At 42.1% G+C, this 72089-nt stretch overlaps 1 protein-coding gene across 1 annotated transcript; it reads left to right on the forward strand.

Annotated features, from left to right (window-relative positions):
- The first annotated feature begins 28969 nt into the window (after nt 1-28969).
- Nucleotides 28970-39096, forward strand: LOC103247495 (zinc finger protein 195-like). The gene is made up of 4 exons (XM_073005541.1): nt 28970-29057; nt 29555-29650; nt 38675-38810; nt 38947-39096. Exons 1-4 carry the CDS (start codon nt 28970-28972, stop codon nt 39008-39010), a joined length of 384 nt encoding a protein of 127 aa, XP_072861642.1. The 3' UTR covers nt 39011-39096.
- The last annotated feature ends 32993 nt before the right edge of the window (nt 39097-72089 follow it).

The raw sequence follows: 72089 nt of genomic DNA on the forward strand, positions 1-72089 counted from the left end.
TCTGGCCATCCTGAGTGCTGTGATCTGCCTCCCCTGCTTCCTACACCTCCCGCAACCCCGCCACACTGCTGCAGTCACTGCCAATCCACAGTGCCTTCTAAGGGCCCCAGTGTCTCTGGGACACCCCCTTTCTCCTGGCAGGGAAGCAAGGTGCTCATGAAGGTCCCAGGTAGAGGGCACTGAAAGGCTGTGGAGGGGTCCCCTTGAGTGTCAAAGTCTGGGATTCCAGCTTTCAGCCTCAGGCTCCAGGTGTGTGTGTGGAAATGGAAGTGTCTGCTCTCATTCTCTCTCCTGTCTGGTCAGAGGAACTCAGGGAGTTTCCACTCTCTGGGGGAGGGAAAGACACTAGAGACACGGCCTTGCCCTGAACTGGAAAGGGTGGGCATGGGAAAGCAGTGGCCTGGGCTCTGCCTACTGCTTCCTGAGAGCTTGGGCACAGCACTGTCCTCCCTGGTCTCCTGTCCCTTTCTCTGTATGATTAGGTGGAGGCAGATGGGATTCCACTTTACTCCCAACACTGCATCAGGCACTGACACACTTATGATCCTATCTGGTTCTCAAAACAGCCCTGGAGGATGGATCTGCTGATCCCACATTGCAAATGTTTGTTCTAAATCCCTCACTCTGAAGTCAGAAAGAGCTGGGTTTGGCCTCAGCCACTGATGGTTCTTGCTGTGTGACCTTGGACAAGTCACTGCCCTTCTCTGTGCCTCAACACCCACATTTACATAGGGGGAGAATAATACCTCCCTCTCAGGCTGCTGTGAAGCAAAGTTAATGGGTACATTGCCTCAGGCACATTGCAGGTGCGCAGTGTTGGTCATTCCTTCCCTTTCTAGGTCTCCATTTCCTCATCTACATAGCAGGGAGCAACTCAGTCCTGATTATTAATAAGACAATAGGTGAACGCACTCAGCAAGTGTGGTGGGGGATGCATGGAGAAGCTTTTTGCAAGGGTGAAGAATGTGTGCTCTGAGCCCCGTGCTGAGGGGCAGGTGAGAAGACAGCAAGCCCAGGGACGGAGGCCTACAAAATGCCTCCTGCAGAGCGGGAGGAGGAGCAGTGTTCTAAGGTGGTGGGGAGAGGCATCCCCAGTGCTCGCAGGAGGAGCAGGACTGCTTATGCTTGCTCAGGTGGGCAGAAGGCGGGGTTCTTAGGCATCTGCTGGGTGTCAGATGCTGCATCAGCATTGTCTCCCTGAATTTAATCTTTCCATCATCCCTGAGAGGTGGGTATTACAGTGGCAAAGTGGGATCGAAACACTGGTCCCCTGAGCCTGTGCCTTTTCTACAAGGTCATTTGGTTCACATGTAATAATAGAATCCAAAAATGCATCTGCTATGTTGTGCACACCTGATTTCATAACATCCTTACGACCTGTGAGGTTGGTATATTGTCCCCATTTTATGGATGAGGAAACTGAGGCTCAGCGAGGCTGAATAATTTGCTTATGTTTCCAGAGAACTAAAGGGAAGAGAGGTGCTGTAGCTGTGGCACCTCCTATTCTTGGCAGGAAGTGTCCAGTGCCCCAGGCCATTCTGACCCTAGTGCAGGCAGGAGAAAAAGCACATCAACAAATCCAGCAGCAAACTTCCACTGAGGGCTTCCCTGGCCTTTCCTTGTGCTAGTGGTGAGGGAGAACCAGCCTTGCTCCTGTACCTCCCATGGCTCCCTGCCGCCCCCAGGATAAAGGTGAGAGTCCTCAGGTCTGTGTTTGAGACCCTTCATGGTCTGGTCCCACTTGCATTTCCAGCCAAATCCTCCACCACAGTCCCCAGTGCAGCAGCCATGGCCACCTGACCCATCCCGCCATCCTGCCTTGGCTCAGGCTGTTCCCTCTGCCTGATGTCCTCTGTCTCTTCTCTGTCATGCCTCAAGTCCTGGCGCAAATGCTTCCTGTACCCTGGAGCCTGAACTGGTCCTGCTTCCACTGCCAGGGCAGAATCCATTCCGCTCTACCCTCTTCTCCGAGTCCCTCTCATGCTGATTGCCCAGGTGTGTCCCCAGCAGCTCTTGAGGGCCCAGCTATTTGAGAGCTGTCTCCACACCTGGCCTAAGAAGTTTTTCAAGGACAGTGGCATCTTCTTACCCATGTTTCCATCCCCAGGATTTAGCAAATGCAAACAGCAGTAGTGCTGCTGGAACAGAACAGAATAAAACTGAATTGAACTGAAGCAGATGCCCAGGCCGAAGGCTCGCTGGCCCAGGGGCACAGATGACTACCCCAGGGGTAAGGAGCACTGACTTTGGAATCAGTCCCAGGTTCAAGATTGGACTTCCCCACTGGCCAGCTCTGCAACTTTGGCCAAAAGACTTAGCCTCTCTGGTTCTCAATAAACCAGGTTGGTAATATCGACCTAGTAGGTGAGTGGTGAAGATTGGATGAGTTCGTACATATAGGGGGTGCAGTGCATGCCTGGCACCTGGTGAGCCCTCAGTAAATGGTAGGGATCACTATTACTTTATTTGCAGAGATGGCATGTACAGTGTATAGACATCAGGAGCAGGTGTAGACTTGGAGTGTACCATCTAATCACTTGGATAACCCAGGTGCAATATCATCAGTACTTTCCAATTGCACAGCAATGGACCTGGCTGGGTTAGTGGCATCAGAGCCTCCTGGAAGCTTTAGAAATCCAGCATCCTAGAATCCCTCTCACAGAGACTGGTCTGGATTTTGCATAAACCAGACTTACGACTCTAAAGTGCAGAAGTGCTTAGTTGTTTGTTTTTCCAAATGTGTTTTCAAGGTTTGGAGTTACTGGAAGTCAACACAGAGGAGATGGGCCTTGCAGACCAGGATTTAATATGGCAGAGAGCATGGTGCAGCCAAAGGCCTAGAGGAGGGAGGAGGAAGGGGTTGTCTTCAATCCCTGGAGGAGACTGCCCTGGCTGGAGAAGTGGAGCACAGGGTTAGAGAGGGACGCTGCAGCTTTAACATGGGGCTCCTTGAATTCCCATCATGGAGCTCAGATTTATTCTGATGGGCAAGTAGGATCTATTGATGGTTCTTGAGCAGAAGAGTGACATGAATAAAGAAATGCTCAGGGCATATACTGGTGAATTGATGCAAAAGGGAATGGGGAACATACTGAAGACAAGACGGCTGGAGGGCTGGCATGAGCCCTATGGCGGGAATTCATGTCCCCACCTTCCCTATAAAAGGTCTTTCTGCCCTGGCACTGGACGAATCAAGGTCAGGAGAGAAATCTGTGGAGCCTCACTACAGACCACAAACCCTGCAGAGCAGGGCAGGGAACCCTGTGGCAGAGGCTTCCCTCTGAGATTCCAGAGCCCTGGACAAGGCAGTGCTGAGTTTGCAGACAGCCCAGGGGAAGGGCAGGTTAGGGCCCAAGTGACCCAGGAAGTGCTCAGGTCAGATAATGAGCTCACTGGTGATTCTGCAGGTGGTTCAAGTTTTCAGTGCCCTGAGCATCCCAGAGAAGAGCAGACCTAGGGTGGTGGCAGGTGGGCAAGAACAGGCTTTGGAGGCCTGATTAGCAAGCCTGCGGGCAGGGAGGGGAAGATTTTATTCATTCATGTGTTTGCTAGTGTGTTCATTTATTGTAGCTACACACACTCTCCATGCGCCTGCTTCTACCTGCTGTGCTAGCCACTGGGTAATGAGGTACATTTGGCCCTTGCTTGTTGAGACTCCCAGTGCCAGGGGCAGAAAGACCTTTCATAGAGCAGGTGGGGACGTGAGTTCCTGCCACAGGGCTCAAGCCAGCCTTCCAGCCTTCTTGCCATCAATACGTTCCCCATTCCCTTTTGCATCAATTCACCAGTATATGCCCTGAGCATATCTTTTTTCAAGTCACTCTTCTGCTCAAGAACCATCAATAGATCCTACTTGCCCATCAGAACAACCTGGGCACCGTCATAGGAATTCAAGGAGCCACATGTTAAAGCTGCAGCAGCGTCCCTCTCTGACCCTGTCCTCCACTCCCCTGGGTAACTGCAGAATAAACACTAACGTGTCAGCATAGTCAGTGCTGCATTCAGGGAAGCACAACAGAGATCTGACCCTAGCTGGGGAGTAAGCGGGAGCTTCTCAAAGAAGTACCTAACACCACACTATGTCCTGAAGCATTCACTAGTGAAGAACAGCGAGAGGGAACAGCTTGGGGAAAGGCTATGAGCTTCAAGTCAAACCACCATGTCCCGGGATTGGTCCAGGGTAGATGTGAACAGGGCTTAGGACAGGTGAGGAAGGTGGCTGGGTAGGTGGAGTTTGGACTGCCTGGAGCTGAGGGGAAGGCCCAGTGGGTTGAATGGACAAGAACACAGTCCCAGTTTCCACAGAAGGATTTTATAACACTCAGAATTGCCCAAAGAATGGGCAGGTGCATAAGGTGCCTATCTGTCAGACAGAGGTTACAGTTCTTAATGTGGTGAGGAAAGAAAGCTAAAAATCTGACTGGAAAAGAAAAGGGTTTCACCCATCGGAAAGATCTATGACTGCATAAAAGAAACACACAAATACATGATCAGCCTCAGGAATAATCAGAGGAATGCGAATTGAAGCAACAAGAAACAGTGTTTCATCCATAACACTAGCCGCATTTTGTAAAGATGACATAATAAAGATAACCATAGGTGGTGTTGGCAGAATGTGGAAGAATAGGGCTGTTCCTTACACTGCTGGTGGGGATAGGAATGGCAGCAGCTTTTGAGAGGGCCACACGGCACTGTGTGTGAGTGCCTTCACAGGGAGACACCCCTTGATTTGGCAATTCCACATTTAAGAATTGTTCATTTATTCTAGGATTTTTTTTTTTTCAATCAAGACCTCCATATGTTGCCCAGGCTGACCATGAACTACTGGACACGAGTGATCCTCCCACCTTAGCCTCCTGAGTAGCTGTGATTACAGGCATGAACTATGGTGCCTGGTTTTACCCTAGGAATTTGTCCTGAGGAAAAATCGGACAAGTGGGCCAAGTTGTACTTAGAGAAGGTGTTTATTGTTGCATTGATGATGGTAGGTAAGACACAGGAAGAATCTAAATGTCCAGCAATAAGAGATTGGCTAAATCATTGTGCTGCAGCTAGGCAAGGGTTGGCTTATGGCCATTCAGAACACTGATCCTCCTGATTGAGTCAAATCTCGTGTCACTGCTCTCACACACCACACACCTCCCTCCTTTGCAGCACAAATTACCATCCTAATTTTACATTTCTTTGTGAACTTCTTTGATGAATTTTTGTATCCCTCATTAGACGCTAAGCTCCATGGAGGCCAGGAGTATACTATGTTCATTATTGTGTCCTCCATGCCAAGGTAAGTTCCTGGAACACATTACTCTCTCAATAATTTATTGTTAGATGAATGACCGAGTCTATATTTCTTAGTATGGAAAGATGTTTAAAATATGCAATTAAGAGAAAGAGCAGACTATAAAACAGCATGCATGCTGTACTACACACTGCTAATTCTCTCCTCTCTGGATCTTCTTTGGGGGAACCGCATGCCCACTCTTAGTCAGTAAATTATGATTGATCCAAAGTCAATCATGACAATGCTATTCTCTGCTGCTAGGGATGGTCATGAGATCAGGTTCTGGCCAATCTAAACACAGATTTCCAGACATAAGGAAAAATCCTCTGGGGGTCATCTCTGAAGTTCTTGCTTTCCTAATACAAATGCAGAAGTGACTGCTTTTGCTGGCTTTGAAAACACATGTAGTGGTTGGAGCTGCAGTAGCCGTCTTACAACCATGAGCAAAATTCCAGTAGACTCACAAAGATGCCGGGCCTAACATTGTTGAACCAGTGAACCACAGCCGGGAACCACAGATACTCTAACTATGGAAGAAAAATGAACCTGTATTTGTTTAGGTGACTGAACTTGCAGATTAATGCACTCCCAACACACACAAAGGATGATCCCAAATATACCTGTCTGTGCAATTATGATAAAAAAAATTAAAGTGATGATCTCTGGGTGGTAGGATGCTCCTTTTTTTTTATTTTATAAAGTTTTCCCAAAGGGCATGTAAATAATAATCAGACAAATATTTCTGTACATTCACAAAATAAACAATGGTACTAATTTTATTTTTAAAAAATAAACAAAATGTTGGGCCCCCAGAAGGTAATTCACTACCATATGATAAGTTAATTAGCCACAACTGAGACGAACACTTGTGGGTACCCTGGAGGATGGGTGCGGCAGCAGTGACAGGTCCCCTCCAGAACAGTATGTGGTTCCGAACTCCTGAGGGAGGTGGGGCAGACCCCAGGGAAGTAGATGAGAACCTGAGTGAGGCTCTGCGGGGAGAGAGGATGTTCCTCAGCCCTCACAAGGACATGTCAGTTTCACCGGAGATTAGGCCCCGGCCTTGGCTGGGCAGCCTGCCAGGCAGGTTCTCAGCAGCATGGGGTGATAACAGGAGGAGGGGAAGCCTGGCAAGTTGGGGCACCTCTGGGGTCTTCAGGTGGGGCTGTCTCAGTCAGCACCTGTGTTGACTGTAAACACAGATTTCCAGCAAGCAGTGTTTCAATCTCTCCCACCACAAACCTGGACCATCAGCGATGTTTTCATAACAGCACCCATGCCAGTGACGAATCTGGACGTGATCTGTGATCCCCTCTCCCACTTTTCCTTTTCTCTTAGAATGGGACAGACCAGCCTGGAGCAGCTAGTGTCCTATAGTGACTCCAGTTTGCTGCTCTCTTCCTTTCCTTCTTCCTCCTGCCCTCGGTCTCCTCTGCCTCCTTCACTTTCTACGTCTGGAAGCTCAAGTCACCTGCCTAAGCCTGGGCTTCTCATGTAAATCACAGAGTGCCAGTCAATGCCCCCCTTCCTCTTCCCAGGGAGCAACTTCAATCTTCCCTGTCAGCCGTGGGGAGCCAGACCCTACCCCTTACCACTTGTGGGACCATCCACAGCCCATTTCCTCACCCTTGCAATGGGACAGCAGTCCTGCCTGCCCACCTGGCAGTGCTAATTCCAGGCCTGTGGCCCTCCTGGGAAAATCATCAGTGTGGGTGATATGGTGGGTGTTTGTGTGTGTGGAGGGGTGGGGCTGCCATCTGGGCATTTACAGACACCGCCCTTCCTCTCTCTCCATGTTTGTCACGTGTCAGGAATCCCTCTCCTTTGTGCCACGAAACATAAGCCGTTTTCAGATCCATCATCTCATTGAGGCTTGCATCTCCTTGGTGAAGTTGGAATTATTGTCACCATTTCACTGATGAGGAAACTGAGGCTCAGAAAGGGGCAAGTCATTCCCCGGGGTTCCACTGCTGGTTTTTAGCCAACCTGGGATTAGGATGTGTGTTCTGGATTCCTGCTGGGGTTCTGGCCCATCTGCAGCCAAGGCCTATCTTTCTGCTCCCACAAGGCCCCCTTTCCATTCCTTTCCTCTCCATGACAGCCACTGTCACCACCACCCGGAGCCTGTGCTCACTGTCACACCACCCCTCACTGTCCCCTGTGGCTGGGCTGGAACCCACCATGTCCATCAGACAGATTTTCCTAAATGGAGGTTGGGCTCCAAATCCACTCCCCCAAGACTGACACAAATTGCACTGCAGGGGACCTCAACTGTGGGCATTTCTGGTCTAGAGAGAGAGATGGTCCCATAGAAATGTCAATATCACTTGGCAAAGAGGAGAGTGGGAACACAGGAGAAAGATCAGGGACTGACATCAGGAGGAGGTGGCCCTTGAGTTGGGTCTTGAGGGATGTGTCAGTGTTACCAGGCAAGGAAGGCTGGGAAGGGCATTCCAGGAGGAAAGGGCAGCACTCTCCAAGGCTCAGACTGGTCTGGTGGCTGCAGGGTAGAGCTGGGTGACCTGGACACCTTGAGACGGTGCTCCCTTTACAGGAGAAAATCTGCAGTTCCCATATTTGGGGCAGTCTCAGAATCCCCCGGAGATCTTGTGAAATTCCTGGGTCCAGTTAATCTGCACTTCTCACAGGCAGGGGCTGCGACCTCACCCCACAGTTCTCATACAGGTGGTCCCTGAATCGCTCTTGAAGAAATACAAATAGGACTGTATTTGGTCCAAGCACTGTCCAGGGTTGGGATAGGGATAGATGTGGAATGGGGCAGAGGAATAGTGGTCAGAGCTGTACCCTCCTGGACCACACTGTCTAAAATGTGGCCCTACAGTTTCCCTTCCCCACTGACACATTCTATCCTCCTTCACTTTTTCTTTTTCTCTGGTGCTCTTTTTTATTTTATTTTTTGTAAATACAGGGTCTCACTATGTTGCCCAGACTGGTCTCAAAGTCCTGACCTCAGCTATCCTCCCATCTCAGCCTCCCAAAACGCTAGAATTACAAGCATGAAGCACCATGCTCACATCAGCAACTCACATGGTGAACGTTTGATGAGTTCATTTATTACCTGTTTCACTCTACTAGCGTGAGGGCTACATGAGGAAAGGGACTTTGTCTATCTCATTCACTGCTGTAGCCAAGTGTCTACAATGTGTAAGATCGTGGAGGGAGCTTTTTCCGTTTTGGTTTGTAATTTAAATTTTGGGAAGCAGAAGATATCTGAGTAGATTCAGTGACTTACAGGAAAAGGGAGAGCAGCCTTGGTGTGCACAAGAGTGACAGGGAGACCAAGACAGAGAGATGCCAGAGGAGAGCTCCTGGAAGAGGCTGGGGTAAAGGTGGGGCAACTGGGGAGGGTCCCTCTGGATGTCAGTTCCTTTGAAGTTGGCAGGGAACGAGGAGGTGCACAGGTGGAGAGGACTGCCTGAAGAAGACCTGCTTGACTTCCATATTCTTCATGAAGTGACAGGTGAGGGGCTTCCTGGGAGAGAGGGCAGGGGAGGAGTGAGTGATGGTAGGCCTGGAGCAGTGCCCCAGGGAGAAGGGGTGAATGCATTACTGAGGCTGGACCCTGGTCATGATGCTTGCCTTGGCCTCGAGATTCGTTAAGAACCAGCCTCCTCCAGTGAGCCGAGATCACGCCACACTCCAGCCTGGAGACAGAGTGAGACTCCATCTAAAAAAAAAAAAAAAAAAAAAAAAAAAACCTAAAACAAATAACAACAACAACAAAACAGCCTCTAGGTCCCAATGTGCCCAGCTGGACCATATGCTGCTTCCTGGATGTGCCACCATTACAACTGGAACACAAATCCCGAGTCACCTCTTCCAGAAAGCCTGCCTGGATTCAGTGCCCATCTGACTGGGCTCCTGCAGCACCTGGTCTGCCCCTACTATGTGACTTGCCTCTGCCTGCCTCTTATCACAGGTGCCTGTGTTTTCACCTGCTTCAGTGTGGGCTGTCCAGGGCTGGGCCAGGCCGATCCATTCTAGGGGCTAGAGCAGGTGCCAACAATGACTGGGCTCTGTCAGGCCTGGGCAACAGGCCAGGTTCTCACGCTGGGCACTGGATGCCTTTTGTGGGCCCAACTGGGCATGATCACTGCTTCTGAGTGGCTGGAAACTTCCTGGGAGAGACCTGGTTCTCTTGGGCTGACCCTTGCTCCCCAGGTACTTCCTCCCTCCCTCCCTTGCTGAACCCTTTTGCATGTACTCAAAATCCTGCTCCAGCACCCGCAGCCCCCTGGTTTTCAGCAGCCTCAGAGAACTCTTCCTTTTCTTCCTTGCTGTGAGTAAGAGGCCTGATCCCCTGAGAACACTGCTGCCTTGCTGTCCTCTGCTGCAGCCTGTCCCTGGGTCTGAGCAGGGTAGGTCCTCCTTGCTTCTCATTGCCTCCCTCTTTCAGCTCATCATCCTTCTCTTCCACATAAGGACAGTCATGTGCCACAAAAAAATGTTTCGGTCAACCCGGACCACATGTGTAATGGTGGACCCATGAAACTATAATGGAGCTGAAAGACACCTACTGCCTAGCCTAGTGACATAACAATTATAACATGATGGCACAGTTAGTTAAAAAAATACATTTATTATAAAAGATTTATAATTCTGTAGAAAAAGAAGGCTAAGAAGAAATGCACTCAAGCCATGAGCTGTAGCCCCACCTCCCCGACTTCAGGACAGAAAGCTCTGGGCTCCAGTCCTTATATTCCTGGACCTCCAGGGCTCTCTGGACTTTAGGAAACAGCTAGTGAGGGAGTCCAAGTCCACTTTGACTCAGAGCTGTGTGATGTCAACAAGGTGCTTCCCCTCTGTGGTCCTCAGTGTCTTTGTCTATTCACAAGAGATGATGGTCCCAGCTCAGCAGTCTCCGTGGGGCTGGGGCAAATGGGACAGGGAGGGTGACAATGCTTTGTGGACAGAGAGGAGGAATTCTGAGTGACTACCGGAAGGTGCTATGTTTATTTCACAATTTCAAACATGACAGAGCTGCTGAAAACAGACATCAAGACTGCCTTGTAATTCCATTTGTGGTCTAGAGCTTGGATTTGTTTTGTCTAAGCAGAGGTAAACATTATATATAGATATGTAACCAGTTAATTGATGTGGGATTATAACATGTGTTTAAGAGTTACTGATGTGGGACATCTTTGCATATCAATAAATAAGCATTTATATTACTTGTTTTAATACCTGTGAAATATTCCACTGTATGAAGAAACTGATATCTCTCCTTCCATTGTGGATATTTGGACTGATGAACCATTGGAACAATACAGATAAGGCAAATCAAAGCATTTGTCAGCCTAGAAGATCAAAGTGAGAGGTTTATTACAGAAGACAGTAATGCTAAAAGGGAAGGAGAGCTAAGTGAGTCCACCTGCTGCAATCAGAACCCAGAATCTCACCACCCTAAGAGGCAGAAGGCAACGTGGCCAAAAGGGCAGAGGCCCCCAGGGCTCCCAGCAGTAAGGCCAGATGCAAACTTGTCATCCCACCCTGTGTGTGAGCTTCTTGTGCCCTGGACAGTCTTTCCTGAGGCAGAGGCTGTTTTAAGAGTTTAGAGCACCCATTCTACAGCAGAATTTCTTATGAATGATGTCCCTGTTCTGTGCTCCTTACCTATCCTGGGCCCTTGTCCCAGCAGGACTTTGGGTAGTGGGTGAACATCACTGGATGCCCTGCTAGGTTATATTAGGGCCTTGACACACTTCTGTTGATCTCAATTTTATGTATTTTTATAGCATTGGCACCTCTTTATCCTCTTGCCTAATTATTTCCTTGTGATAAATTCCTAAGAAATGCAATTGCTAGGCCAATATGTTTGCACATTTTCACAGTTTGGTACTGACTAGAGATATTAAAGGAACAAAACCAAGATCCAGAAATAGATGCAAAGCCTTAAGAGAATTTAGTGACTGAGATGTGGTTTCTAATTGGGGAGAAAAGGTGGGTTATTGAAGGAACGCTGTTGGAAACATAGGGCAGCCATCTGGAAAAAATAGCCTCACTCCTTGTATAAAAATACATTCCAAGTGAAGCCAAGCTGCCAAAAACAGTCAAAAAGGGAGAATGTTTGTATGATTTATTAGGGGGAGGACACGATTGTCCTCACCCCAGAGCCAGACTGATGAAGCAACCATCACTCGGAACATTGCTGGACGCCGCAGCTGAAGGAAATCCCAAGCAGGGCCTCATGTGCAGCTTTCAAAGCACAGCCCCAAACCCAGAAGTCATCAATGACTGATGAATTTGACTCCATGAAAATTAATACTTTCTATTAAAAAATCACAAAATCAAAGAACGGTCAACAAACTGAAAAAAATGTTCTGCAGCACACGTAAGAGATGACAGGCTAATGTTGGTACTTTATGTTAAAACCTACTACAAATCACCAAACAGAAAACCCACAGCCAGACTGGAAAAATGAAGAGACAGTTCAAAGACAAACAAATGCAGATAATTTCTTCACGTAAGAAAACATTAAAATGTTTGTCGACTTTGAATGTGGCCCTGGGTGTGGCCATGAATGGGTAGTCGCTAGTGGTATTCACAGATACGCCCTTTTTCCTCCTCTGCGCACTTGGTGCTACTGCAGGTTCCCACCTGTGAAATTAGGTGCAGTCTTGCATCTTGCTTTGGAGGAGAAAATGTGAATGGAAGTGATGGAAGCCGCCTGTGAGTTCTGGTTGCTTCATCAGTCTGGTTCTGGGGTGAGAACAATCATGTAATGAAGCAAAGCCCTCAAGGGACATGTCGTGTTTGAGAGAAATAAACCTCTGTCATGTTAAGTTTTGGGTTGTGTATGTGGTAGAAGCAGAGCCCAGCCTATTCTGACAGATTCCTCAGGCATTGCTAGTGGGTTGACAGAATTAACCTAAAGCATTTGTGTGCCTTTTATCTGAAAATTCCACTTTTAGGAATTTATGAAACAGACACACTCACATTTGCAAAGAAGCATGAATAAGGACAGTCATTGAAACTTTGACTGCAATAGCAAAAGACAGAGAACAGCCTACACACCAGTCAACAGGATATTGGTTAAGAACATTGTGGAACATCTATAGAATGAAATCATCTGAACCCAGAAAAATAATAGAGTGATGTTTGTGCACTGATGTAGTGTTTATCCCAAGATTAGGGCTGGGTTAGGATGTTAGACTCTCCAGGAGCTAAAAAGATTAAGGTACCCTGTCCCAGTCCATATATATAAATACACATATATTTATTTGTATATATTTTATATATATTTATATATAATAAATCATAAGTACTTCATGAATTTTTAAAATGGGGTGGAAAGTCCATTTAAAATATTTTTATTAAAGTAGGATATCTCTGAAAAGTTAACCAATAAATGGATATATTAGATTTCTAGGGCTGCTGTAACAAATTACTACTGCTGTAACAAATTACTTATTTGGTGTTTTCAAATAAGAATAATTTATTCTTTTGCCATTCTGGAAGCAGGACTTCTGAAATCAAGGGTCAGCAGGTTGCACTCTTGCCATGGTTCTAGAAGAGAAACCTTCCTGGCCTTTTCCAGCTTCTGGTGGCTCCTGGCAGTCCTGAGCTTGTGTCAGCACAACTGTAATCTGTGCTTCCATCTTTATATGACCTTCTTCCCTGGGTCTCTCTGTGTGTTAAATCTCTCTCTTTCTTAAACCTTTCTCTTAAAATACCAGTCACTGGATGCAGGGCCCACCCTAAACTCAGGATAATCTCATCATGAGATCCTTAGCTTAATTACAGCCTATAAAGACCTTATTTCCCAATAAGGAAACATTCACAGGTACCAGGGCTTAGGATTGAACACATCTTTTGGGGGGACACTCTTCAACTCACTGTAATGGATAACAGCAGTTTCCACTGGGAAGGCGGGGGTGCAGGAGTGGGAGGAAAATGAATTTTTCACTGTGTATTATTTTGAACTATTCATGTTTAAAAAACATTTTCCTTATTTGTAAACTATGCACCCAACAAAGGTCTAATATTCAGAATATATAAGAAACTTAAATAATTCTATAAGCAAAAAAAAAAAAAAAAAAAAAAAAAATCCCATTAAAAAGTGGGCAAAACACATGAACAGACCGTCCTCAAAAGCAAGAAATACAAGTGGCCAAGAAGCATATGAAAAAATACTCAACATCACTAATCAGAGAAATGCAAATAAAAAGCACAATGAGATACCATCTGAATACCAGACAGAAACGCTATTACTAAAATGTCCAAAAACAACAGATGCCGGCAGGACTGCGGAGAAAAGGAAACACTTATACACTGTTGATGGGAATGTAAATTAGTTCAGCCACTCTGCAAAGCAATTTAGAGATTTCCCAAAGGACTTAGAACAGATCTACCACTTCACCCAGCTATCCCATTACTGGGATTTGTTCATCAAAAAGACACCTGCACTCATATATTTATTGCAGCACTATTCACAACAGCAAAGATGTGGAATCAACCTAGGTGCCCATCATTGGTGGATTGGATAAAGAAAATGTGGTACATATACACCATGGAATACTATACAGCCATAAAAATGGAGACCACACCCTTTGCATAGATACAGCTGGAGGCCATTAACCTAAAGCCATTAAAGCAGGATCAGAAAATCAAATACCACACGTTTTCATTGATAAATGGGAGCTAAACCCTGGTTACACATGTATATAAAGAAGGGAACAATAGACACTGGGAACTACTTGCTGAGGGAGGAAGAAAAGGAGGCAAGGGTGGAAAAACTGCCTATTGGGTACTAGACTCACTAACTGGGTGACAGGACCAATCATACCCCAAACCTCAGCATCACACAGTACACCAAGGTAACAAACCAGCACATGTATCCCCTGATCTAAAATAAAAGTTCAATTTATTAAAGCAATTTAAATAATACATAAATTTTCCTGTAAACATGTTTTTAATAAAACATACACACAAGAAATGCCCCCTCCCCACAAAACAGAGTAGGCATAATCGAAATGTTGGTACTGCTAAATTGCTGGAATTTACACTCACACTGAGGGTGGCTGCAGGCTCCAAGTTTCTGAGGTTCTGAAGTCTGGCATCACTCTCTGGGCTCAGGGCGAGAGGAGGGGAGGAAGCGCCTGGATCCCAGGCCTGCATTCCAGCCCAGTTAGGATCTGTAGTCTTCTTTCCTGCCTCTGAGCATAATCTGACACTGTTTGGGGAGGGCGAGGTCAAACCCTGATTCTCCGGAACGAGGGTTCCCTTGATGCTTAACCAGAGAAGGTCTGATCGGGCTCAGGTGATCTCTGGGTCCCAGGTATCAAGTGCCCACTCTCTAGAAGGCTTCCTCCGCAGCGCTCAGGTGCGCAGGGCTGCAGATGGACACCGCGCCACAGAGCTCAGAGTCTGAGCCTGGAGGAGTGAACAAATAGTGAGACAGCCCAAGCAGGGACACGCTGCTGTAGTGCGCAACCTCCAGCTGGAATCCCGGGCCCCACTTTGTGCCCTTATCTTCCGTGTACATAGGTTCCTCCACACTTCAAGGCACCGACTCAGCAGACAGCACGGCCCTGGGTCTCTGGCCAAGACTGCAACCTGCCCTCTCGCCCTGATGCCAACACTGCTGTTCCTCCGTCCCAGGGTGGCCCACGCGCAGGAGGACCAGGGCGGCAACACCAGGGAGCTGTTGCTCGCTTTCACTTCCAAGGAGGATGGCCCGGCCAACATGGCCTAGGATGTGGCTACCGCCATCTGCCAGCGTTGCACCACTGTTCCGGGAGAACGGAGATGGCCTTCTTTTGGGGGTCGCCCTGGGGCTTGTGGTTGCACTGTGCAGTGGGAAGGTTAGCGGGGATGGGAGACTGGGAGGCACAGGCTGGGTGAGCAGAGCGCACTGGTATTGCCCAGTCCTATTTCAGACGCTTGGCACCACCTCAGCACAATAGATGAGAAAATCAATAGCTGGAGCGCACTCAGGCGCCAGGCAGAGAGGCTGGCTCTTACTGTGCCTTCTGACTTGTTGGGGAAATCTGGGCAGTGGATTGTGTGTGGTGGGGTCCTGGAGAAATGGCACCACCTGAGACGGGTGGGATGGGAGGGACGCAGAGGACAGGGACGGGAGGCCATTTCTTCACACCACAGAATTCACACTCTAGTGCTTCATCTTTCTGAGTAGAAGAAAATAATGAACTAATGGGGAAGGGGCCGAGTTATTCTCCAGGCCCAGTGGTGTCCTCTGGGGCTCCAGCAGGTTGGGGAGCTTGCTACTCCAGAACAGAGGATGGCCTGCCTGTTAGCGAGAACCCCAGAAGCTGTGCCGGGCTCCACAACCCACTTGGCGCTGCTGAGGGTGCCGGTTAGGGTTTTCTAAGTAACTCACAAGCTCCTGGCCCTGGGGTGGCAGGAGTTCCTGCCTGGGGTTGGGGATGGGGAGGTGGGCACTGGATTCCCCCAACTCTAACCTGCCCAAGGCTTGGCTGAGGTTTCCCTTGCCTGGGCTGAATCCTGGCTTTACCTCAATAAGCTGTGTGGTGCCTGGCAAGTCACTCAACCTCAGGTCTCCATTTCTTTAGTTTTAAAACAGAGGGAAGAATCTTCGTGAAATGTTGTTGTGAAGACTCCAAGGCAGTGCATGGGGGCACGAAGGGAAAAGGGTTTTGTTGACCACCTGAGTCATCTCACTATATAAGCCCAGGAAGAGATCGCTGGCAGGAGGGAGTTATGTCGCCGCCTACAGTGTGCCCTGCTGGTGGCACTCTCTTTGCTCCAAATTGCAGCTCCTGGGGCAGAGGGGAGAATCCTGCCACTCACAGTTGCCCACCTGCCCTACTGCTGCTGTGCACTGGGGCTGCAGGGTGTCAGGCCCTTACTCAGCTCAGAGCACCCCCGTTCCTTGTTTTCTGAGCCTTTCACCTTCTAGAGGGATGTTGTGGGGTTGTGGTCAGGATAAGACGGGGCATGTCAAATCACCACTGCCCTGAAACAACTGTCCTGGAAGTAGCATGTGAGCCATCCGGAGATGGGAGTAAGCAGAGACTGCACCGTCACCTGAACCAAGGGCTTGAGACTACTTCTTCCCTGGTTTAAGTTTGGAACAGAAACCTCCTTAGGGCATGTATTCATTAATTTAATGGATATATTGTGGGAATCAAACTTAGAATGAAATTACTTTTGGCAAGCAGAAAAGGATTTTAAACTAATCCTTCTATTTTAATTATGAGGAACTGGGGGCCAGAGAGAGGTTGCACCTCTGGGACATTAGAAATAGGCTCCCAAAACTCTCATTGCACAGCAGAGAGTACCCTCCCAATTCGCCAGGTTTTCTTTAAGTAGAGGTATCTTACATGGGTGTTTGAAGCGTAGGTGGGAGTTCAGCAAATGAAGGTGGCACAGGAATTTTACTGTAGGAGTAGAGGGTAGCACGAACAAAGGTACAGAGCTAGGGAAGCCAGAGGTGGAGAGAAAGGAATACATGTCTGCAATTCCTCATCTACCTTCTGAAATGCAAAATGCTCTGAAAACCCAGAGGGTTTTGCAGTTTTCATGATGGTTGCACCTGACCTGAACTGCCATGAGGTTATATCTGATCTTTGTTGATTCCATGCATGTGACTATGGATGTTCGTATGTTATGCTGCATGGATTACAGTGAGCATCCCCAAACTCCTCTGAGAAGACCCCCTGATTGCCTATTCCTAGCTTTCTAGTATCCAAACCAGTTTTCAATTTCAAAACTGATTTTGCCCTAAGGTTTTGCGTAAGGGTGTAGACCCTATTGTACTCTGGTGGGAGTCCAAGGCATGCACACACAGAGATGTGGGAGAGGAGGATGCAGAGGTGAGTGGAGGTAGGGCCACAGAGAAGCATGGAGTCTGGACTTGATCCGTTAGGATGTGGGGAGCCACTGAAGGTTTTGAGCAGGTGTGTCTGCTTGAAAACAGTTGAAACCGATAAGACCCGGGACTGAACCAGTCAGCTGTAGACAGTGGCTGCTGTAGTTAGGTTTGTTTACCCCTGCAAATCACATGTTGAAATGTGAGACCCATTGTTGGTGGTGTGGCCTAATGGGAGGTTTGGGGGCCATAGGGGTGGATCCCTCATGAATGACTTGGTGCCCTCCTAGCACTAAGGAATGAATTCTCACTCTGCTGCTTCCTGCGAGAACTGGAAACAAGAGTATGTCTTTGTTGTTAAAAAGAGCCCCGCACTTCCCTCCCCTCTCTCTTGCTTTCCCTCCTGCCCAGTGATCTCTGCACACACCACCTCTCCTTGGCCTTCTGCCAAGGTTGTTCAAGCTACTGAACAAGCTACTGCTTGTCAAGTCCTGTGAGACCATGACAGAGATTGACAGGATCCCCACCCTTGGGAGTCTTTGGTCTAGAAGGGGAGGCTGATTAGTCTATGCCTTCCATCAGTCTGCTCAACATCCACTGAACATGTGCCTACTGTGTGCTGTAGAGGTGAAGCTGTGGCAGCCCCAGACCTTTCCCCTGAGTCCACAGTGACCATCAGCATGGTTGAGTTAGTCGGGGGCAGCATGCTTAGCACACTGGGGGAGACACTGAGCAAGTGCCTGCATAGTGTCAGATACACACAGGAGCCCCACAGGCCAGGGCAGCTTCTCAGCAGAAGCAGCCTGTGGCCCTTGCTAGAAGCAGATATTGGCACCATGCTTCCTGTGTGGTCTGCAGAATCATGAGCTGAATAAACCTCTTTTCTTCATAAATTTCCCAGCCTCAGGTATTCTTTAATTGCAACACAAAAGGGCTAAGACATTTGTGTCACTTAGAAGGTCAAGTCAAAGTGGGCTTGACTCTTCTTCCTGTTTGAGAAGTGTTGCCATTGCTCACTCAATCATACCCTCTGCCTGCATTTCAGAGCATCCAGGTGGGAGTTTTACATAATCACTTCTCTCAGCCTTCCCAGCATACCTGTTCCATGGGTATTATGGTCCCTACAATACAGAGGAGATATTCAAGGTTCGGAGGAGTTCAGTAACTTACTCATGACTACACAGCCAGCAAATATTGAAGCTGGGATTCGGGTCCACGTTTTTTTGACTCCAAAGCCTATGAATTTTCTGCTCTGCACTGCCTTTGGAGGGGGACCATGGAGGGCCTAGAATGGGAAGGAAGTGACTCATTCTGATTAGGGGAGGTGGAGGGGTGTTTTTTGGGTAAGGCCTCCAAGGGCGACCAGGCCTGGGATGGGTCAATTGGGAGCAAGTTACAGGTGCAGAGGAGAGCCTGTTGTTTAGTAAATCCCACAGCTCAAGTTTTGCCTGACTGCCAAATTTGGAAGTGCTGGATAAACTATGTTGATGCTAATAGTTCACCTACATGTAGTTTTTTGTTTGTTTTGTTTTGGTCTGCATTTGGCAGCTTCTCTTCATAGTCTACTATATTGTGTTGTGTGTCTTTTGTTATAATTCTTATTTGTAAATAAAGGTGAGATAAAGTATGCGTAGAGTTTGTTGGGTTTTATTCATGTCATCATGTTCCTCCTTGCTTGGAGCCTGTGTGGCGGTGTTGAAGGAGTAGACCCGCCACCCAGGGATGGCGTGTATGCCCACCACCTGCAGGACCGAGCTGCATGCCGGGGCTGCTTCCCCAGTCCTGCATGTCTTTCGTGACTCCCTTCCAGGTTTCCTGGTGATGATGAGGAGTGACCTGCTGGGCCAGGTGAGCCACACTCTCTGGACATGGCACTTCCCGACAGGACTGGGCACACACATATATGCTGGGGACTGTCCTTAGTGTGCTCATTTCTAAAAATCAAGAGACACCACACATGCATTGAGCACTTTTCAGGTACTATGTATAGTGACTACTGGCTTTCTGTAGAGAATTCCCTTTATGCCTGGCTATGCCCCAAAGGTACATCCACCTTCATACGAAAAATGAGAAGATTGAGGTTCAGAAGAGAACACACAGACAGCTAAGGGTGGAGCTGAGGCTAGAACCAGGGTTCTGCCTGCCAGGCATTCTTGTGCCTAGGCATCTGCTGCCCATAGGAGCCTATAGGGACAAGGCCCTGGGTCATCCAGTGGAACCTGAGTCATTTTGCAAAAGCATGACTGAAGGTCTAAAATTCTTTTGAAGCTGTAGCTATCCAGAGTAAGATCTCTCCTGTAGGATGGTGTGGTGCTTCTCTCTCCTGGATGTCAGTCACATCTTTGGTGGAGGGGCAGAATGATGACTGCATAGTTGAGGACTTTTGGCCTCCCTTTTCCTCACCCTGGACCTAGTGCTTCAAATGCAAACATTAAAGGCCGTCTTTGTTTTTGCTTCTGCCCCCTCTCCCAGCCCAACCCCTTCCCTCTCCTCCAACGTGATGAGAACACAGAGTTATCATTTTCACACTGATTCTCTACATGACGGGGTGCTTTTCGGTCTCCTGCAGATAATGAGGCCCAGTATAGTACAGGTTCTTGCCCGAGGTCACATAGCATGTAACTGGCAGAGTCAGGGTTTCACCCAGGTCTCCTAGCCCCACTGTACTGCTGTCCCATAGATGAATCAGCTCAGCATCTAGGAGCTGAACAGCTATTGCTTGCCAAGTCCTGTGGGGCCATCAGAGGGATTGATAAGGGCCTTGCCCTTGGGACCCCTTGGTCTAGTAGGGGTGATTGACAAGTCAATGCCTTCCATCAGTGTGCTCAACACACACTGGACAAGTGCCTACTGTGTGCTGCAGAGGTGAAGATGCAGCAGCCTTAGACCCTTCCCCTGAGTTCACAGTGACTGCTGGCACAGTGGCCTGTGGGACAGCATGCTTGGAACAGTGCAGGAGACACTGAGAAGGTGCCAGCATTGTACCAGATACAGGCATGATTGGTGCATTTTTACAGAGTGCTGATTGGTGCACTGTCACGTTATAATTTGGGCAAGGAGTCAAGAGCCCAAGCTTCACTCCTTGTCCAACCTGCCCAGAGCCTTGGCACTGCTTGGCTCCCCAGATGAGATTGCCAAGTTCAGAATCCTTCCTAAAACAATCTTCTGTGAAGAGATCTGAAAGTTCTGGGCTCCCGTCCTAGTCAAGGTGTCAGGAAACCCTGGGTCCTAGTCTGTCATCCAGGGCACCAAGAGGGAATCTGCCAGGTCAAGGTGGGAGGAAGCTGGGCTGGCATGTCAGGACTGGTCTGATCAGGTTGGACTGAAGCTCTGGTGGTGTTTGCTGCTCTGCTGGAAAATGGCTTAATAAGAGTCTCCCAGGCTCTCTGGTTTCTGTAGGCCATGAGGTTGCCCCACGTCATGTACAGAAAGTAGATTTAGCTCAGATGCTGAGGGGCAGGGCATGGCTGGGGTTGTACTAGGGTTGTTATGCATCTGCCCGGTACCATGCAGGGACCATCTGCTGCAGGGATCATCCACTGCAGGTTCCATGGGATTCTCTGGGCAATGACTCCTCTGTGCTCTGCCCCTCGCCATCTGAGCTAAATTCACTTGCTCTGTCCTGGCCTCTCCTTTCTGTCTTGGTCCCTACCTCTCAGTTCTAAAGAACTCAGCATACTGTACTGATCACTTCTTTTCTTCCCCATCCCCACACGCTATAGACCTGTTCCCTGCCTTCCTGCGGCCTCATGAATGCAGGAGTCCTTCCTTAAATTACCTACTCTTCCCACTTTTTAAAAGTTCTTGTTTGTCTCTTCCTTCCATTTGGAAGGGTCCAGGGGCTGCACTTGCTCTTGGGAAAGTGGATACCTCTCTGGGGCAGAGGGACCCCAGGTATCCGTGATTACCAATGCTCTGCAGACGGGAATCGATTCCTTAATGGGCAGACACAGCCCTGCCTGGGCTCCCTCCCTACATGGACTCCATCTTTGTCACTCTTGCCTTATTCAGCCCAGTGTCTGGTCACATCTTCTGTCACTCAGGGGCCAAGGGGGCGTGGCCTAAGACCTTATCCAATCACTGTCGCCAGATTGGGAGCTGTCCAATCAGGCGCGCAGGTGGAGAGGACCTAGCGGCTTCAGGCACATGCTGGGGCCTTTGCCTCTCGCTGTGCCGGAATCTCCAGGTTCTGTTCTTTACTGCTGTGTCTCTGCTCCTTCAGGCCCAGCCTAGGTGGCCCTGAAGGTGTTGAGGGATCCATGCTTAAGACGCCAGGGCCTCCTGAAAGCCTAGAAATGGTGAGTGTGCGGGACCTGGTGTCCTGAGAAGCGGCGGGATGTCTGGAAGTGGCTGGAACCGCCTGTGGCGGGACCCGGGTTCCCTCAGGCCTCAAGATGGCGGCTGGGCCCACCCTGGGACCCGCATCCTGTCCCAACCTTGCACAGTGACCTCGTCCTGTCTGCAGCCCTCCGTCGCCTGGATGGTGAGGGTGGGCAAGAGGGTCCTAGGAAGAGCTCCGATTCGGGGTGTGGGGCTTGTGCGAGGGGAGCTATCGTCCGTGGTCTCCTGTCCCTTCTTTCTCCTGTTAAACCTTAAAGAGCATCACTGCAAAAATGTTAAAGAATTTATTGGAGCAAAGAGCAGTTCAAGAATTGTCCAGAACCGAGCCATGGTTTCTGGTCCACAGGAGGAGCTTGAAGGAGTAGCTTTTATAAGGTGCATGAGGATGGAAACCCAATTCAGTAAATGATTGGGGACACTTATGTAGTTGTCTTATCTATACAATCGAGGTGGAAATTTTCTAGTTATGTGATCAGAGGTTAATTGGTAGTTTGTGGTGGGTTAAGCCTGAATTTTGTTTCCCTCTGAGAAAGTAATTTACAAGAAGAGTTAGATTATTTTTTTAACGTAGGAACACAGGGCACTAGAGCTATCTCAGTCTAATTGCCTGCTGCTTAATTATTATAACACTCCCCAGGGGAATGGTTTTCCCTTGCATTTTCCAAATGTGTCTCAAGCAGGGTCTCAAGTCCAACCCCCTGTTCCCCCAGTCTAACTCTGGATTGCAGTAAAATACTAAATTTCCGGTCGGGTGCGGTGGCTCACACCTGTAATTCCAGCACTTTGGGAAGCTGAGGCGGGTGGATCACGAGGTCAGGCATCGGGTACCAGCGTGGCCAACATAGTGAAACCCCCGTCTCTACTACAAATACAAAAAAAAAAAAAAAAAAAAAAAATAGCCGGGTGTGGTGGCGGGTGCATGTAATCCCAGCTACTCGGGAGGCTGAGGCAGGAAAATCGCTTGAACCTGGAAGGTGGAGGTTGCAGTGAGCTGAGATCACGCCACTGCACTCCAGTCGGGGGGACAGTGTCAGTCTCTGTCCCCCCCCCCCAAAAAAAAAGAAAAGAAAAGAAAAAAAAAAAACACCTAAATTTCCAGTTCCTTCTGACATTCCCAAATGCTAATTTTCCCTTTGTAATTCACAAGATTATCAGCTATTTGTCCTTTATTGTACATTTCAGACACAGTATTGTAATTATTTTTTCACAAAGCATTGGATGGCACTTTATATTTGCTCTCTGTCTATAAACATTTCTTAGGAAACAGAGAACAATCCCCTGATACTGCTCTAAAAAATCTCTGTGCCTCTCTTCCTTTTATTTTCCATAGGCACAGACTTCTTATCAGAATGTCTTTGGGTTGAGGTTTCTCTTTAGAAACTTTACAAGTTGATGTGTCCTCGGCCCCCTCCTGTCTTTTCCTGGTTCTGGGCTTCAATACTATCTGGGGATGGCCCAAGATACTTATTATGGCTGTGTCTGCCGGAGTGTGTAGTGCATATCAGCCCCGGGGTTATTTCCTCACAGAGAACAACCTGAGAGTTATGGAGTGCAGTCTCTCCAGGGAGCAAGTGGAGGCCTGGGACTGAGAGGAGTCTCCTCGCATATATATGGTACCTCTAAAAAGCTAACCCCTTGGGACATTTAGTTTGTCTTCACTTTACCCAGCTTCCGTTTCGTGAGACATGTTTTGTTGGTCAGTCAATCGGATGTTGGTTTTGAGGAGAAACGAGAAAAATGATTCCTGCCCTCTGGATTCTCTCAGATTTCTGAAAGGAAAAAAAGGTATCTCAAAGGACAAGGAAAACCCATCTGAAACAGACGGTGCAAGAACCTGCAAAGTAAAATACACCTGGGTCGTTCAGTCACTGGTGCACAGTGCCGCGTGCCCTGGGAGGGTGGTCACTGAGCACTTCAGTGAGCAGGATGGGAGGATCGCTGTCACTGGATGGCCTGACCTCACATGAGTCACACGTCTGTGTTGCACTCAACACTGCCACTACCTGGTGTTGCCACCTTGAAAGAATTTGCTCACTTATTTAAACTTCAGTTTTTAAACTGTAAATTTGTTTTATTGGTAGAACTAGAAAGGTAAGACGACATTTACAAAGGGCACGAAAGAGGTGGATTTGAGAAAAAATTAGATATCTAGTCAGGAATTCCAATTGTTAAAAATATTGTATTTACCTTTTTTGTTTTCCAGAGGGAGTGTAGGAAGTTTCTCAGTCTGTTCTTGTTTAGGGGGTGATTTCAAATAGAATCCCAGGGCTTAACTGTGGGAACGATATCAAGGAAAAGAATAGTGAAAATGTCTTCCGCTAAGACTGTATGACTTGAATACCTTTCCATAAGAAAATGTGGTAGATTAATTGGTGAATTGCATAGATTCATTAAAACATCAGTTCCTCTTTTTGCAGGGTGAATTTGTGACAGTAGATAGCTCTGTCGTCTGTGTGTTATCTTGATTTCTGAGTTTAATGCTGAATTTTATGAGATGGACTTGACACCCCCTAAAGGTGTTCTTGTGTAACAAATTGTTTACTAAATGAGTTGCTGTGGAATAATTGTATGTTTATTGTCTGAAAGGGATAAGTGCTTCTGCTTTTCTTGTTGAGGTATGAAATGTAAGCACATAAAAATGTCCTTCCCTTACATATAAACACTGTGTTTGAGAAATATTACTGAATTTTTCAAAGACTGGTGTTTTCTCATTTAAAACTAAGTGAGTAACCCTAACTGGGAAGTTGAAGCCTGAGCCCAGTGATCCCAAGCTAAGGCCAATATTGAGTCTGCAAAAGGAGTTCACTGGAGGTCCAGTTAATTCATCCTGGGGAGTCGCCCTTGCAGGTGTCCCAGTCTGGTCACTCCAACCATGGAAGAAGATTTTAAACTGAGAGAAGCTACAGAGCTCTGGAAGACAGGCAGATGCAGTTGGGTTTAGAGTGGAAGGGAATTGAAAGGGTTGTTCTGAGGATGGAATTGTTATTTTCCTAGGGCTGTTTCTAGAGTTTGCCAAATAAAACAAAGTCGGATTTAGGTAAGAAGTTAGTTTCAAAGGAGTATTGCAACAGGGGGAAGTGCCAAGTATACGATCTTTGAAGATCCCAAAGTTTAGGCAGATAAGGGCTTTCTTTCATAGGGAGGAACAGACAAGATTAGAATGAAGATTGGAGGAGGTCAGGACGGAGGATGACAAAACAGATTCCAGATCAGAGAATGTTTCACCCTAAAGTCAGTGTGTTCTTAGGAGGTACATAGAGTGAGGTTGTATGTTGACTCAGACTAAGGACAGGACAAAGTTCAGGGACCTGGGAGAGGGAGAGGAACTTAAGCAATGTTTATATAAGAAGTATTTTGTTTTGAGCCAGTCACAATGGCTCACGCCTGTAATCCCAACACTTTGGGAGTCTGAGGGACGGATCACCTGAGGTCAGGAGTTTGAGACCAGCATGGCCAACATGGTGAAACCCCGTCTCTACTAAAAGTACAAAAATTAGCCAGGTGGGGTGGCACATGCCTCTAATCACAGCTATTCAGGAGGCTGAGGCAGGAGAATTGCTTTGACCACAACTACATCTACCTGTAAAATGTGATACTAGAGTACAGTATTCTTGTCCTTCCCCTTTCCTAAGAACTAGCTAATTAGGATGGTTGATACCACATCTGGATCCAAGTTCTGGAGCTCCACTGGGACAATTCGGTTTTCTATTTAGAGTCAGGTTAAGTCTCTCTTGCCTGGATCACCATGTGGCCGTAATCCCAGGGTCACTAGGAACCCTCTCACAATGACCTGTGTATCTGCGAGACATTTGAGGATGTCCTGTGCAGACTTGGACCAGGCTGACAAGAGTGTCTAATTCTGGTTCCATCTCAGAGTAAGATAAATGAGGCACCCAGTGTTTCTTCCTCTCTTCATGGAAGGAAGCTCCTTGGTTGGTATCCGGAGGAGAGTTTCTCCAGTTTCTTGGTATTTGGGTGAAAAACGAGGAGGTCTGGAGACTCAAACTGATAAACCAATTACCTCCACCTCATATGCCATGAGAAAAATAGGTGAAGCAGTCATGGTCCCTACCATCTAGGAACTTTCAGTCTGGAGCAACTGGATAAATGGTAGAATTCAGCACCATGTGGTCAGTACAATGAAGGGACGTGTGCAGGGGACTTGGGCTTCATTGGGACCACATCCCTTATGCTGTTGTGACTTCTGATGTCACCACCTGAAGGGCTATTCATACACAGAAGAGTTGTGATGGTTGTTGTTGCTATTTCTAGTGTTTTTACCTTGCTAAGAACACATATTTAGCCTCTAATAAAATTGTCCTAGAAAACCGTAAGGGTTTTGGTTAATTTTCTTGGTATTATATGTTATAAAATAGACAAGGAGGTAGCTAAAATAGATCAAAATTACACAAACTCTTAGGCTTAGGAAAGAGAACTGGAAATACCCCAGGAGCTTTGAGAACGTAATTCTACATAGGACCCTCTCCTTGCCTCAGCCCTGTCCAGATTCACCCTCTTCTGGGCCTCATCTAGTTCTGGAATCTCCTCACAGAACAGAGATCAGAGTTTTGGGTGGTGGCTCCTGTTGTCTCTCCAGAACTTGTGCTCAAAATTTCCTGAAACTCAAAAATAGATAAATGGAATCAATTTACTGTATATTTTGGAGCCTTAATTTCTTTCTTTTTCATTGAAGCCAGGGCTTGTAGAGACATCCCACCCAGCAACCTATGTTCTATTTCTGCAGATCCAGTAGTTGCTCCACAAGTCACAAGAAAGTAAACACAAACATAACAATGAGAAATCTCTCTGAACTATACTTTGCCCTTCCTTTCTATATTCCTATGGTCTATATTTATCTTTCATTCTATATATTTTCTTTTCAAAATCAATGATGAGGAAACAGAAGAAGAAGTAAAAATGCTGGGTCCTTCATCTAAATCCTGGGAATTATTGAACACTTAGTACCCAACTCCCAGGCTGTTATGAGGATTAAGTCACATAATATGAGATTCCCAGAACAGTGCTCCTTAACATACTTCTGAGCACATATCATCTGCTTAATAAGCATTGCATTAGTGAATCTGTACGTGTTATTTTCCAAATGCAGACTGGCTCAGACATTGCTGTTTTTGCCTCCGTCTGTGAACCTTAAAATGCCAGCAAAGAATGTGATCTTTCACGATGGAGATTTGTTGTCTTCATTTGGATCATATGTACTTGTGACAACAGTGCTGGGTGTAAAGGTCTCTGTGCTGTGCCTACTCTTTCTTCAGCTGAGTGTTGCTAATAGGTCCAGGGGGAACAACATCAGCATTGACAGGGGACCATTCATAGACCCTTTCAAAACCTGCAGAATCACATCACATATGGTGGGGCTAAGATTACCAAATGATTTATATGCACAGTGAAGCTGGAAAGACAATGCTTGGCAAAGTGGTTCTCAACCCAAGCTTCTAATTAGGATCACACGGCCAGTTTGAAGAAACCTCTTGCCTTGTGCCCTCCCTCAGAGGCTGTCTTTTGGTCTGAGTGGAAGCATCCATGTTGTTTTAATTAAATGCCTCATGTAACTGTGAGGTGAGGCCAGGGTCAAGCACAAGGGTTTCAAGGTACATCATGAGAGTTGATTTCAACCTTTGCTCCAGAAAGAGGTCACAGGGCCTGCTCTCCTTGGGTTTGGTAGGGTCAAGTCAGTGCAGCACATATTCCCATTGCTGCAGCAGAAATTTCTGGCATCTGTGCTAGGTGAAGGCACCTGAGGGCAAGAAAAGAGAAACTGACATTTTGATATTTGAGGAGGACCTAATTGTTCTCAAATCTCATGTGTTATAGAAGACAGAAGGGGTGGGCTTTTTCTGAACATCTAGGTCCTTCTGCCTGTTGTGGTGACAGCAGGTGAGTGGGTTGTGCTGACACTTTTAAAGTCATAGTCTCAAGATTCCGGTGTGAATTTTCCAGAGAAACCTGTGAGGGAATCCCAGAGGAAGAAGAAGAGGAAGAAAGGGCTTGTTCTCTGGTGAATGTGTCCTAGATTGAGCTGTGTCCACTCTGCTTCCTGGAATTCCATGTGTTTAGAACTAGCAAACCTTTACTCCTCTATTTGTGCTGTTCCTCCTTAATGAATTTGTTTCAACTATTTTTTTTTTCTCTTTTCTTCTAATAGTCAGGGGCTTCTGGAAATTTTCTTTGCTATATACCAGAGCCTTCCCCACATTCTCTTTATCTCGCCTTCTTACAAGCCATGCAGAATTCTCACCATGAATTTATGACCTGTAATATTTAAAATGTTCCCTTTATGGCTGTTGAACATGGGAAGGTGTGGATAATCAAGATTCCTGTTGGGGAAGTGCTAGAGTCCTTGTATATTAGTGAAAAGGAGAACATGTACTGTTTAGGTTCCATCTGTGTTTCTCATCAGCTCTGTGCAGAAGAGGATTAAGAAAATACACATTTGAACAGAATGACATTTATTGCCCAGATTAATTCAGAAAGTTCTCAGAAAAATAAGTTGGAGATACTTGCTTTCTAGGATGCTAAGTAAAGACTACTTAAATACACTATTAGAGATTACAGAACATGGGAGCTATCTGTAGCTTGGATTTTCATACAATTGATGTCTTTTGATGATTAGATTGAGATTATAGCTTACCTTTTTGAGGGGCCAGTATCACAGCAGTGGTGATGTGTCCTTTGCCTCAGCACACAATAAAAACTTGTCCTGTTTTAGTTGGTGTTAATTTCATTCACTTGGATGAAGAGCTCTCTGACAGATTTTTCTGCTATAGGATTAATTATCTTTCCCTTTATTATTTAGTACCTTGGGGGCACTTACCAGCTGATGTGCATAAACCATCACATTTAATTTGGAAGCTTCCGTGTCTTCTTTGATTCTCTTTACAAGTATCTTTCCTTGGAAAATGAAGGATCTCATTGTTTACCTGTCGGAAAAGCTGGGCTAAGCCCAGGCTCTGCCACTGACTGGGTGTTTCACACAACATTCTTCTTAGGCCAGAAACATTAGCATCACTGGTGAGCTTGTTAGAAATTCAGAAACTCAGGCTTGGTCCCAGATCTCCTGAAACAAAATCTGCATAATCAGATCTTCAGTTTATTGTTGTGCATATTAAAATTTGAGCAGTACCCTCTATTTCCCCATGACTTTTTCATCTGAAAAATACATGCAACTTATTCTGTATGATGTAAATATAGCCCTCAAAAATGTATGTCTGTGTTCATGCTCTTAATGTTCTATTTTATTATACAGAAAAGCATACGCTGATACACTGGTGTTAGAGACCTTATTCCATCCTCTTTCCTCCAGGAGAGAATATTTCTGTGTTGAAAAGTATTTTATTAGGTGACTCTAGGCAATCATACAAGTCACAATCAGTCCTCCTCACTCTTTTCATCTTGCATCAAATTAAGAATTATGCCTATGGCCACTTGATAAACATGTGTTTGTGTACATTTTTTTGTGTTTTTTTTTTTTTTTCCAGAGACTGTTGACATTCAGGGATGTGGTCATAGAATTCTCTATGGAGGAGTGGCAATGTCTGGACACTGCTCAGCAGAATTTGTATAGGAATGTGATGTTAGAGAACTACAGAAACCTGGTCTCCCTGGGTGAGGATAATTTCAATACATTTTTCCTAATAAACCACAAGGGTTTCATTTCTGTCCTTTGTAGAATGTTTTTTGTAGTTTCTGCTTTCCATGAATACATTTTAGATTTCTTCTTTCAAGACAATCTTGGAGATTTGTTGTTGTAGAAAAGAAATTCTTGAAGATGTTCCATCTTTACCTGAACTTTCCCCTTTCCTGAGCTGATCTGTGTTTTTAATTATAGGTAAGTGGTAATTCCAGAAGTTTGGTGGCTTAAAATATTGTTGCCCACACCTGAAAATCCTATTGCCCCCACTAATTTTTGATTCAGTAATTCTGGGTAGTGGAGGTAAAGACCCAGAAATTTAAAATATGTCCTAAATATTCTGGAGGTTCTGTCATGAAACAGTATTTGGGGATTTTCTAGACTTCTATTATGTCTTCTTTTCCCTACTAAAGATAGTACTAGGTTGATAATTGGAAAATCACAGCAACAATTACTTTTTAAAATAAAACAGGTATTGCTGTCTCTAAGCCAGAGCTGATCACCTGTCTGGAAGAAAGGAAAGAGCCTTGGAATGTGAAGAGACATGAGACAGTAGCAAAACACCCAGGTAGGTGAGAGTGAATGAGGCAGATGGCACAGCAGATGACAGATGAGAGGTCCAAGGTCAATGAGGAAGCCAGACCTTAAAATGCGATTTTCAATGGAAATAGTTTGTGAGAACCCTGGGTTTCTTTCTCTTTCTCTCATACAGGGGCATCTTCTGTCTCATGCCCTTAAATGCTCTATGGATTCTACTTTCCCTTTAGTGATCCTCCTTCACGTTTACATTGAGAGGCAAAGTCATTTTCACGGCATATGAGGGACTGCATGATCTGACTGCTTTTCTGTTGCCTTTAGGGACACACAAATATATATTTTTAGAAACCATGGTAAGTCATTTTTAAGTTCCCCTTTTGAATCATGGCTGAAATTTGTGAGAGTAGTGGTGATATTGGGATTTGTTTCAGAAATTCCAGGAACACCAGGGACAGGTGTTGTGAGTTTTCTGCTTTAAAATTTTCTTTACTTATGAGGTTTCAAATGTGTTTCTACAGAAATTCATACTCGGTAATTTCATCAGAATACTAAGCATATGCCCAAACTAAAAAAAAAAAAAATCTAATATGATTTTACTTCACTTTTTTTAGTATGAACTGAGTTGGTCATTTAAGGTCTACATGCCCTAATTCCTTAACTGTAAGATAGTTTAATTTATCTACTCTGTACATTGCTCAAATATACTATGCCATTAGGGAGCTTACAACGTTGCTGAGCACATATTAAAGTCCCATTTGTGACCTTATTTTTAATAACTATTATTTTATAATTTTATCTTGTTTAATATGAAGCTTACCTGGACGGTGTCATTCATGCGCCTGTGTATATATATATGTGCATATATATTGTGGATTTTTTACAAATTACTTTTGTATAACTACATTTTTTTTGTGTATAATGTAATGACCTGCTATGTGTATACACTGTGAAATAATTAGTACGATCACATTAACAGACATGTCTACTCTTAGTACCGTTTTTTGTGGTGAGAACACCTGTTTACTGCCTTAGCAAATTTTAAGCACACAAAACATTGTTAACAGTAGTCATGAAGCTATATATTAGATCCTTAAAACTTATTCATCTTATAACTGAAAGTTTGTATCCTTCTTTTTCCTCACCTCCAGTCCCTGGCAACTAACACTGGACTCTGAGTTTATAAGTTCAGCCTTTTCATATTTCTTGTATAAATGAAAACAAGCAGTATTTCTCTTAATGTGCATTTCTTATTTCATTTAGTACAATGTCCTTCAGGTTCATCCATGTTGTTGAAATGGCAAGATTCCATTATGTTTTATTGCTGAATAATATTCTATTGTCTATTTGGTCCATAATTACTTTATCCATTTGGTATTCACAAATATGTAGGGTTTTTTATATATTTGAAATTGTGAATAATGCAGTGAACTTGGGAGTGCAAATGTTTCTTGGAAATATTTGCTTTGTTTCCTTTGATTATATACTCAAAAGTGGGATTGCTAGATTGCCTGACAGTTCTGTTTTTCAGATAACATTCATATTGGTTTTTATATTGACTCTACCAATTTAAAACTCTCCAGGAGTGTACAGGAGTGTACAGAATTTTTTTTCACATTCTTATCAATAATTGTTATATTTATTTACATATATATGTAAAGATGTGTGTGTATGTGTGCATATGTATATAGCTCATATAGAGATGGATATATCTATACAACTCTATTCCATCCTAACAGATGTGAGGTCATAGCTCATCACGGTTTTGATTTGCAGTTGCCTGATGATTGGTGATGTTTTGTAACTTTTCTTATATTTGTTGGCCATTTGTGTCTTCATTTTAAAATATGAATTCAGTCTTTTGCCTATTTTTCAATTGGGTTATTTTTATTATTGTTTTGGCTTTGGATTTGCTTAGTTCCTTATTTTTCATATATTATTCTCTTACATGTATAGTTTGCAAGTATTTTCTCCCATTTCATAAATTTCTTATTTTATTCTATTTTCTGTGCAAAAGCTTTATAGTTTGATGCAGTTCAGCTTGTTTATATCTCCTTTTGCTGCTGTACTTTTGGTGTTGAGGCAAAAAGAATATATTGCTAGGACTATCAAGATTTCTTCCTATTTTTTAGGAGTTTTCAGGATTCATGTCTTATATTTAAGTCTTCAATTCAAGGTAATTTTTCATATGGTGTAAGAAAAAGAATCTAATTTTAATGTTTTGCTTGTGGGTATCCAGTTTTCCCAGATCTGAGTACTGAAGACACTATACATTTTTCACTGTGTGTTTTTGGTGCACTTGTTTAGGGTTGACCTTATATGCATGGGTTTCTTTCCGGGCTCTCTATTCTGTTCTGTTGGTTTTTGTGTCCATTTTTTTCCATGCTTATCATCCCATTTTTCTTAGTGTAGTCTTTAAATGTAGTTTGAAATCATAAAGTATGATGTCCCTTTGCTTTGTATTTTTTCCTCAAGATTACTCTGGCTATTCAAATCTATTGTACTTTCATATACATTTTAGGATTATATTTTGTATTACTGTGCAAAAAGCCACTGGAATTGTGATAAGGACTTCACTGAATCTATAGATGACTTTGGATAATATGGTACTTTAACAATATTTATTCTTCCAATCTATAAATGTGGGATAATTTTACGTTTCTTGTATCTTCTTCAGTTTCTTTCATCAATACCTATATCTTTCAGTATAAAGATCTTTTACCTCCTTGGTTAAATTTGTGCCTTAGAAATTTATTACTTTAATGTTATTTTAAATGAGATTGTTTTCTGCTTTTTTAAATCAGGTAGTTTGATGTTCGTGTATGAAACCATAACTGATATTTGTATGTTAATTTTATATTTTACTAATATATGGAGTGCATTTATTAGCTTAGACAGATTTTGGCTTACTGTTTATAGTTTTCTGTATATCGCATCATGTCATCTACAAACAGCAACATTTTTTCTTGTCTTCAACTTGAATAACTTTTAAAACAATTTTACTTGAGAAATTTTGTCACATACTTTCAGTGCTATGTTAAAATAAAAGCATTGACGGTGGGTACAATGTGGCCTTGCATTGGTGCCTGTGAATCTGAAGAAGTAAACACCTTTTCAAGTTTTTATAATCTGGTTCCAAGAGGTAAAGATCTTCTCTTGTTGGTTCCCCCAGGGGATGGGATGCCCTCAGGGTTTGTAGTGAATAGGAGTTGTAGCTGGGTCACAAGGCTGCTGGGTCTGCCTTCAGTTGTCTTGTTACCAGGGTCTTGGGTGATTGTGATCCCTGTCTTATTCCTGGGCAAACTGGATTTCCTTCAGAACTTGGGTCCATAGGGCAGAAACAAGGACAGATGTCTGTAGTTAAGTCTATATATGGTGGGTCTTATTATCAGGGCGTGGATGAGTGTTTGGCTCCCACTGAGCACCTGGGCGGGTTTTCCCAGGTCACTGTGTGGCTTGCTAAATGGACAGGACTGGCCATGAGCTGTGACAAAGGAAGCTAGAACTGAGTCACTGAACTGTTTCAGGGACCACAGTAAAGGCCAAGGTCTGCAGGCCTTGGGTGTCTCCTCCAAGGTCTCTGGACAGACAGGACGACTCCCAGACTGTGCCTGAGTTTCAAATGGTTATAGAGTCTGTTCAGTATTCTGTGGGATCGAGTTGGGTAGACCATTTCTTGCTGTGTAGCCAAAACCAGGAGTCGTCTAGTTTGCCACCTGAAAGAGGGCATGCCTTCTACAATGGATGCTTCTCAATCTTGAGCTTTAGCAGGGTTTCACAACTTCCCCCCTGGATCCCAAATGTTTCTTAAAGGTACGCTTTTTGACATGGGACCTTGCTATATTTCCAGGCTGATCTGGAACTTCTGGCCTGAAGCAACCTTCCTGTATCATTTAGCTGTGATTACAGGTGTGAGCCATGCTCACTCTCTCATAAAGACACTTTTATCAGGGATAACCTACACTTTTTTTGTGGCTATGGAATCATACACATGCCAGGCACCATCTATTCTAACAGTGTACTGATGTAAGTTTCTTGTATGCTTTGTTTCCATTTTCTATTTCAGAGTTGTAATTTTATATTCAGACATTCAGAACAATATGCCAGAATTTACATGTGATGTCTGAAGCAAATCAGATAATCAGTAGGCACCTCGTATTTACCAGTCACTTGTAAAATTTTTACTGCAGGCAAAAAGGAATCATAGGATTTCCACCCACTTTCTTCAGTCTACATCTAAATGATAATATGATTTATTTCCAAATACTTATTTTATATATCAGTGACTCTCACTTTATTTTACAAAACATATATAGTTTTTTTCTATTTAGAAATGTAATACTATTATATGCTTCTAAAGGTTAAATTACAACAGTATTATTTTGTGTAAGAATAGCATCAATATATTAAAACATACTAAAAATTACCTTTCATGTCTTTTAAATGCTTACTCATTAAAATATTTTTATTAGAACCTTTTATTTATGGTATAGTGCAGTTTCTATGAAATTTTACTGCCATACACTCCATATCAATGATTTAAAATACCTGCTTTCCATGAGTGCATATGGTTGATAATTTTAGTTATTTGGACAAATACTTTTTAAATGGTACATCAATGTTGCATTTCACATTTTATGGGTAAATATTTATCTTACTAAATTTTGAAATTTCATTTTTTTGTATAGAATTTTGACATCAGTTTACTGTTTTTTTGTTTCATTTATGTGTTATAATTTTAGACAATGTGCAACTTCGAATGTACGTTTTACGTCAGTATGGGGTTTAATTAAAAGATGAATCAGACATATGTCTATCATAGTTAAGTTATATGTATGTGATTTTACCTATAAATATGACTCTAGTTTTGTTATGGCTTATCTACTATATTTGTTTTCTTGGTTGACTTATCCTGTTCAGGTGACTGGTAGTCATTTAAATTATTTTTCACTTATTTTCACCATGTGTTTAATGAATATATTTTTTTTGTACAAGAGAAACACTTTTGTGATTTGAAGGTAATTTTTGGAAAGATTTATTTCTGTATGACTTTTTAGTTATCCTTTGAAAAAAGTTTAATTGTCATGAAAATACAAAACATAAAATTTACCATTTTAATTGTTTTTAAGTGTACACTTTATGGCCAGGTATGGTGGCTCATGCCTGTAATCCTAGCACTTTGGGAGGCTGAGGAAGGAGCATTGCTTGAACCCACGAGTGTGAGACCAGCCTGAGCAACATATGGAGACCCGATATCTACAACAAATTAGAAAACTTAGCTGGGTATGGTGGCATGTGCTTCTAATTTCAGATACCTGGGAGGCTGAGGTGGGAGGATCACTTGAACCTGGGAGTTGGAGATGGCAGTAAGCTGTGGTCACATCACTGCACTCTAACCCAGGCAACAGATTGAGACCCAGTCTTAAAAAAGTGTAAATTTCAGTCATGATAGGTATATTGTTATGCAAAAGGCCTCTAGAACTTTTACATCTTGCAAAACTAAAACTCAATACACGTTAAGTAACAACTGCCCATTTTACCCTCTCTCCAGCCCTGGACAAACACCCTTCCACTTTCTGTTTCTGAGTTTGACTACTAAAGATATCTCATATAAGTGAAATCAGATAGTATAATGACTCTTTTACTGGCTTATTTCAGTTGACAGAATATTTTCAAAGTTTATTTTGAAATGTGACAAGACATCCTTTAATAATATTCCATTGTGTGTATACGGCATTTTAAGAAATGTGTTTGTCCAGGGACATAAAGATTGTTTCTGCCTTTTGGTTTTTGCGAATAATGATACAACAAACATGGATGTTCAAATGTTTTCCGGGTCAGGTGTTGAATATTTTGGATGTAGATTCATAAGTGGGATTGCTGGATTATATGATGCTTTCCTTTTTAATATTTTGAGGAGTATTCATAATATTTTTAGCTACCTTATTTTTCACATGGGTTTTAATTTCTTCACATCCTCAACAAACTTGATATTTATTTTTAAATTTGTAATGGCCAGTCTAATGGTTGTGAGGTGATTTTGTTTTGCATTTATTTACAAATTAGTAATTTTAAGCATCCTTTCAAATACTTTTTGCCATTTTTTTATATTTTTTGGAGAAATGTCAGTTCAGTCTTTTGTCTATTTTTAAATCAAGTTATTCAACTTTTGTTGATTTTTAAGAATTATTTATGCTAGATATTAACTCCCATCACTTGTGGTTTGCAAATATTTTCACCCGTTTCTTAAATGACATTGTTACTGCCCCAAATGTTTTCTTTGATGTGCAGAAATTTCGAAATTTAATATAATTCAATTTTTCTGTTCTGTGTTGCTCATGATGTCATATCCAAGAAATCAGTACCAAGACCAATGTCATATCTTACCCCTGTTTTTCCTTCTAAGAGTTATGTTATTTATATATTTTTAAGTTTAGATATTTTGTTAAAAACTTCTTTTGTATATGGTACAAGGAAAGAATCCAACTTAAGTTTTTCAGTGTAGATATTCAGTTTTCAGCATCATTTATCTATCTTTGTTTCAGTAGCACATTGCTTTTCTTCTTGTAGCTTCATTCTTGTAGTTTCATTCCATTTTGGTCAGAAGACACACATTGTATGATTTTGGTCTTCTTAAGTTTAATAAGACTTGTTACGTGCCTTACCAGAACGCACCAGGTGCAATGAAGAATATAGTGTATTCTGTTGCTTTTGACTGAAGAGTTCTGTACATATCTGTTATGTCTAATTGGTCTATGGTAGGGTTTGGATGTTTGTCCTCTCCACATCTTGGTTGAATTGTGATCCCCAGTGTTAGAGGTGGGGTCTGGTGTGAGGTGTTTGGGTCATGGGAGAGAATCCCTCATGAATGAACTGGCACCATCCCCTTGGTGATGAGTGAGTTCTCACTCTTTTAGTTCCCATGAGAGCTAGTTGTTTAAGGGCATTCGGCACATCTGCCTTGCACATGCTCCCTCTTTCACCTTGTGAAATGCTTGGTCCTCCTTTGCCTTCTGTCATGATTCTAAGGTTACTGAGACCCTCACCAAAAGCAGATGCTGTCACCATGCTTCTTTTATAGTCTGCAGAACTGTGAGTCAAATAAACCTCTTTATAAATTACTCCATCTCAGGTATTCATTCATAGTAATGCAAAATGGACTAATAGAATCTATAATGTTATCCAGGTTTTCTTTTGTTTATCTTCTACCTGATCAGCATTTCTCTCCTTTAGTTATATTTTCTGATCAAATTTTAAAATAAATTTTAAAATAAATTTCTACAAAACAACGTAACATTGGGATTTTGATAGAGATTATTTTGAATTTGTTCACCACTGTGGGTTATACTGACATGTTAACAAAATAAATTATTTGACCCTTGAGCAAGAATATGTTGTAGAGTGTGTTTAGTTTTATACTTTCTATTCTAGTTTTTCTATTCATTACTGAAAATGGGATCTTGGTGTCTGCAGTTACTATGTTATTGTACATTTCTTTCTTCATATCTGTCAATATTTGCTTCATATATTTGGGAGCCTGATTTTATAGTTACATATACATATAGATAGTTATAAGTTACAAATTCCTAGTAAGTAGACTCATTTTACCATTATATAATACCAGTCTTTTCCTCTTGTTCTGTTTTTTGACTTAAAGTGTGTTTTCTCTAATATAGTTATGACCACATGACCCATTAATGGTTACTATTTGCATGGATTTGAAAAATTCTGCTTCCAGCCTGTTTGACTGTTTAAAGTGAGTCTTTTGTAGATTGTGTATTTTATAATATTGTTTGTTTAGCCATTGTATTTCTTTAAGTAGTTTAAACTGTTTTTATTGAAACAATTTCTTAAAGGAATGAGTGTACTACTACTATTTTGGTTCTTACTGTTTTCTCTTTTTCTTGTAGATAGGTTTTCCCTCATCACCTGTTTGACTGCCTTCATTTTTGTTCTGTTGTTTTTTAGTGATATGTTTGGATTATTTTCTTATTTTATTTTGCATACTTTCTATGAATATTTTCTTTGTGAGCACCTTGAATAATGGAGATTACATAAAACATCTTAATGTTATAACTATATATTTTGATCTCATAACAACTTCAATCAAATATGAAAACTGTACCTGTTTACATCCTTTAGTTTGTTATTAAATTCACAAGTTTTTATTGTGTATCTAGTAACAGACTTATACAAATTTATATATTTTTTCAAATTCTATAGCAGAATTTCAGTTGTATGTGCCATCTTCACAATAGTAAACAATTTTATATTTGTTTATATATTTACATTTAATGAAGAGCTTTATATTTTGAATATGGATTTATGATATTGTGTGGCATTATTTTGATTTTCAACATAGTGGATTCTTTCTAGCATTTTTTAAAGGCAAGGTCTCATTATGTTGCCCAGACTGGTCACGAACTCCTGGCCTCATGCAATCCTCCTGTATTGTCCTTCCAAATTTCTGGGATTATAGTCATGAGCTGCTAGGCATGGCACAGTTTTGTATTTCTTGTGAAAGTGTACTAGCCGTGATGAACACCCTTACTTTTTGTTTATTTTGGAAAGTTTATTTTTCTCTTATTTTTGAAGTAAGTTTCTAGATCAGGTATTCTTGGTTGATAGTGTTTTTATTTTCATCACATTCAAATATGAGAAATTCTTGGCCCCTTTCTTCTTCAAATAACCTTTTTACTATTTTTTTTCCTATGTTACCCTTCTAGGAGTTTTTTCATGAATATATTTTTCTACTTGCTGGTATCTGATAAGTTTCAAATTTCATGTTTTAATTTTGTTTTGAAATTTTGTATTTCTGTGTTTTGTGTGTTACAGTATGCTTCTTGACATCAGGTAATTCTTTTAGTTTTTATTTTATAATGTTTTTTGAGATGGAGTCTCTCTCTGTCACCCAGGCTGCAGTGCTGTGATGTGATCTCAGCTCACTGCAAAATCTGCCTCCTGGGTTCAAGTGATTCTCCTGCCTCATTTTCCTGAGGAGCTGGGATTTCAGGTGTGCACCACTGTGCATGGCTAATTTTTTTTTTTTCTTTTTGAGAGGGAGTTTCGCTCTTGTTGCCCAGGCTAGCATGCAATGGTGTGATCTCTGCTCACCACAACCTCCGCCTCCCCCATTTCAGTGATTCTCCTGCCTCAGCCTCCCGAGTAGCTGGGATTACAGGCACCTGCCACCACACCTTGCTCATTTTGTATTTTTAATAGAGATGGGGTTTCTCCATGATGGTCAGGTTGGTCTCGAACACCTGACCTCAGATGATCAGCCTGCCTTGGCCTCCCAAAGTGCTAGGATTACAGGCGTGAGTCACGATGCCTGGCCAATTTTTATATTTTTAGTAGAGACGGCATTTCACCACTTTGGCCAGGCTGGTCTTGAACTCCTGACCTCAGGGGATCCTCCCATCTAGGCCTCTCAAAGTGCTGGGATTATAGGCATGAGCCATCATGCCTGGCCATTTTATATTATCATTTTGTAAGGCAATATTCAGCTCTGCACACTTAAGACAGTGTGGGGCATAAGTCAGATATGAGTCAGCCATATGTCTGTTCCCAATATAATTATCTCTGTGTTTATTTGCTTGTATAAACATTCCCCCTGTATTGTTTATGACTTTTATATTCTGTTGTTTGGTTGTCAGTGGTTGTTTTATGCTGCTTGGATGAGTAGTCATAGAAATTACCTTAATTTCAATATCTATTGGTCAACTTACATTATTTTTGTGGGGGGGAAACACCTGTGATTTGAAGATAATTTTTAAAAAGCATCATAGCTCTGTATCTCCTTTAGGTATTATTATTTATTTTTAATTATCAAAAACGCATAACTTGAAATTTACAATCTGAAATATTTTTAAACATTCAGTTAATCATGCCAAGTATATTCATATTGTTATGAAACATATCTCTAGAATGTTTTCATCTTGCAAAACTAAATCTCAATACACGTTAAAGTACTACCAGTTTCACCCACTGCCTGGTCCTCTACAAATACTACTGCTTTTTCTGTGTCTAAGTCCTTTAGATATCTCATATAAATGGATTAATACAGTCTCCGTCTTTTTGTGGCTTATTTCCTTTTGCATAATGCTGTCAAGATGTGTTTTTGTTTTAGCTGTTAGAATATTTTCTACTTTTTAAAAACTGAGTAATATCCCATTATTTTTATATTCCATATTATATTTATCCATTCATTTGCTGAGGGAACTTTGGGTTTCTCTCACCTATTGGCGTTCATTAATAAATAACACTTCATGTGACTGTATATGTGACAGTTTATATTTGTGCTGTATTATATTTTATTGGTCTAGTTATTCATTCACCTTTATGCCCATACTAAACTGTTTTAATTACTATAGCTTTATAATGTCTTCTGAAATCAAGAACTGTGATACCTGTAACACAGTTCTTGCTTTAAAAGATGGTTGATCACTTCACTGTACCTTGAAATACTTTATGACTTTTTGGTTGCTGTCTCTACTTCTGCAAAAATGAGATTAGAATTTTAGAAGGAATTGCATTGAACCTGTAGATCACATTGGGCAGTGTGGGCATGTTCACAATATTAATTATACCAAGTTTTGAAGAAGAGAATGCTTAAGTGAGTGTTTCCATGTATTTGTGAATTTTTCACTTTTCTTCCAGTTATTGGCTTACACTTTCAGTCCATTTTGGTTATACATCTGTAAAATTTCAATTTATAAAATATTTTGAATTCTTTTGTGGCCTAACAAGTTCTCTGTTCAAGATAATTTTTTTGAGCTGTTGAGAAGGGCATGTAACCTGATGTCATTGAGGTATGATTTCTATACTCCATAAGGCATAATTTTCTTAAACTGCTCTAGAGTCCTCTGCCCTCCTATCAATTTTTATTCGTATTTTATTATTCATTACTGAAAGTGAGATATTGAAATATCCTTTAACCTATCTATTGCTTCAGTTCTGTTAATATTTGCTTTATATGTAACCATACTGTGGAAAAGACACACACCCACCCCCCTACACAAATATATGTATACACACATTTGTCATAGGTTCCCAGTGAATGAACCCCTTTCTTATTGCTTAATGTCCTTTTTTGTCTCTTGTGACTTTTAACCTACAGTATATTTTATAAAATATGATAATTTTTGACTTAAGGTATATTTCGTGTAATATAATCTTTACCTCTCCTGATCTCATTTGGTCAATATTTACAGAGGATAACTACTTCCATCCTGCCAGTTATAGTCACTTCTCACCATTAGATATAAAGTGACTCTTGTAGACAAACAAAATTGATTTTGGCTTCTAAATTATTATTATTATTATTATTATTTTGAGATGGAGTCTCACTCTGTCACCAGGCTGAAGTGCAGTGGCACGATCTAGGCTTACTGCAAGTTCTGCCTTCTGGATTCAAGCAATTCTGCCTCAGCCTCCCTAGTAGCTGGCACTACAGACACACACCACCACACGCAGCTAATTTTTGTATTTTTTGTAGAGATGGGGTTTCACCATGTTGGCCAGGATGGGATCAATCTCTTGACCTCATGATCCGCCTGTCTTGGCTTCCCAAAGTGCTGGGATTATAGGTGTGAGCCATCATGCCAGACCTCTAAATAATTTTCATAAATCTTTTCATTTGGTGTATGCCTTTTGATTTGGAACTTTAATTACTATTTGAACAAATTTATGAAAAGGAAGTACTTACTATTGCCATTTTATTGTTTTGGTTTCTTTAGCTTTGTGTTCTCTCTTTGTGTTTTCCTTTGTGTCTTTTTGATATTCATGTTGATATGCTTTCACTGCTTTATTATTTTCTTTTGTGTATTTATATAGGCATTTTCTCTGTGGATACCTTGGTGATTATATAAAACTCAAAGATACAACAGAATATTTTAATCTGCTAAAAACACAACTTGAGTTGCGTACAAAAATTTTTCCATATTATATTTGTCCTCAACTTTATGTTACAGATATCAATTTTATCTTATGTTAAATATACACTGACAGATATTTATGATTATATTTATGCTTTTATCTTTAAAATTTTAGAGAATTAAAACTGTTTACAACATCATTATGTTAATGCTACAGAATTTTATTTTTGTGTATGTGCACATATTTTCTAGATAAGTATATGTTTTTATGTAATTATGTGTTGTTTTCTAGCATCATTTTTTTAAATGAAAGTGATTCCTTTCATTAGTTCTTATGAGGCAGGTATAGTGCTGATATACTTTGTAGCATTTGATTTTCTAGGAAGGTTATTGTATTTTTCATTTTGTAGGACAGTTTTGAAAGTTATCTTAGCATTGCTTGAAAGCTTTTTTTTTTTTCCAGCAGTTTGACCATATGTCACAGTTTACTTCTGGTCTACAAGGTTTTCATGGACAAATTCAATGGTCATAGGAGCACACTTACAAATGACACATCATTTTTCGCTTGCTCTCAATAGTCTCAGCTTGTCTGACTTAAAATCTTCTCTTGTATATATGTCTTGTTATGAATTTCTTTGTGTGTACTCTAGTTGGAGTTTGTTGAGCTTCTTGATTTTTTCCATCCCTTTTTGTTATATTTGAGAATTTCCCAGTCATTATTTCTTCTTGTAATTTTCACCTCCTTCTTTTCTATTTTAACTTTTTGTTGATAATCCCATTTCCCTGATTTTTGAGCATTATTCAGATTATTTTGAATTTTTAAAATTATTTTATACATCTCCATGTTTTATGGTTGCTTTCTGTAATTTTTAATTTTTTTTATTGGACCACGTTGTCCTGATATTTTGTACACATTGTATTCCTTGGTTGAGATTTTTTACAATAAGAAAAAGCTACATGTCACAATCTTTATAATGTGGTTTTATCCTGACAGAGTCTGAAACCTATTGTCTGTGCTAGACATTCTGAGAGCCTCTCAAGTCTGTGGTTAGGATATGTCTGGAATGGTGTGATTATTTTTCAGTTAAATTCCATGTTTCTTCTTAAAAGGCTGTAATCATTTCCTACACATCTGAACTGTCTGTGGTAGTGCAGTCTCTCTGTTGCTGTAACAATCATTTACCACTGATCGCAGCATACCCAAGCTGTCTTTCCAGTTTATCCCACCATTCTTTTCAGTAGCCTGTTTCACAGGAGACTGAAACCCATCTTTGGAAACATCCTCCTAAGCCAGAAGTAAGCATACATTTGTGAAAATCATTTTTCTCTTTTGAGGAAGCAACCAGGAGTTGGCAGTTTACTCCTAAAGGCACCATGCTGTATTGCAAAGGAGGAAAGGGTGCCTTGGGTAAATGTAACAAACTCTTTCCCCTTCTATGTGGCTTTTTGCATTGTCCTCAGCTGGGGGCCTGGAAACACTGAACTCATTTATAGAATTCCCAAACAGGCATTTTAGTCAGTGTGTTGTTGTTACATATATATGTCTATGAAGCTATTAGGGCCTATGGTATTTTGTTTTGCCATCTTGCTAACATACTTGATACAATTTTATATGTTAGAGTTATATAGTGTATTTATCAAAGTCTAGTTTTGAGGTAATTTGTTATTTTTATGTTTTGCAGCTATGTATTCTCAATACACCGAAGAGCTTTGGCCAGACAAAGGCCCAAAATATTCATTGAGAGAAGCACTGCTGAGAAGATATAGAATGTGTGGACATGGGAATTTACAATGTATGAAAGGCTGTAGAAGTGTGAGTAAGGTGCAGAAAGGATGTTATAACAGACTTAACTAATCTTTGTCAACTACACATAGTAAAATATTTCAATGTAACAAATGTGTGAAAGTCTTTAGTAAACTGTCAGATTGAAATAGACATAAGATAAGACATACTGGAGAGAAACCTTTCAGATGTAAAGAATGTGGCAAGTTTTTTCACATGTTCTCACTCCTAACTCAACATCAGAGAATCCACACTAGAGAGAATCCCTACAAATGTGAAGAATATGGCAAAGCCTTTAACTGGCCCTCAAACCTTATTAAACATGAGAGAATTCATAGTGGAGAGAAACCCTACAAATGTGATAAATGTGACAAAGGTTTTTTACAGTCTGCAAGCCTTATTATACACAAGAGAATTCATACTGGAGAGACACCCTACAAATGTGACGAGTGTGGCAAAGCCTTTAAGTGCATCTCAGTCCTGACAAAACATAAGAGAATTCATACGGGAGAGAAGCCCTACAAATGTGAGGATTGTGGCAAAGCCTTTAAATGGTTCTCAACTTTTAGTAGCCATAAGAGAATTCATACTGGAGAGAAACCTTACATTTGTAAAGAATGTGGCAAAGCCTTTAAAGAGGCCTCATACCTTAGTGGACATAAGAAAATTCATACTGGAGAGAAACCCTACAAATGTGAAGAATGTGGCAAAGCCTTTATGTGGGTCTCATGCCTTACTAGACATAAGAGGACTCATACTGGAGAGAAACCCTATAATTGTGGTGAATGTGGCAAAGCCTTTAAATACCCCTCAAACCTTAATGAACATAAGAAAATTCATACTGGAGAGAAAACCTACAAATGTGGAGAATGTGGGAAAGCCTTTAAGTATCGCTCAACCCTTAGTAAACATAAGAGAATTCATTGTGGAGGGAAACCCTACAAATGTGACAAATGTAGCAAAGCATTTAAGTCCATCTCAGACCTGACAAAACATAAGATAATTCATACTGGAGAGAAACCCTACAAATGTGAGGATTGTGGCAAAGCCTTTAAACGGTTCTCAATCCTTACTAGACATAAGAGAATTCATACTGGAGAGAAACTTTACATTTGTAAAGGGTGTGGCAAAGCCTTTAAACAGGCCTCAGACCTTAATGGACATAAGAAAATTCATACTGGACAGAAACCCCACAAATGTGAAGAGTGTGGCAAAGCCTTTAAGTGGTTGTCATGCCTTACTAGACATAAGAGGAGTCATACTGAAGAGAAACCCTGTACTTGTGACGAATGTGGCAAAACCTTTAAATACTCTTCAAACCTCAATGAACATAGGAAAATTCATACTGTAGAGAAACCCTACAAATGTGAAGAATGTGGGAAAGCCTTTAAGTGTCACTCATCCATTACTGATCATAAGAGAATTCATACTGGAGAGAGACCCTACAAATGTAAAGAATGTGACAAAATCTTCAACTGGGCCTCCAGCCTTCTAAAGCATAAGAGAATTCATACTGGAAGGATATCTTACAAATGTGAAGAATGTGGCAAAGCCTTTACGTCTTGCTCAAGACTTTCTAATCATAAGATACTTCATACTTGAGACAAAGTATAGAAACCTGAAAAATGTGACAGAGTTTTATCCAGAACTCAAATGCTTCTAAATATAAATCATAATGGAGAGAAACCCGAAAAATGTGAAGAATGTTACAAAGCCTTTAAATGTTAGTCACACATTACTGTACACTGTACATAGGAGCATTGATACTGGAGAGTGCCCCTACCAATACAAAGAGAGGGGTATTACATTTAATCAATGCTCATAGCTTATACTATATGAAAGCAATTATAGTTCAGAAATATTGTAAAAATACAAAGAATGTGGCAAAACGTTTCTGTATAAATTCTACTCAACTTTAAATACTTCATACTTAATTAAAGCATTATACATATAATTAAGACTTTTTAGAAAACATAAACGTTTAAAGTGAACAAGAGTATTGATTCTGAAGATAAATATTAAAACTGTAAAGACAGTGTAATCACCTCACTTTGTTCACAGATATTTTTGTACACATATTTTATGCCAGAGGAAAACCCTAAAGATGCTTCTAAAGCTTTATTAAACATCAGAGAATTTGTATTAAAGAGAAACACTACAAATATATTGAATATGGAAGAACATTTTTTTCTTCATCATTTATTATTTTTGTTTGGACAACATATATACATATGTACAAAATACCTACTGTCAGAATCTTCGTTTATAACTTCATTTGATTTATAAAAGCGGGACAGCAAAATAACTTAGATCACTAATACTGTACAAAAATAAAGCTGATTAAACAATTCTAAAGCTCAGCATCTTACAGTATTACAGATCATGTGTTGTGAAAGAACATCTCAGTCTATCCAGAGTACTGTGCTAAATCTATCTGCAAACTGACAAACTAATCAGTTTCTGTAATACCAAATTCCACATAGAATTCTCAAAAGAAGCATGATGTGGAGCTAAACTTTAGAATTTAAAACTTTAAGCCAGGACATCATTCCACAATGGTGAAAGGCTGTTTTATTGCCTAACCAAGGAGTGGAGATATATTAACTCTAAAACTATTAAATTTTCCAGAATATGACAACTACTTACAGTATTAGATAAAACAACTTTTCTTTCTTTTTAAACACCTGCAATAGTCTTTCATAAATTCAGCTAGGTTAAAAAAGTAAAGAAAAATTACTATCCTGCATTTGGATTTTCATAAGTTATATCCATGGTCTTTTTAATATAAAAAGTAATTGTTTTATAGTTTTAGTGTTCAATGAACTCAGTAGTCCTATTTGAACTGTATCTTTATATAGTAAATGTAATTTGAATGCTGTTTCCTGTTTGTGATGTTTTAAAACAGGATTTAATTATGAAGAATAAAAAGTCTTGAGTTCATATGTTACATAACTATAACATATAAGAGCATATCAAATGTGTTTGTCAATAACTTGAAAAGGCAAGTAACAACGTTTTGGGGAAGCAAATTGTGCATTTCTTAAAAACAAGTTGATGCATTTATATCCATCTAAGTGCTTGACAAAGCCACATATAGATTTACTCCAGAAACTATATAGACTGTCTTTCACTGACTTTGTTTTGTTTTCTTTCATTTCTTTGAGGGAAAGATGACTTTTTACAAGTTCAACCCCAAACTCTTCACTCACTAAAAGGCAGCATGCAGAATTTCATAAGCAGAACCATTCCGTGAGCTGAGTAAGAAATAGGCAGCCTAACCTATTTTGTATGAAAGAACAGATGCCCTTAAAACTTATTTTGGACACAAAAATTAAAATTTGGTTTAAAATAAGTGTTTCTAAAATCTGAAACAGAGGTGGAAAGTGTTCTTTAGTGGAAAGACTTTTTTTAAAAACCATAGCTTAGATGAAATCAGACAGACAAAATGTTTGCATTTAGGCGTTTGACAGAATCAGAGTGTTGAATATAGAAAAGAAAACAAAGCTAAAATTATTACATAAATTGTTTTTATGTAATTTTAAAAGGAGATTAATGTTGAAGAGGTGTATTTACATTCAAAGTGTACTTTTTTCCATTGAACTGTAGAATTTTCCATTGACTTTTAGAGTTTTTGAAAAGCAAATGGTGATCCAATTCAACTTTTAAATACCTTCATGCTTTTCCTTGATACCTGTTGTTCATGTAATAGCACTGAGTCAACAACTGTTGCTGCATCAGAGCTATGAGGGTTTTTTTGGTATTAGATGGGCACCATTCATAAATTATTCCATGGATGAGTGAGGACAGTGAAATGCAAGATCTCTGATGAAAATCTAAGTGGAGAAGTTCGTTTTGGTTGAGTTAAGCCTTGTAAGAGATGCATGAGGTGGATGTTTAGAGTAATATTCATCTGCATTTTAATGAAAAGGAAACATTTTAAATGTTTGTAGTAAATAGTTTTACCAATTGCAGTTTTATGTAATAAAATGAAGTTAGTGTTGTAACACTTTTTTTTGAGATTATGTGTGAACTTAATTTGTTTTAAATTCAAATTGTGTTTAATGTATTAAGACTATAATGCATGTAATGAAGTGTTATCTTGCCACTAACATTAAATTGTCCTCTTACTCAAGGATATAAAATATGGTAACAATATATTATTTGGTAACATAGTGAAATGACATATCCAGTAATCCCTGTAGCCAGTGACTTTACACATAACTTGAAGAACTTTGCTCCCATAGATTGTATTTTTATTTTTATTTAAAGTTATTTAAAGTTATGTTTAATTTTTGTGAGTATGTAGATGTATATGTTTATGAGCATATATGGAATATTTTGATAGTCATTACACATGTAGTGATCTCATTAAAGGAGATAGCTATTATCTCAAGCATGTACCCTTTGTGTTACAAATAATCTAATTATACTTCTTATTTTTAAAATGTACAACTAAATTTTTAAGGATTACATGGTTATGATGATCACAATGAAAACTTATAGGAGTTCAAATAAAATCTATATATTTTTGAGTCCTGAATGACTATTAACAAAATTTTGTCCTGTATTTTTATTTGAACATGTGTCCTCTTTCCCTACAAACATATAACATATACAGATTTTTAGTTTTGATTTACATAGAGTTAAATGTACAAAGCCCTTACTCTAAAGATAATCTTTAGATGTAAGGGAATTATGAGGCAAGTAATTGGGTTCGTGTGCGTGTGTGTGTACCTATTTTGAAAAGAAAAGAATATTGAAAGAAAACAGTTTTTGTAGGGTTGGTAATTTACTAGAAAACTAATAGTGTGATTTGGCCATGTGTCCCCACCCAAACCTCATGTCGAATTGTAATCCCAAGTGTTGGAGGAGAGACCTGGAGGGAGGTAATTGAATCATGGGGACCTACATTCACCTTGCTGTTCTCATGGTAGTGAGTGAGTTCTCATGAGATCTTTTAAAAAAGAGTGTGGCACTCTCACCTTGTCTTTCTCTTTTTGCTTCTCTGGCCATGTAAGTTGTGTCTCCTTCCCCTTTGCCTTCTGCCATGATTATAAGTCTCCTGAGACCTCCCCAGGATGTGTTCTGTACAGCCTGGGGAACTATGAGTCAATTAAACCTCTTTTCTTTATAAATTACTCAATCTCAGGTAGTATTTTATAGCAATATAAAAGTGGACTAGTACAACTAGCAACTTCACAGATTCTGAAAACAAATCTGTATTCTCTGATTTGTATTGAACTTATTTTTGTAAAATATTATGGCTCATGATTCAGAATCTCCCCATGCAAATTCTGTCTTTATTTGCCTGCCACTCATGCTAGAATCATAATTGTTTTGTTTCTTACAATATTTTTGCTTCATGAAGTATTCTTTATATGAACTGGTCAGGGATTATAAAAATAATTTTTATGAAATTTAGAAGTGCACAGAAAATAATTTTTAGAGCAAGTAATACCACATTGATTATATTATTTTTCACTGTCTTATGAGCTACATGTGGGCCATGAAGATTTCCATTAAAAACAAACATTAAAATATAAAATGTGGCCTAAAAGTATCAAAAGAAGAGAGGGAGAACCTCACAACAAAGCCCACATTAGAGCTGGGTGTAGCCCAGCAGTTGTTGCTGGACTTTCCTGTGGGTGAAAGAAGATTAGGGCAGGGCCCTCTACTGTTGTTCACTGCTGATGGGTGCAGGAAGAGCTGCTTGGTGTCTCAGGACTTTTGCCTACCTCGTCTTGGCTCTGCTAAGAGTTTCTTTCCAGTGGGGAAGTTGTGCCCCCAGCCCATGTCCACCCCTCATGGATGTCTGGGGATGAGGACCATCAGTCCACTAACTGGGGGTCCACCTGGCCTCTGCACATGGCTGCCTCCCAGGCCCAGGCCCCCAACCACTGGCAACCCTTGACCAGTCATTCTCAGCCAAGTCCCCACATCATGGTGTACCCATGTCACAGGGCTCAGGAGTCCCCCAGGACACAATTACTCACCCATAGAATCCTGCCTCAAAGTCTCAGGTTCTCATGTAAGGCAGGATGATGAGGGGGCAATCATGCCTTTGACTTGTCTTGCATCTGAACTGGGCACAGTTCTTTCTGCTCCATGTATGTTACCTCATCAAATAGCAGCCCCATGCTGGAAGTAGGCACAGGGAGGTTAAGCCACTTGCCCAAGGTCACACAGCCAGGAAATTGACCAGTTAGGATTTGAACCTGGGCTGCCTGGCTCTGGAAACCTAAGGTCCCTGAGAACTCTGTTATGGTATAGGTGTGGCACCTCCCAGGCCCCCAGCTCTCACTTCGTCAGGCCCTGCTTGCTTCTCAAACACCCTTAAGACCAGATCACAGGGCTGACTCCAGGCATTGAACCGACACTGCACCTTACAGGCTGGGTCCACTGGTTTCTGCCTTGGGCTCGGGACTTAGCCAGCTGCATGTGGCTGCTTGGAAGGCTCTGGCAAATGAAACCCTCCAGTTCCAGTGTATTCATCACCACCCCCAACCTGACTGTTCCTGTGACCTTGTTCAGCTTGACTCAGATGATGCCATCTAACACAAGCTAGCTCCCCATGCTGATCAGCCCCGAGAGGGCCTCCCCTGCTCCCCACCTCCACCATTGGCCTCTCCCACAATTTCTCAAGGTTGCAAACTTTTCTGCCTCTTCTCAGTCCTAGCCGCTAGATGGCGCGTCCCAGCACTTGTCTGTAATCATCCCTCATCTTCTCTCTGACAGATTCTTGGGCTCATGTCCTCTCCAAGGACCCTTCCTTGCAGCATTTCTGGAAGCAGCATTTGAACTGCAAGCTTGCTATAGACACAGGACAACAGGCAGCCTCTCACTTCTCACCAACTCACTGATTTCTGCCTCACAATCAGCCATTTTCAGTTGTTGCAGATTTTTATCTGTATTTAACTTGAGATTTTAAAAGTACATAATTATATCTTACATAAACATATGTAGTGCCTTACATTTAAAGCTTTTCTATTGCATTTATGCTGTTGGAGAATAGAGCTGTAACCCTCTTAACACACACACTTGGCAGTCTAGTTACTTCACAACAGGGTTTATACTGTTATGAATGCATAAATAATGTTCACTCCCCAGCCATGTGCAGAACTGTTGTTTCATTTCCTCTTAAGTAACCCTTTTTTGCCTGCATTAACAATTGTTTTGTTGTTTTATTTGCAACAATTTCTAGGCAGCTGCCACTCATTAAGTTCTACCTATTGTAAAGAGGCAAAATTTCTCGAAAATGGGCTTCTGGGTTCTGTTTCTTTCATTGGCTTATTTTTCTTGGATGTATCTTTTTGTTTTCTTCACTGTGTTCTGGTTGCTCTCCAGTTCTTATGGTAACCAGAACACGTTGGGGAGTGAGACGGACAGCTATTAATCATTCCACTGAGAAACAGGCAGGAATCAGGACTGTCAACCTACCTGTAGGCCACAGTGCAGTCAGTGGCTGTCTTGGGACTTGCTTTTGCCATAACCAGGGGATTCTTGGGCCTTGCTTGGGTTTGCATTTCCTGTCCTGGTTTTTCCTTTTGTCCATGTCCTTTATTTCCTAGAGCACATCCTCTTGTAGCTTTCTGAGAAATGGTTCATGGGAGTTAAATTTTGAAACATTTTTATCTTTGAAATTGTCTGTGTGCAACAAACACTACTGATGGTGTGTTTGAACGCTGGTGCCTAGATTGGAAATTATTTCTCCTCAGCATTTTGAAGGTGTTGGTTCATTGTCATCAATATTCTGGTTGCTGTTATGTGTAAAGCCATTTTTATTCCTGGTCCTGTGTATATGATCTGCTTTGTTTTCCTCACTGGAAGCTTCTGAATGCATCTCTTTTCCTCAGTGTTATGACACATTAAGGTGCTATGTCCTGGTGTGGGTTAATCCTCATTACTTGGGCTGAGTATCTCTGTACTCTTTCTCAGTTTTCTTTGGCTCTCCCTTTCTGGTCAGCTGCAGGACTCCTGCATCCATCTTCCAATTTTATCCCATTTTCCATCTCTCAGAGGAGGCTGAGCAGCGCATTTGGGGAGAGTGTGGGCTCCTGGGTTGGATTCCAGTTCTGCCAGTCACTCTGTGTAGGACCTTTGGAAAATTATTTCAACTGCTTTTGCTTCAGTTTTCTCATCTATAAAAGGAGATGCAAAGACAGAAATAGAATTATTTGAGATAAAATGGAATTGATTCATCATAATGATGACAAAGATGATGATGATGATTTTAAATGGGTCTCCTTTAAAGTAGTCTTCTAATAGGCATTTGGGTATTATCAAGAACCCAAAAGAGAGAGGCTCTGGAGGGGGGCAGCTTGGCTCTGTCCTCACATGTCACTGCCAGCAGCTGGGCCCATACAGAATGCCCACCTGGAGGTTCCTGTTCCTGCAGCAGCAGCCCAGGCTGGTCCCCACTTCCCAGCCACCTAGCCATCGCCCTGTGATGCATCTCCCTTCCTGAGCAGCTGTGTTTGGCAGAGACTTACTCGTGGGCATGCTTCTGTCTGGGTGCTTTGGTTGGAATCACATACCCACGTATGTTATGGTAGGTGAAAAACAGGGTCAGAGGCTAAGCTCTAGTCCTAGGGCTGCTGAATGACTTTGGATAGGTAACTTCCCAGCCGGCCTCAGTTTCCCACTCATAACAGGAGAAGCCTTGCCTTGTTGACCCCAAAGTGTCTCTCACCTCCACATCTTGGATTAGGTACACTTGAAACCATGTTTCCGGCCCATGGAACCTCTGTAACCAGTGGCCCCTCCAAGTTTTGACAATCCCATCCCCTGTACCACATTCCTTCATTATGAGCTTCTATCCCCAAGCTGACCACAAATTTTAATTGGAGACAAATCTAATATATTTCTCCCCTTAGTCCCACCATAACCCAGTCCAGAGCCATCCTGGACACAGGCTGTCATGGCTTCTGATGTGTTTGGTTCCTCTCTCTAACTTGGCAGGGCACCATCCTTGAAAGCCCTTGCCTTACTGTCTTTGAAATAATCTGTATTAGTCCATTTTCACAGTGCTGTAAAGAACTACTGGAGACTGGGAAATTGATAAGGAAAAGAGTTTTAATTAAGTCACAGTTCTACATGGCTGGGGAGGCCTCGGGAGACTTACACTCATGGCAGAAGGGGAAGCAGGCGTGTCTCACATGGCGGCAGGTGGGAGAGAGTGAGTGCGTGTAGGAGGAACTGTGAAACACTTATAAAACCATCAGATCTCAAGAGAACTCACTCACTATCATGAAAACAGCATGGGGGAAAGTGCGCCCATTATCTGATCACATCCCACCAGGTCCTGCCCTTGATACATGGAGTTCTGGAGATTACAATTCAATATGAGATTTGGGTGGGGACATAGAGCCAAATCATATCACAGCCCAAAGATGTAGGCACTCATGCTGGCTGTGGCCAATTAAAACATGCAAGGGCACTGGCCCTCCCGGCTTGGCCCAGCCCGGCCTCCCTCCCTGGCTCTGAGGGACCATTGAACCTGGAGTTCAGAATTGGATCAATCACAAGTGCTGGGTTGGTCATGGAGCAGAGTGTGTTAACCTGTTGGGCACCTTCTTGGGACCACTGGCCTCCAGGGGCCAGCAGGAGGGAGTGACCCAGGCCCTGGCAGGAGGAGCCCCAACACTATGCAGCTCTATCACCAGTGAATGTCTGTCACCAGCAGGAGCTCGCTGGCCTTGATGCAGTCTTCGAGGGCCTCACTTTGTCCAGGATGTTCACCTCCACAACCCTGAGGACATCAGTGATGGAAACCACTTATTTTGATTTGGTGGCACAATTCCAACCTCAGGGAAAAATCTAATCATGTGGGGAGGGCTTGAGAATAAAATACACATCATGTGTGCATGCAAGTGTGTGATACCCTGCACAGTGTCTACAGGAAGCTCCGAGAATAACAGTATTTCCTGAGGGCTTGTGGTGGTTGCCACACCCTCTTTAGTGCTTCTAACCCACATGGTGCTATGCAGCATCTCATGGCTGATGCTGGGCTGGGCTGGGCTTCTGGGCAGAGACCACCCATTACACAGGCACCTTGGGCTTCCCCACACTGTCTGGAGTTCCTGCAACCTACTTTAAAAGATAAAAGTGACTCATTAAATAAATAAATAACTGCTTATTACTTAAAAAAATCAATGCACCTTTTTATGAATAAATCCACACATCAGGACACTGTTCTTTGTCAAGCACATGTACCCTTTGGTTACCAATGACCCCTGTACAGAGAGGTAAGCTGCGTGGGATTTGTTGCCAGCACAGGAGCACCAAAAATTCACCACAAAGCTTATCCAGTTCCCTCTTCATTCCTGTCTTTCAGGAGATAGGGTCCCTCCCCCCTACTGACTTCAGAGGACATCTGGCTGCTGGGGCCCTCTGCTGAGGGGTGCTGTGGGGCTGTGGGGCTCTGCTTCAGTGCCTGAGGCCCACCTCCTTGCTCACTAGTATGACAGCCTCCAGGGGAATTTCCATCACAACCAGAAGAGGAGGCCCCCAGGTGGTCTTTCTAGGGAGTCCCCCTCAGAGGCCCTGTCCTCCACTACCCCCTGGAGAAGAGACCCCAGGATGCTGGTTGTTCTTAGACAGGCTTCCCTCTGTCCTGCCCCAGGCTGGCTGCCTGCCCTGGATGGCATCCTAGGGAGCAGGTCCAGGTCAGAGTACCCAGGACTGCACGCCCTGTCCCCAGCAACAAGAACAGCTGAGGGGCTCAGAGAGCTGGGGGGCTGACAGCTGAACACAGGCTGAGCACATCAGTGTGTATTACTATGTGTGCAGGTCTGTGTGTGTTTTAGTATTGGCATGCATGTCAATGTATGTTAGTGTGTGCACACAGTTCTATGTGTGTGTTAGTGTGGGCATGCATCAGTGTATGTTAGTGTGTGCACACGGTTCTGTGTTAGTGTGTGCATGTGGTACTGTATGTAAGTGTGTACATGTGCTACTGTATGTAAGTGTGTGCACACAGTTCTATGTGTGTGTTAGTGTGGGCACACATCAGTGTATGTTAGTGTGTGCACATGGTTCTATGTGTGTGTTAGTGTGGGCACGCATCAGTGTATGTTAGTGTGTGCACACAGTTCTATGTGTGTGTTAGTGTGGGCATGCATCAGTGTATGTTAGTGTGTGCACATGGTTCTATGTGTGTGTTAGTGTGGGCACACATCAGTGTATGTTAGTGTGTGCACACAGTTCTATGTGTGTGTTAGTGTGGGCATGCATCAGTGTATGTTAGTGTGTGCACATGGTTCTGTTAGTGTGTGCATGTGGTACTGTGTGTATGTTAGTGTGTGCACATGGTTCTATGTGTGTGTTAGTGTGGGCATGCATCAGTGTATGTTAGTGTGTGCACATGGTTCTGTTAGTGTGTGCATGTGGTACTGTGTGTATGTTAGTGTGTGCACATGGTTCTATGTGTGTGTTAGTGTGGGCACGCATCAGTGTATGTTAGTGTGTGCACACAGTTCTATGTGTGTGTTAGTGTGGGCATGCATCAGTGTATGTTAGTGTGTGCACATGGTTCTGTTAGTGTGTGCATGTGGTACTGTGTGTATGTTAGTGTGTGCACATGGTTCTATGTGTGTGTTAGTGTGGGCATGCATCAGTGTATGTTAGTGTGTGCACACGGTTCTGTGTGTTAGTGTGGGCATGCATCAGTGTATGTTAGTGTGTGCACACGGTTCTGTGTGTTAGTGTGGGCATGCATCAGTATGTGTGTTAGTGTTTGCACACATGTGTCAGTCCATGGGGCATTTGGGATTTCCTGTGGGACTCCTCCTGGCACAGACTGGCTTTGGAGCTCTGCCCAGTGCTCCTTGCCATGGCTTCTGTCAGAAGGAATATGAGTAAAAGCCATCACCAGAAGATGCCTGAAATCATAATCTGGCCCGACCAAAAATGTAATGGCCACAGAAAAGGCTTTTTAATTTTTCTCTTAAGATTTGGCAAGTATTTTGTTAGTAAAATGTGCTCATGCATTTCTGTAAACATACAGGTAGGATTGGTCTTCCATGGCCTTCTCGTCATGGGCTCTCAGCTCCTATAGGCAGCGGGTCAGGGCTGGCCTGGGCCGTGGAGAGGCCCCAGGAGCCTTGTTGAGTCAGCTCCTCACATACCCTGCTCTTGCAGGACTGCTGCTTGTGTGCTGTGCTCCCGCTGGCATGGCGCACATGGTCAAAGCTTCCTAGTAGACGCCACCCACTCACCCCCAAGGAGCCCCATGAAGGGCAGCTGGTCTCACATTAGGGAGTCTTTGTCCAGAGGGAGGGGAGTACCTAGTGTGCTGAGTGCTCCTACATTACCCAGGAGGAGAAACCACATTGATGGGGCATGGAGGGGGCAGATTTCAGCCCTGCCCATCACGTCACACACACTAGGGCTCCTTCTGTATCCCAGAAAGAAGCACCTAGGTACTCACCCCCACTGTGTCACCAGCCCCAGCCCCCTGATCCCCAGTCCTGCCCAGTCACACTTTCAGATATTCAGACACACACTCTCCAGCCTCACTGCAGGTTGGGATGGAGCGGGCCCCCTTTTCCTCCCTCCCCAGAGTCCTCATAGATGAGGCTGGATGGCCCCAGACAGGCCACCACATAGTCACCGTGAATGGGACAGCTAGAAGGATAGGGGACACAGAATTCACGTTGTGTGGCTGGCGGACTGGAGCTCATTGTCCCAGGAAAGGTCTACTTTGCAAATCAGGAAGGGTGGACTGAATCCAAACTCGAGCACTTGTACCTCAGCATGGTGGGCAGCAAGCCACAGCTCCAGGCCTCACCCAGTCATCCCACTGCGTCAGGCTCACCGCGGGCTGTCCTGCTGCTGAGGGGCCAGCATGACCAAGGGATAGTGACAGAGCCCCTCACTCACCCATCCTAAGCCTCTAACCACAGAGAAATCCCCCTCTCTGCAGTGTTAGAATTTTTAAAAAATTGAATTCATTAAGAATTTTCCTGCACACACAACAAAAAGGCCCCCAAACCACCAAAGTGAAATAAAGTTAAACAGGCGAACACCACGACCACCACCCGAAAACAGTCTCGTGGAGTCCGCCAAGCACCTGGTGCCCCATCGCCACATGTTTTTGTAATATTTTCAAATTTAAGCTGTTTTCTACTCTTTGTCTTAAAGGGGGCCCTCAAATTGTACACAATGAAGGCCCACAAACCCTGGCCCTGCCCTGATGAGGGGAATTCTCACTTGTCTTAGGTCCCATGGCATGATTTAAGTAATCTGTTTCCTTGGCCAGGAGCAGGGAGAAATCAGAGGAACAGGGAAAGGTTCAGTGCCTGGGTGAGGCTGCAGCCTCAGGACCCCGGGTCCCCTGGCTGCAGGTCCTTCATCCTTGGAAATTAAAGTGGAAAAGACACTGCCTGGTCTTCCCCCACCCACAGAGTCAGGAGCGGGTGACAAGGGTGCAGGGCCCTGGCCTCTGTTCCAGAGACCTGGTTTCATTGGTCAGGGGCACTGCTCACAGCCTCCGAGCAGCACCAGGCGGTGTGCGCGCCAGGGAGTGGCAGCTTCTGTTTCTGATAGAGGCCTGGGAACCAAGATTGAATGGATTAGTTAAGACGGTGTAAAAAAAAATTGATCTGTGACCTACGATTTAGGGCCTCTGCTCCCTCTGGTCTTTTGGCAGTGAGGGCTGGCCAGGAAATGGGACTGGACAGTTGCCTGTCCTCCTGTGTTGGACAGTGGATGGCAAACAGCTAGAGAAGTCCAGGCCTGCAGCTTGCCCTTATATGAAAACAAGCACATCGCAAGACAGGATCATCACAGAGCCCTTAACATAAAACATTTACAAAATTAAGCTCATGTAGGGTCATCTATCAAGTTTCAAACATTTCCAAGGATTGAATTTATAAAGATAATGTGTTCTGATCATGTAGAATTAAGCTAAAAATTAAAACAAATAGAGACCCAGAATAAAAATATTTCAAGTTTGAGAATTAAGAAAACTTTTTAAAATAAAATATATGTCGAAGAAAAGAGGCACACTGGAAATAAAATTATTTTAAATTTAATGACAATAAAAATATATTATACCAATATGTGTAATATGAAGTCAGACGTTTTTGAAGTAGACTTACACTACAAATGCATGATAAAGAAAAGAAGAAAGCCTGAAACTCACTTATCTGCAGTTATCTCAAGAAGTTAATTTGAAAACCTGAAAGTAAGAAGAAAGTCATAAAGATAAGAAATTGATTAAATAGAAAACAATCCTATAACTGTTAAAAAAAGAAAAAATAATAACCGGGGAAGGTGATTTTGGTCTCAGGGTTTTTAAGCAGTCCCCCAGTTATGGTGGATTCAGGAACCACAGAAAAACGAAGGACAGGACGCGACGCAGCCCAAGCAGAGACACAGAGACAGGCGATCCAGAAGGTGGGGCAGGTCGAAAACGAAAGCGATGCAGTATGAGACCCACATTGCTTTCAGGAGACATCACTTACACACACACAGACACACAAACACACACACACACGGCCACATACACACGGAAACATACATCACTTGCAACATTCCCATAGCAACACACAGCCCAGCGGCTTCTGAGACTGCGCAGTACTGCTCTGCCACGAAGCCCTACCAGGGAGAGCAGCCCCAGAAAACAGGTGGGCTGTACCTAGAAATGACAGGGGGAAACCCTCAAGAAGACTCACCCCCACACGGTCTAGGCAGGTCTGACGCCTCCCGCAGGTCCTTTAGGATCCTCAGGGATTTCGCGCTGTTATTTCTGAAGCTCCGCTTGTGATTTCTTCAGGCTGACTCGCCACTGCCATCTGCTAGGATTGTGGGACTATCACGGGGATCCTTCAAAGAGACAGGCGAGAGTCCAGCGGGGACGTTTCCTCCGCCAAGCCACGGATACTTGTCGCCAGGCAGCAGTGGCAGTCACTGTGATGCGAGCCTTCCCTCACCACACGAACATTGGGCCCAGAGACTGGCGCATGCGCATTCGCGAGGCAGCCTCCGGAGCTGAACTGTCAGGGCTGTCAGCCTGCCTAAGCAGTGGAAAATGGGGCAGGCCGAGCCAGCCTGGTCTCGGGGAAAAGGCTGCCTGCGACAACCACTGCGGGACCCTAAAAGTCTTGACCATAGGGCCTACTCCGGCCATCTCCGTGGCCGGGTCCTGCTAAAGGGAGAGGAGTTTGAAGAATGTGAAGTGGGCGCTGGAAACCGCTCTTCGGATTCCCTTGCCGAAAGAGGCTGTGTGCAGGAATTGGGTCCCACGGGGATGAGAATACAGTCTGGTGAGCTGATGAGGGGTCTCTGGGTGATGGAATCATCCCTGATACCCCTTAGGCGGGTGTCACTGACAGCCGGGCCCTTGAGCTCATTGGCTCCCTTTATCCTGGGCCTCCCAGACGCTCGTGCTTCTCAGCACAACTTTTTTGGGAATGGCAGGAACCACGATAGAAACAAGGCCAATCTGGTACCGGGTCTTTGAAGTGGAAATGGTAACCCACAAGAGCAAATGAAGATGAGAGAGTGTCTCAGAGGCCGTCTGGGGTGATTGCAAGCCTGAGGAGCATGTCCAGGAGTGCTGGTGAGGGTCACCGTGGACCACCCATGGAAGATAAGGAAAATCAATGCTCGCCTAAGAGAACCAGAGGGCCTGTGCTGGAGTCCAAGCCACATTCAAAGATTTCTGCCAGAAGATCCAAGAGTCTCCTGCAACGTGAAAACAACCCCAGCCCCCACAACTAGACCACTACCCACAACCAGGAGTGCAGCCAACCACTCCACTGTCCCTTTTGTTCCCTAAAATCTCTGGCAGCCAGAGTTCCATGGGGAGAGTTAGGAGTCAACTAAAAGCATAATTACTAAGTCACAACAATTGTGGACAGCAAAAAGTTTTAGGATAGCCACTATTAATAAGCCAAAATTAAATAGAAATTTTTATTACTTCTGTTCCATACAAGAATTTTACAGAACAATTATAATTATGTATAATATACACTAAGAAATATTACATTAAGTTTCCCATAACTTTGGAATATATAGTAATAACATATTTTTACAAATAGAACACAAAAATTCTAACACCATTTCATATTTGACAATGCTTCCTGTATGATTTATATATTATATAAATTAAATATGTAATTTTTGGACTTTAGGAGTTCTAATATCTAAAAGTTGAATCAGGTAAGAAAAAGAGACAATTTATAATATGATTACGGAAAGTTTGTCAAATATCAAAGGTTTAAATCATTTTATATTATAAAATAGAATTCTAGGTTACCATAAGTCATCCATTTAGCCAAAGTAACTCAAAACTTTTTAAAGGCAAAAACCTACACTCATTAATAGAGGGAAAACTTAGCTTTCTAAACAATCTGTTTCTTTTCTTTTCCTTATTTTTCTTATAGCTTATTCAAAAGGCAAACAGAAACTTTTCCTCATTACTTAATATCACATGAAAATCTTGTTCTAGAGAGAGAGCCAAACTTCACCTTTGCATCAGGGTACTATTAATGTCAAACTCAATTCTTAATATAGCTTTACAGACAAATCTACCCAATTTTAATGTTTGACCATGAGGTAAGAGTCTCATTAAACTTTCCTATAACTCTTTACAATTTTCTGTTAAAGAGCAGATCAATGTTCCAAGAAAACCATGTTGTGCTTTTATTTTAATGTTCAATTTATGAAAAATCTGAATACTTTTTTAACATTAGCCAATATGCACACACACAGAATTTCTTTTACAATATTAAATGTTTTACAAACCTTCCACAACTTGCTCAAACCTTTGGCTTAAAACAATCCTGTAACCCTCTAAACAAACCTGCCCCCACCAAATTTGCCATATTGTCTTTTGCCAAAATACGTTGGATTGTAAACCTGTTTCTTAAGTAGTCTCAATTACATGGAACAATGCTAACTCTTAGCTACTTTTAGTTTCGGCAAAAAACTTGGCAAATGTAAACCAAATATGAAATTGTAAGACCCCCCTACCATCTGAATGAACTCCTCCTCTCAGCCAAGAACATTTCAGAGTTAATCAGAAAATCTAGTTCTGGCATTGTGGAAGAGGGGATTAGACATGCCTCATTATATACCTCCAGCATTAACATGAACACAAACATTAAGTCTGATAAGAAACATTTACAATCTATTTCCTTTGAAGCCTGCTACCTGGAGGCTTCTTCTGCACAATAAAACCTCGGTCTCCACAACCCTTCATCTTGACTCAGCCACTCCTTTCTACTGCTGATAACTCTTCTAACCAACTACCAATCCTAATATGTTTCAATCTGGCAAGTGTGGTTGCTCATGCCTGTAATGCCAGCACTTTAGGATGCCAAGGAGGGTGGATCCCTTGAGCTCAGGAGTTCCAGACCAGTCTGGGCAACATGGTGAAACCCAGCCTCCACTGAAAAAATAAATACAAAAAACTTAGCCAGGCATGGTGGCAGGTGTCTGTGGTCCTAGCTACTTGGAACACTGAAGAGGTAGGATCACTTGAGCTCAGTGAGCACAGGTTGCAGTGAGCCAAGACTACACCACTGCACTCCAGCCTGGGTGACACAGTGAGACCCCATATCAAAAATAAATTAATTAATAAAAAGAAGATGTTTCAATCTCCCTATGACCTGGAAGCCCTCACTTAAGTTGTCTTGCCCACTCAGATCAAACCAATGTAAATCTTACATGTATTGACTGATGCAGTATGTCTCCCAAAAATGCATAAAAACAAGCTGTCCCCTGACCACCTCGGGCACATATCATCAGGACCCCCTTGAGGCTATGTGACAGGCATGGCTTTAACCTTGGCAAAATAAACTTTTTAAATTGACTGAGCCCTGTCTCAGATATTTTGGGTTCACAATTAGTAACCACAGGGATTCTGAGTGGAGGTGCCCCTGATCTTTGACAAATCTCCTGTCAGTGCTTGATACCAACTTGATCTATCCTTATGGCTCAAACCAATGAGACAATTTGCTGAGACCTGGGGGTCCCCTCCCTCAAGAGAATCCCTAATATTCCCAAATTTGGTTGACATCTAAAGTTTATTTTCCTGTACAACTTCTTTTATGGAGTGTTGCTTACTTCCGACAGTGAAGGCAAGTTGTCCTGCTTCCATACTGATAAAAGGCAGGTAACTTCTTTCTGGAGTTTCAGCTCACCTCCAATAGAAAAGGTGAGTTTGAGTTTCTTCTTGCTTCTAAAATGGCAGAGAGCAGTCTTCAGCCAGGGCCACATTCCTAGGTAAGTAGCTGAGTTGGGTTTCATTTGTTTTGTAAATTCTCCTTAATGACTAAAGGGTGCAACTGACAACCAGCTGGTCTTAATTTCCTCTTTCCATTAGAGCATTCCATGATCATATTTGGCTTTCATTGTTATTATTCCAGTCTTTCTCCCAACTGATTCGACTAACTCTACCGGACTCTGAATTCTCTAAAATTCCTCACAGCTGCAAAAAGAAAGAAAGAAAAAACCCAGCACTTGGTTTCTGTGTTTGCTTCTTGTCTTACTTTTTCTTTCCCCTAATACTCCTTCTCCTTTTCAATCTTTGGTACCAAGAAAAATATCTATAGCAGGCTTCTAATGACTTGAACCCCTCAAGATGCCACTCACCCCTTTTTGAAATGCTCTGTTTTCTTTGTGGAGTTTCAAGAGCCATGGGCAGATTCTTCTTACATCTAAATCTCTATTTTCAGGTATCCCATTATCTTACCATTTTATTTTAGGGGGTACTAGAGATTACCTTGTATTGTGAGAGCATTTGACGTTAGCAAGTGTAATGGCAGATGAGAGTTAAGTTAGGGGTGACTTAGGACTGTATACCGGAAGTGGTCTTAGCTCTGTGTGTGTGTGTGTACTATTAATAGTCTAAAAGCAGACTTAAAGCAGGGAGATAAAAAGCAGAGAAATAGAGAACTCATTAGTTGCAGGTTGACCTTTGAGCTCTGAATTTTCCTTGATGTAATTTGCTTGTCAGTTTAAAATGTGCATAATTTTAACTGATGTGTAACAATTTGGAGTATTAGAAAACCTGGCGTGCCCTTCCATTTACACAACCACTTGTAAGTGAGGCCCCATAAATCCTAATGGGGTGCCCAAGAGAGGTTGTTCTCCTTGTCTTTCTTTATTCTTAATTTGTTTTCCACAGTTTTTCTTAAAAGGAGGAACATATATATATATATATTTATTCCCTTGGAAGTTGTTTGTTTAGGATCCTAATTCTAGTTCACAGGTGCATTCTAAAGAGTCTTCTTCATTGCCTTTTCTCTTCAAATTAATCTTAATTGGCTTGTCTGTCCATTTGGGTGAGAAACTGGACTGTTAATTTTATTAGATAAATGGGAGACTGAGTTTCCTCAGGTCCAAAGAGAAAAGGCATGTTGATTCTCTCTGCTGAATGGTATCTTTGGGTGATGGAGGGCTCACTGGGAATGTCTAGGGTGTTGATGCCCTGCAATGCTGCCATGGCCCTACAGGGAACTCTCAACAATTTGATTTTAAAAGCTTCATCCAGGAAACACATATAGGAGCTGGTCACTCCACACTGTGAGCTCTTTTGCAGGTGACAGACCTTTAGAGAGAGAAGCTGAGGCATGTAAGAGGGCAGAAATCACTCAGTGGTGACACACTGTGAAGTCCCATCCACAATCAGTACATTTTGATCCACTCCGCTAAACCCTAGGCCACAGCCCAGTTCCTCCTTTTAAGAAAAAATGTGGAATACAAATTATCTAAGAATAAAGAAAGACAAGGAGAACAACCTCTCTTGGGCACCCCGTTAGGATTTATGGGGCCTCTACTTACAAGTGCTTGTGTAAATGGAAGGGCATGTCAGGTTTTCTAAAACTCCAGATTGTTACACATCAGGTATGATCTTATGCATGTTTTAAACTGACAAGCAAATTACATCAAGGACAATTCAGAGCTCAAAGGTCGACCTGCAACTATTAAGTTCTCTATTTCTCTGCTTTTTTTCTCACTGCGTTAAGTCTGCTTTTAGGCTATTAATAGTCTGCTTTAAGACTTCACTTTAGACTACTAATAGTCTAAAGTAAACTAGAGTTTACTATCAAAGGAAACTACGGAGATAAAAATCTACTCTTTTCATCCAACTTTTTCTGTTATTGTTTTTGCTAACCAATGAGTTTGTATTAACATCTCATTGCTAGAGTTCTGAAGTAAAAACTATAGGCTACTAATTTTTGTATGAGTGTGTATGTGTGTGTATGTGTATGTGCACTTTTTTTTGTATTTCTGGCCACAAAGTACCAAACTTGACTTAAACTGAAAGAGTACTCATAAATGTAATAAGAAGCCCAAATGCTTTTCAAGTTCACAAGACTTAAGCAAAACCTTCAATAAGTAAACTAGCTTTAAAATTATTGGTAAATCAATATTAGAAATGTCAAAATTGGCAGCATACATTGTTGTTTGTATTTATTGATTAAGCCATTTCATACTTATCCCTGTGAAATACTATATAAGATGTCAAAATTTGGCATAAGGGTTATAAAACTGTAAACCTAGACAAAATCAGAATGGTCTTTGCTTGTGTAATTTTAAAATACATAAGACATTAATATCATTATTGCTGAAAAGTCAAATCTTGAATATTTTGCAAACATATAAACATATATTTAATCTTTTTCTTTTTTCCTACTTTTTTGTTTGTTTGTTTGTTTTGAGACCGAGTCTCTCTCTGTTGCCCAGGCTGGAGTGCAGTGGCATGAACTCAATTAACTGCAACCCCTGCCTCCCAGGTTTAAGTGATTCTCATTCTTCAGCCTCCCAAGTAGCTGAGATTACAGATGTGTGCCACCACAGCTGGCTAATTTTTGTATGTTTAGGAGAGACAGGGTTTCACCATGTTGGCCAGGCTGGTCTCAAACTTCAGGCCTCAAGTGACTGACCTGCCTCAGCCTCCCAAAGTGCTGGGATTACAGGATTGAGCCACCACAACTGGCCTATATTTAATCTTAAGGTTCTTACTTAGGTAATTACCTGAAATTCACTCTATAAAAATGGTTGAGAGAAAAATAACTTTAAATGGTGACTACCATAGTTTTTATGAATAATCTAGGTAAACTATTAAAATAACAATGTGATATGGTTTGGTTGTGTCCCCACCCAAATCTCATCTTGAATCTCCATGTGTTGTGGGAGGGAACAACTGGGATGTAATTGAATCATGTAGGCAGGTCTTTCCCCTGCTATTCTCGTGACAGTAAGTCTCACGAGATGTGATGATTATTATAAGGGGCAATTTTCCTACACAAGCCCTTTTTGCCTGTTGCCATCAATGTAACATGTGACTTGCTGCTCTTGCCTTCTGTCATGATTGTGAAGCCTCCCAAGCCATGTGGAACTGTAAGTTTAATAACCCTCTTTCTTTTGTAAATTGCCCAGTCTCGGGTATGTCTTTATCAGCAGTGTGAAAATGCACTAATACACTAGGTAAGTGAAATGGAATAAATATTTAGAAACAAATTTGTCAGCCGGGCGCAGTGGCTCAAGCCTGTAATCCCAGCACTTTGGGAGGCCGAGATGGCGGATCACGAGGTCAGGAGATCGAGACCATCCTGGCTGACACGGTGAAACCCCGTCTCTACTAAAAACTACCAAAAAAAACTAGCCGGGTGTGGTGGCGGGCACCAGTAGTCCCAGCTACTTGGGAGGCTGAGGCAGGAGAATGGCGTGAACCCGGGAGGTGGAACTTGCAGTGAGCTGAGATCCGGCCACTGCACTGCAGCCTGGGCGACAGACTGAGACTCCGTCTCAAAAAAAAAAAAAAAAAAAAAAAAAAAGAAACAGATTTGTCATAATTTAGGATCTAAACTTATGTTAAATATTTTATTAAATGTCTGAAATTTCTAGGTATTTTCTAATTTAAATGTACATGTATTAGTACATCATTCTTGTTTTACTAATGTAAAGTAACATTCTTGTTACTAATGTGTTCTTAGTAACAAATTTTGGTCTAATTCAAAACATCTTTAAATGTTTTATATAAATCAAGGTTAAAAAGGAACCAGGAAATGAGAGCAATGTTTAAAAAAAAAGTTAAAAAAAATAAGGATTGTTTTGTAAGAAAGCTTAAACAAAGGTAAATTTATATGAGTGTCTTGGATAATAAATTTTTTCCTAAAATAAAATGACAGGGTTGTTCAAGAAAGATAAATATTTCTTTTTCAAGCCAGAAAATCCAAGCATTTTCTGAATGGCTTAAATAATATCAAGGTTAGTAGAAAACAGAAAAAAAAAAAGAATTTTTAAAAATATGTGATCAATTGACTACAATTAAGAAAAAATAGGCCAGGTGCATGGCTCATGCCTGTAATCCCAGTACTTTGGGAGGCAAGGTGGGCAGATCACAAGGTCAGGAGATTGAAACCATCCTAGCTAACACAGTGAAACCCGTCTCTACTAAACATACAAAACAATTAGCTGGGCGTGGTGGTGGGCGCCTGTATTCCCAGCTAATTGGGAGCCTGAGGCAGAAGAATGGCGTGAACCCAGAAGGTGGAGCTTGCAGTGAGTGGAGATGGTGCCACTGCACTCCAGCCTGGGTGACAGAGCGAGACTCCATCTCAAAAATATAAATAAATAAATAAATAAATAAATAAATAAATAAATAAATAGATAGATAAATAAATAGAAAAAAATATAATAAAGTTCTTCTGGAAATTGAACATTGATATTAAAAATACTTATACAAAACTAATTGGATAAAACACAATTTCTTTAAAAATATTGTTAATACAAATAGTTTTTAATTTTTAAATTCTATGATCTATTTCTTTTTGAAATTATTCAAATTGCTATCTTAGAAGCTGCACCCAGCTGCTTCGTCTTCCCTCTTTTAAGAAGGCCTTGGATGGTAACTCTCCTCTTTAGCATTTGCTGTAGCTTTTCAATTAATAGTCTAAAGTAAATGAGATAATTTTTGAAAACAGGAAAATGAAATATCTTTTGGGCCTTATGTACTTGTTTATATGTGTCACTGCAAAGTGATATTTCACTATTAAACTGCATGAAAGAGCATGAATCAATCAACCTAAAGAAAGGGCCAATCAGACTGATAGAAGCTAGCTCAGGTGCTTTTTAATTCACATGACTTCAGTAATCTTTGGTAAGATTAATCTGGTAAATTTAACCTTAAAATTCTCCTCAGTAGTTTGAAATCTTAAAGCCAATGTTAAATTAAAATCTCAGTTTTTTACCCTGGGAATTTCGGTTATTCAAAGTTAAAATAGCAGGAGTGTAAAATGTGTTTTTGGTGAAGCTTATAAAACACAAATGTGGATTTTGCTAAAGGAAATGTCACTTTTTCCTAGTTAGAAAACTATTTGAGTCACTTTAAAATAATATATATTATTTATATGTAATATAAATACATGTATATACACATAAAAAACTAAATGGATAAAAGAAAAAAAATTAAACAGCAGGGTACACCTGTGGTGACCAAGAAGCTCCTCAATGTGGTGTAAAGGCAAAACCAAGTAACTATTAAACCGTAGGATATAATGTAAAGAAATTATTCCATATTGCAGGTTAGTATCAGATTCTTGAGCTTTACTATAATGAACTGTAAACATAACTACTTTAAGAACAAAATCCTTAATTGTAAATGCTGCAGAATAAAAGCACTTGTTTGGGTTGATGCAGGACCCGCAGGTCACTATTAAACAATCACTGATGAGTACATGTGATCCAAGTGCACAGGAGGTTATGCCTGCAACCAATCGTGGACTGGATAAATACCACTGTAAGGTCTATTCACTCTGAGAAGGGGACTACCCAACTCTCCCTACAAAATATCAAATGGAGCACCCCAGATGAAGCAGTTAATATGCTTCATATGCAAGCCCTGTGGGACTGGCCTTTATGATGTCTGGGATATTTCCCTACCAAATATGACTATTTCTTAGGAATTCCCAGTGTAAAAAACTGCAATTTTAATTTCACATTGGCTTGAAGATTTTAAACTATTGAAGAGAATTTTAAGATTAAATTTACCAGGTTAATCTTACCAAAGATTATTGAAGTCATGTGAATTAAAAAGCATCCAAGCTAGCTTCTATCAGTCTGACTGGCCATTTCTTTAGGTCAATTGATTCATGCTCTTCTTGTAGAACAGAAGATGGCTTCCTGTTCCGATAGCCGATGACTTGGCTGACACTCACCCCTTACCCCAGTGCCTGGACCAATTTCCTTATATGGTGCTCTCACTATTTTCTTTTTTTCTTTTGTTTGAGACAGAGTATTGCTCTGTCACCCAGGCTAGAGTGCAGTGGTGCAATCTCGGTTCACTGTAACCTCCACCTCCTGGGTTCAACTGATTCTCCTGCCTCAGCCTCATAAGTAGCGAGATTACAGGCGTGTGCCACCACGCCCAGCTAATTTTTGTATTTTTAGTAGAAACAGGATTTCACCGTCTTGGCCAGGCTGGTCTCGAATGCCTGATCTCTTGATTCACCCGCCTCAGCCTCCCAAAGTGCTGGGATTACAAGTGTGAGTCACTGCACCCGGCCACTCTATTTTCAATGTCTCTTTTGGTTACCTTTCAAAACGTTCAACAATTAGACACATACCTCATTTGTTTATTTATTTTTAATTTTTTCTATTTTTAGGTTTAAGGGATATATGTGCAGGCCTGTTAATGGGTAAATTGCATGTCACTAGGGTTTGGTGTACAAATGAGATCATCACCCAGGTGGTGACCACAGTACCCAATAGTTTTCTGACCCATAGCCTCATGCCACCCTCCCCACTCAAGCAGGCCCCAGTGTCTACTGTTCCCATCTCTGTGTCCGTGTGTACTCAATGTTTAGCTCCCACTTGTAAGTGAGAACCTGGGGTATTTGGTTTCCTGATGCTGCATTAATTCGTTTAGGATAATGGCTTCCATCTGCATCCACGGTGCTGGAAAGGACATGGTTTTATTTCTACAGCTATGTAATATTCCATGGTATATATGTATCACATTTTCTTTATCCAGTCCACTGCTGATGTGCATCATATATGCAACTTCAAACTATACTACTAGGCTACAGTAACCAAAATAGCATAGTAGTGTTACAAAAACAGACATACAGACCAATGGAACAGGTTAGAGAACACAGAAATAAAGTCACACACCTACGACCACCTGGTCATCAACAAAGTCAACAAAAATGAGCAATGGGGAAAGGACTCCCTATTCAATAAATGATTCTGGGATAACTGGCTAGCCATATGCAGAAGATTGAGTCTGGGCCCCCTACCTTTCACCATATACAAAAATTAACTCAACATGGATTAAAGATTTAAATATAAGACCTCAAACTATAAAAATCCTGGAAGACAACCTAGGAAATACTCTTCTCAACATCAGCCTTGGCAAGGAATTTTTGGCTAAGTTTCCAAAAAACCAATTGCAGCAAAAACAAAAATAGACAAGTGGTACCTAATTAAACTAAAAGCTGGGAGGCTGAGGTGGGCGGATCACAAGGTCAGGAATTCAAGACCGGCCTGACCAACATGGTGAAACTCCATCTCTAAAAGAAATACAACACTTAGCTGGGCATGGTGGCTCACACCTATAATCCCAGCTATTCAGGAGGTTGAGGCAGGAGAATTGCTTGAACCCAAGAGGCAGAGGTTGCAGTGAGCCCAGATCACACCACTGCACTCCAGTCTGGGTGACAGAGCGAGATTCCGTCTCTAAATAAATAAATAGTAAAATAAAAGCTAAAACACAACAAGACAAAGTATCAACAGAGCAAACAGACAACCTACAGAATGGGAGAAGATACAAACGATGTATCCAACAAAGGCCTAATATCCAGAATCTATAGACAACTTAAACAAATGGAGCTTAAACAGAACCCTAACTATGTAGCAGGTTCTGTATGCATAAGCCTCTCTTTGTTCTTGTTTTGGTGGCCTCTGTTTACTTACACAAAGAGAAAGAATAGCTATTCCCATAAATCATGGCTTTGAAAATGGCCAGGTGCGCTTGCTCATGCCTGTAATCCCAGCACTTTGGGAGGCCGAGGTGGGCGGATCACGAGGTCAGGAGATCGAGGCCATCCTGTTCAACACGGTGAAACCCCATCTCTACTGAAAATACAAATAATTAGCCAGGAGTGGTGGCATGCACCTGTAATCCCAGCTACTCAGGAGGCTGAGGCAGGAGAATTGCCTGAACCCGGGAGGCGGAGGTTGCAATGAGTCTGATCATGCTACTGCACTCCAGCCTGAGCGACACAGCAAGACTCCATCTCAAAAAAAAAAAAAGAAAAGAAAAGAAAAGAAAAGAACATGGTGACAGAAAGTTATAACAGTTGGATGATCTTTGCATTTATGTGAGTGTGGTGGTGGCAGTATATGGGGCAGCAACATTTTGTAGGCAAAGATGTTAAATTTGATTGTGGAAGAAAGGTGTATGTTATGGATGAGACGTCAAAAGACAGAAGATAGGAGGCATTTGTTTGTTTTTCTGGCCACTCAGTACCTTTCAAATATTTTTGAAATTTTTTTGAGACAGGGGCTCACTCTGTTGTCCAGGCTTGAGTGCAGTGGTGCTGTCACAGCTCACTGCAGACTCAGACTCCTGGGCTCAAGCGATCCTCCCACCTCATCCTCTCAAAATGTTGGCATCACAGGCATGAGCCATATTCCCTGTCCATTTTGAACATTTTTGCCAGATCTAGGGAATTTCTTCAGTTCCTTGGGCTCTTTTGAAGTAGGGCATGTGACTAAGTCTTGTATCTAAGTTTCACCAGTGAAACTCATATCAAGATATTTCAAAATTAATCAACTTAAGGTTTCAAATGGAATCCGTTTTGTGGGCAAGGGTGGAGGTAGAGGTTCCAGCTTTCACAGGTAAGAGTAGTTGCTCATGTACATGTATCAGGTGCAGACAGCACATCCGTGTGTCAACAGCGGCAATTCCCATAATTCTTGTGCCAGCAGGAGAGGCAGGTGACTTACTCACTATACCTGTCCCATGGCATAATTTTGGGCATAGTTCCTAGAAGCCTAACTGTGAGCCTGGATTTCTATCCCTCCCAATCATTCTGTGAGTTATCTACCTTTTTGGCTTAATTATGCAGAGGTTGGGACTGCTGCTGTCAACTGAAAGCCTTGAATGTTCAAGTATTAAACAATAAAACAGGCCAGGCCTGGTGGCTCACACCTGTAACCCCAGTGCTTCGCAAGGCTGGGGCGGGTAGATCGCTTCAGCCCAGTAGTTTTAAACCAACCCGGGCAACATGGCAGAACCCAGTCTCTACAAAAAAATATAAAAATTAGCCGGGCATGGTGATGTGCGTGTGTAATCCCATCCACTTTGGAATCTGGGGAGAGAGGGTCATCTGAGCCCTGGGAGGTCAAAGCTGCAGTGTCATGAATGCACCACTTTACTGCAGCCTGGGTGACAGCGTGACCATCTCAAAAAAAAAAAAAAAAAAAAAGCAAATAGTAAAAATCATATATCTCCTCCCTTTAACCCCCCACCCTCCAGCTTTTGGTTGTTTTACAGGTATTTCATTATTGGATGATGATATTCACTTGAGTGACTAGTAGGGTAGGATACAAATACAATTGGTATCTTAATTGAATTGGGGGAGTTGTTTCATTAAAACTGCATAAAACTGGCTGGGTGCCATGGCTCATGCCTGTACCCAACACTTTGGGAAGTCAAAGCAGGCAGTCACTTGAGGCCTGGAGTTTGAGATCAGCCTGGCCAACATGGTGAAACTCCGTGTCTACTGAAAATACAAAAATTAGCTGAGCATCATGGCCAGCCTGGCCAAGATGGTGAATCCCCATCTCTACTAAAAATACAAAAATTAGCCAGGCGTGGTGGCACGCACCTGTAGTCCCAGCTACTTGGGAGGCTGAGGCAGGAGAATCGCTAGAACCTGGGAGAAGGAGATTGCAGTAAGTCGAGATCATGCCACTGCACTCCAGTCTGGGCAACAGAGTGAGATTCCGTCTCAGAAAAAAAAAAAAAAAAAAAAAAGAGTATGGGAGAGAAAAAAAAAGGCCAAGAAATTAGGAAATTCCTGTGAAGGTCACAACCTAAGCCCTCTGGTGCATGGTAGGGTCGGGGGAAGGGTGTTAATCATAAGATTACAGAGAACTTCCCCTCTGCAATACTTTACCTCTATCTCAACAGAGCTACAGTATAAAAATTGGATTCCCACTGAGAGAGCTGAAAGATAGTCTCCATTTAAGAAAGAACTGTTAAGGAAACCCCAACACAAAAGAAAAGATATGAATAAAGACTAGAAGAATTGAAACTGCAACACCGACAGCACACAATGAACACGGCCTAACTCCTAGGCAGACAAACCTCAAACTTTACACTGAAGGTGTATTCACCTCAGTTCCTATTATGGGATACATCATGTCCAGCTTTTTCTAACAAAAATTACAAGGCATGCTGAAAATAAAACATCTTCCAAAAAACAAATCAAGCATTGAAACCAGACTCAGATAAGGCAGAGGTTTTGGAATTATCAAGCTGTGAATTTAAAATAACTGTGATGATTGTGCTAAGGGTTTAATGTAAAAAGTGGACAACTTGCCACAAAATTGGCAACACCAGATGGGTGATATGAGCATAGATATGGAAATTCTAAGAAAGAATCAAAAAGAAATGCTAGAAATCAAAGATACTGTATTAGACATAAAGAATGCCTTTAGTGGTCTCACCGGTAGACTAGGAAAATCAAGGAAACAATCGGTAACCCTGAAGCTGAGTCAACAGAAACTTCACAACTTGAAATGAAAAGAGAGGGGAAAAAAGTGAAACCAAATATCCAAGAACTCTGGGA

Source organism: Chlorocebus sabaeus, chromosome 16 (assembly GCF_047675955.1).
Source record: "Chlorocebus sabaeus isolate Y175 chromosome 16, mChlSab1.0.hap1, whole genome shotgun sequence".
NCBI lineage: Eukaryota > Metazoa > Chordata > Mammalia > Primates > Cercopithecidae > Chlorocebus > Chlorocebus sabaeus.

What these genes read in the sequence shown, in the direction of transcription:
- LOC103247495 (XM_073005541.1), top strand. Translation starts at nt 28,970, where the DNA reads ATGGAGGAGTGGCAATGTCTGGACACTGCTCAGCAGAATTTGTATAGG. An exon ending in CAGAAACCTGGTCTCCCTGG is followed by an intron (nt 29,058 to 29,554) that starts GTGAGGATAATT and finishes AAAATAAAACAG; the next exon opens with GTATTGCTGTCTCTAAGCCA. An exon ending in GACAGTAGCAAAACACCCAG is followed by an intron (nt 29,651 to 38,674) that starts GTAGGTGAGAGT and finishes TTTCTTTTTGAG; the next exon opens with AGGGAGTTTCGCTCTTGTTG.